Below are 72,089 nucleotides of genomic sequence, written 5' to 3'. Positions count from 1 at the left end.
GAAGATGATGATCATGAGCCACAAAACACAATTGAAGATGATGGTACAAATACATTGATCCATGACACATTTAGTACTGGCGCAACTAATCATGATGATGAAGATGACCTTGATGTTGTTCATGATGTCCCTCTACTTGAGAAGGCATCTGAGGCCCTTTACGAAGGCTCCCAGACAACTCTTCTCTTTGTTGTATTGTTGTTGGGGAACTTGAAGGTTATGAATGGTTTATCCAACATAACAATCTCATGTATGTTATGGTATGTCATATATGTCATTGTAGATAATAAATGGTGAATTATGTACCATTAATATTATTTATATTAACAAATTATATATTTTTGTTGTAGATTGATAGGTGAGTTTTTGTCACCACCATCAAATATTCTACCTCACTCATACCAAGAATTATCTGCCAATATGAAAGATATTGGAATGGAGTATCAAGCCATAGATGCTTGTCCCAATGATCATATTATATATCACAAACAACATTAATTTCAAATTGAATGGCCTGAATGTCATATCAATACATATCGAACAGATCAAATAACAAAAAGGGTGCCTTGCAAGGTTCTTCATTATATTCCCATTATTCCATGTATGCAACGATTAATCAAGTGCACTAGCTTGGCATAATTTATGGATTACCATGCATGCAATAGAAGTTGAGATGACATTATTTGAATATCTACGGATAGTTCAACATTTATGGACATATAGGAAAAGTGGCCACACTTTAAAAAAGAACCTCGTAATCTCAAGCTTTCATTGGCAGCAGACGGTGCCAATCCATTTGGAGAGCTGAGATCTGTTTACTTAGTGTGGCCTATTTTTGCTATCAATAATAATATTCCTCCATGGATGTCAATAAAGAGAGAGCACATATTGTTGGCAATGATTGTTCTAGGTATTTTATCATCTAATAGTCATCTACATTTAATTATAAATATTGCAATAAAATGGTCATAATAATTATGTAATATTTTTGTTCATTCGATTAGGTAAGTACCAAGTTAAAGATATGAATGTATATATTGAGCCTCTTATCGATGAGTTGTTGGAGTTATGGAATGGTGTCACTATGTATGACATCTCTAGACCAATAGGACAAAGACAATTTCAATTCTATACGATGTTTGTATGGACAATACATGATGCCCCAAGGCTAACACATTTTTGTGGTATTATAATTAAAAAATTTAACATATTTAATCCAATTATACATTATCTTGTAGGTCTTCAAACAAAGGGAAAATTTGCATGTCCAGTTTGTGGTCCAAAGATGAAATATCATCATTCAAAAAGTTTAGGAAAGCAGGTGTTTGATGAGTATGGGCACTTTCTCCACAAAAATCAAAAGTATTGAAATATTGAAAAACATCTTTTCAATGGGAAAGAAGAGAATACATCAAAGTTGTTGGTATTTTGGTACGGTTTTGTCATTGATGTCAAGACCAACTATCACCTATCAACTCTGGCACTTTGAAGAATTGGCAATGTTCACCGGCAAGCAAGTGACTTATGCACAGTCACTGGTATCTAGTACACCGGCATGATATAATGTTCATCGGCACTGGGAATGGCATGGAAAACACCTGGTTATGTCGAAGACATCATTTGGACACTTTGTCTTGGAGATTTGTTCATTGGCATATTCGTATTTCATATTTGTTGTTATCGGCAAATAGGTCCAAATCATTCATCGACAGGCTTATCTATTCCAGATCAGCATGACACACTATGGAGATGTTTTATTAATGTTGTAATTGCATTGAGCTGACATGTTGAATCGGTTATTGCGTCGGACATTGTTTTATTTGTAAAATGATTTTATTGTAATATCCTTTAGAGTCGACCTACTAAAATTGGTCTTAGGTTATGATATAAATGTAAGATCTTATTTGTAAGATCTAATGCGAAATGCAAAAGGGAATTGTGTGAAGGTATATGCAAGAATAAGTAGAGCTATACATGCAGATATCATTTGAAGGTTGAAGGAGGGTTTTTCTTAAGACAATCAGAACTACACTGGTACTGAATCCAGCATAGTAAGATGCTATTTTAAGCAGTACATCCTTATTGGATTTAACCATCCAATTGTAGTCAGTGTGACTCCCATTTGTGATTGAGCAGTGAGCTCTAGGTGCTTGGCCTTTCTGCATGTGCATACCCCATTTGTATACACATACTATCTACAGTAGTATCATTTGATTGTGGGTAAGGTTTCCCACCATGGTTTTTCCCCTTATAGGGTTTCCATGTACAAATATTGGTGTTATGTGTTGTGGATGTTATTGTGTTTCTATTTCATGCATTAATCTTTACTGGTATTATAATTAATTGATAAAATTGTCTACCAGCATAAGAGTTTGGTTTACTGGTATTAAGCATTTAAGCTGGTTAAGTTGTTTTGGTTTGAATTTATTTGACAACTGATTCCCCCCCCCCCCCCCTCAGTTGTCCCCAAGACCTAACAATTGGTATCAGAGCCTAGTCCTCTTTTTGTAGAAGTTTAGCAACTTGATGAGATCCAATATCTACTAACTATTTCAGGAAGGACAGTCCTAAGCTTGATGGAACCAACTATGGAATATGGAAGATCGGAATGGAGACACATCTAAATTGTATTGGAAAGGAAATGTGGGATTTTACAAAGAATGGCTATACAACTCCTACAACCAGTCAGCCTAATCCACCAAACTTGGCTAAAGATGAGGAAAATGATTGCAAAGCAAGAGAAGCACTTTTGAGCGCATTAACAAATCAGCAAATCATGGGATTATCAAATAGGTCTACTGCTAAAGCTATTTGGGATCATCTAGAAACATTTAATGAAGGAGATTCCACATTCAAAATTGCAAAACTTGAAAGCTTCCGTGTGAGGTATGAAAATCTAAAAATGGAAGAAGATGAAAGGATTTCTGCTTTTATGGAAAGAGTAAATGAAATTGTTTTGGGTATTAAATGTTGTGGAGGAACCTTAAGTGAAGATGAAATTGTTTCAAAAGTTTTAAGAGGATTGTCACCAGCATATAAAATGAAGGTTACTGCTATAAATGAGTTAAGAACAATGCCTAATACATCAGTAACTAGGGATACATTGATTGGAAAACTTTCATCTTTTGAAATTGAGGAATTTGGTCATGTTGCTACTATAAAGATAGATTTAGCTTTTAAGGCATCAACATCATCTACACCATCATTTGAAAAGTCTAATTGGAAAGCCTTTTATGCAAGAGAACTTGAGGAAAGCAGGAGGGAAAATGAAGAACTTGAAGCACTATTTGCAAGGAAAATGCCTAAACGTCTAGTCGGAAGTATGTATGAAGGTAAAGTACCCTTTAAATGCTTTAACTGTAATAAGATTGGTCATATGGCTTCTAGATGCCCTGATAGACATGCTAGACTAAGAGAAGAAGCTAAAAGAACATACAAGCCTAACCCTGAATATCAAAGATACAGATTTAAGAAGAATAAAGATAAATCTTGTTATGTTGTTGATGAAGGAGTCACTGATGATTCTGATGAAGATCTGGAAGACAATGAGTGGGTTTTTGTTTCTATAACAGAAGATCAACCGACACCTACTATTCAACTGGTAGAGCAGGCCTTGGTAGCTAAAGTTGAAGTTAACGATGAATGGATCATTGATTCAGGATGTTCACATCACATGATTGGTGATAAAGGTAAATTCTTGAACTTTCAGGAATATAATGGAGGTCTAGTAATATTTGGAGATGATAAAGCTTGCTTGATCAAAGGTAAAGGTACAGTATCTCTTGATGGTAAGCATAATACAAACAATGTTTACTATGTGGAAGGTTTAAAGCATAATCTTTTGAGTATTGGTCAATTAGTTGAGAAAGGATTTCAGTTACAATTCAAGAATGGAAAATGCAAAATTATGAACAGAACTAGTTTGGAAATTGCAACCGGTAATCAAACTAAAGGTAACATCTTTCATTTGAATAACAGTGAAAAGACATGCTTGATTGCACATATTGATGAAAGTTGGCTATGGCATAAGAGACTCTATCATATAAATTTTGATTGCATGGTAAAAATTAGTACTACTAAGGCAGTTAGAGATTTACCTAAGATTGTCAAACCTCACAATCCAATATGTAAGGAATGTCAATTTGGAAAACAAGTTAGAGCAACTTTTAAAAGTATTCTAGAAAAATCCAATAATTCTCTTGACCTAATTCATGCTGATTTATGTGGTCCAACTAGAACTAAAAGTTTACAAGGTGATGAATATTTCATGCTAATCATTGATGACTATTCTAGAATGTGTTGGGTTACTTTTCTCAGAGAAAAATCAAAAGCACTTGGGAAGTTCAAACTATTCAAAGCAATGGTAGAGAATGAAACCGGTAAGAAAATCAAATGTCTAAGATCATATCAAGGAGGAGAATTTACATCTAAGGAATTTAATGCATTCTGTGAAGTGAATGGAATCAGAAGACAGTTATCAGCACCCTGAACACCATAGCAGAATGGAGTTGTTGAAAGGAAAAAAAGAACTATCTTAGATGCAGCTAGAAGTATGTTATCTGAAGTAAATCTACCACATGTATATTGGAGAGAGGCAATAAGCACAGTGGTCTACACATTCAACAAATTTCACATCAAATGAGAAACCGGTAAGACCCCTCATGAACTATGGTTTGGTATTACTCCTACTCTTAAATATTTCAGAATATTTGGAAGTAAATGCTATATTAGAAGAGATGAGTATATTGGAAAATTTGATCCTAGAAGTGATGAAGGAATATTTCTTGGTTATTCATCTAAGAGCAAGGCATATAGATGTTTTAACAAAAGATTACAGAAAATTGTTGAGAGTACAAATGTGAACATTGATGAACAATTCAAAGGAACTTCAAGGTATATAGACTTTGAACCGGCAACAGAGATTCTAACAAATGAACCTACATTGAACCCACCGGTATAGAATGAAGATCCAGTTACACCGATATCATCTAAAAATTCCATAGTAACTGAGGAACAGTAGCAAATGAAGACACCCCGGTATGTAAGACTGAATCACTCTGAAGATCAGATAATTGGGAACAAGTATAAAGGAGTTATGACAAGAGGAAGACTAGAAAATGAAGAGGTATGTCTTATTTCTCAAATTGAACCATCATCAATTAATGAGGCATGTGAAGATAAACACTGGATTAAAGCTATGGAAGAGGAACTAGAACAAATTGAGAAAAATAACACATGGACATTAGTTCCCCGGCCTAAAAACAAAAATGTGATTGGAACAAAATGGATATTCAGAAACAAACTTGATGAAGATGGTAAGGTAATTAGGAATAAAGCAAGACTAGTGTGTAAGGGATATTCTCAAAAATAAGGAATTGATTATAATGAAACCTTTGCACCAGTAGCTAGAATTGAGGAGATTTATTTTAATAACTCTGGAACCTTTCCAGTCAGATTATTCTTGGCTTTTGTAGCACACAAGAACTACAAAGTATATCAAATGGATATTAAATGTGCATTTCTGAATGGAGATCTTGAAGAAGAAGTTTAAATTGAACAACTTGATGGATTTTCTTTGACAGATAACAAAGATGTGGTTTGTAGGTTAAGGAAAGCTTTGTATGGGTTGAAACAAGCTTCAAGAGCTTGGTATGCAAGATTGGATAAATAGCTTTTGAAGATTGGTTTTTCTAAATGTAATGCTGACAGCAACTTATACTACAAAGTGACTAATGATGACATCTTGGTTATAGAAGTTTTTGTTGATGATATAATCTTTGGAGGAGAAGATGGATTATGTAAAGACTTTTCTATTGAAATGCAGCAAGAATTTGAAATGTCTATGATTGGAGAGATAAAAATCTTTTTAGGATTGCAAATTTCACAGAGTGATAAAGGTATATTCTTGAGTCAATCCAAGTATTTGAAGGAGTTACTAAAGAAATTTGGGATGGAGAACTCTAAACCGGTAAGCACACCTATGACTACAAATGACAAATTATCACTAAGGAATGAATCTACACCTGTTAATCTGACTAGGTACAAATCTATGATAGGAGGCCTACAATATTTAACACAAACAAGACCTGATATTATGAATGCAGTATGTATTGTTTCAATATTTCAGAGTAATCCTAGAAAAATCATGAATCAGCAGTAAAAAGGATTTTTCGGTACTTACAAGGCACTACAAATCTTGGATTATGGTATCCTAGAGATGAAAACTTTGAATTATGTGCATACACAGATGCAAATTGGGCAGGAGATGTGGATGATAGAAAAAGCACCACCGGAGGAGCATTTTTTCTTGGTAGCATATTAATTTCTTGGTTGAGTAAGAAACAAAGTTGTACATCTTTATCAATAGCTGAATCAGAATATGTTGCAGCAACAACTAACTGTACACAAGTATTATGGATTAAGCAAATGTTGAAGGACATAAAGGTAAAATGCTAGGAACCCATAACTATCTATTGTGACAACACTGCAGCAATTGAAATATCTAAGAATCCAGTATTACATTCTAAAACTAAACATGTTTCTATCAAACAAAATTTTTTAAGAGAGAATGTTGAAGCAAAAGAAATAAAACTGGTTTATGTGAATACTAAAGAGTAGATTGCAGATATTTTCACTAAACCTCTACCTAAGGAGACCTTTGAATATCTCAGAGACCAGCTTGGGGTCATACCCCCACCGGTAGAGACTTAGACAGATGATGTTTGTCATCAACCGGTAGAATTAACAGAGAAATCTTTTATTCCAGCTTTGATGAGGAAGCTACTTCTCAGGGGGAGTAGTTGGTATACTGAATTGGTTGGTATTTTGTATTTACATCTAGTTTTGTATTGACTTTGGCATTTGATGTGAAAGGGGGAGAGATTGTTACTTTGGGGAGAGATTTTTTATATCTATATTTTGATTTTTGGTTATGATCTCTTTTTTTGGGAGATTGTTGGTTTTTGGTATTTGGCATTTCCGTTTTGGCACTTTGATGGTTTTTCCATCTTGTGTTGCCATCAATGCCAAAGGGGGAGATTTTTGGTATTTTGGTATGGTTTTGTCATTGATGTCAACACCAACTATCACCTATCAACTCTAGCACTTTGAAGAATTGGCAATGTTCACTGGCAAGCAAGTGACTTATGCACTGTCACCAGTATCTAGTACACCAGCAGGATATAATGTTCATCGGCACTTGGAATGGCATGGAAAACACCTGTTTATTTCGAAGACATCGTTTGGACACTTTGTCTTGGAGATTTGTTCATTGGCATATTAGTATTTGCATATTTGTTGTTATCGGCAAATAGGTCCAGATCATTCACCGGCAGACTTATCTATTCCAAATCAGCACGGCACATATGGAGATGTTTTATTAATGTTGTAATTGCATTGAGCCGACATGTTGAATTGGTTATTGCATCGGACATTGTTTTATTTGTAAAATGATTTTATTGTAATATCCTTTAGAGCCGACCTACTAAAATTGGTCGTAGGTTATGATATAAATGTAAGATCTTATTTGTAAGATCTAATGCAAAATGCAAAAAGGAATTGTGTGAAGGTATATGCAAGAATAAGAAGAGCTATACATGCAGATATCATTTGAAGGTTGAAGGAGGGTTTTTCTTAAGACAATCAAAACTACACCGGTACTGAATCTAGCATAGTAAGATGTTATTTTGAGCAATACATCCTTATTGGATTTAACCATCCAATTGTAGTCAATGTGACTCCCATTTGTGATTGAGCAGTGAGCTCTAGGCGCTTGGCCTTTCTACATGTGCAGACCCCATTTGTATACACATACTATCTGCAGTAGTATCATCTGATTGTGGGTAAGGTTTCCCACCATGGTTTTTCCCCTTACAAGGTTTCCACGTACAAATATTGGTGTTATGTGTTGTGGATGTTACTGTGTTTCTATTTCATGCATTAATCTTTACCGGTATTGTAATTAACTAATAAAACTGTCTACCGGCATAAGAGTTTGGTTTACCGGTATTAAGCATTTAAGTTGGTTAAGTTGTTTTGGTTTGAATTTATTTGACAACTGATTCCCCCCCCCCCCCCCTCTCAGTTGTCCCTGGGACCTAACAAAAGCCACGAAGAATGGTACCTCACCTATGGAAGTTGGAATATAATAGAATTAATTGTCAAGGTAATGACATTCCATCTAATGGTTTATGTCATAAGACATCTTTTCTATTGTTTTTTTTTAACCGATGATGTGATTGATAATTGTGAAGGTCATCAAGGCATTAATGACCACCTTCCTAAGGGACTAAAAAGTTATACCCAACAATTTAGTAGGTTGCCCTACTATGAGAAGTTACAAATTGTGCATTTGTTTGATACCATGCATATTGGAAAGAATATAACAGAGACATTATGGAAAATATTGGATGGAAGGTGTGACAAAGAAAAAAATGTCAAAATTTGTAGTGACATTCAGGAATCCAATCATGCAATGAAAAATGTCATTCAATCAAATAGCCATGGAGACCAGATTAATATAAGTGACCTTCCTTGGTTATTAACGGACCAGTAAAGCAATTCTATAAAAGAAGTCATACGAAAAATTCAATTTCCCACAGGATTTGCTGCGAACATAAACAATCTCATATCAAACAAAAGTGAATTTGGGCTAGGGATGAAAATGCATGATTGCCATACCTTCATTAAGATAATTCATGTTCTTGTGTTTTTACTATATATTTTGTATACTGCACATGTACTTTTCATTGTATTATGTTAGAAAAAAATGAAAAGATAATTTTATAATTGTTGCAATATGTTCTACCTCTATCTCTCCCAAACGACTTCAATAATAATGTCAAGCAAGTCATATATGATCTTGGAAAATACATGAGGTAAGTAGTGATATTTTTTTAGTTCGTTGTATTGATATTATATTTGCGATTTGTTTTACTTGTTATGTAATATATTTTTTTGCGTCTTGAATATCTTGTAGGTGGTTGTCATGTAACGAAATCCATAAAGAAGATATAAAATATTGGAAGAGAAAATTTCCTCATCTAATGTGTGAAATGAAAAAGTGTCTACCTTCAGCTTTTTTCAATGTACAAGAACACTACCTCATACACCAAGTTGAGGAGATTGAATTGTGTAGACTTGTACACACTAGGTCAATGTGGATGGTTGAGAGGCACTTGAAATTTTTCAAGGCTTTTGTTTGACAAAGAGCACATCCTAAGTCTTTTATGGTGGATGGATATACGGTATACTAGACTATGGTGTATATTTTTAAATATCTTCCTAAGTTTGCAACAAAGATCCACATGGATCGCATTTGGGATCCCGGCCCCATTAACAAATTTGAAGGGGAGTACTTGATGGGAAAGGGTAGATTGAGGAAAGTGAGAGGTAATTATAAGATGTTATTGTAGTTAATTAATTCTTAATCTTGAAAATAAATTGGTTGTAAGATGTCTATTTATTTTTTGTACAATTGGTCGAGAGTGGGATGCACTACATTTGTATATTGCAAACAATCTTGATTGGATGATGGTATGGATTGAACATTGTCAACATTCTGGTCACACATTAACATGGGAATGTGTGGATTCATTAGTTATAGAAGCTCATCGTAATGGAGATTCCAATGTTACGCAAAGGGAAATTGATTTAGCATATGGTTTAAGAGATAAATAGGTACATATAAATTTATTAATCACCCATATGTTTATCAACTCATGATGCAATAATTTTTACATGTTTGAGATATCGTAGGTCAAACACCACAACGTTATGTGCTACAATGGTCATAAATTTCGCATCAAAATGTTAGATGACACGAAGAAAACTTGTGATTCTGGGATAATTGTAGTCTTTGAGGTGACAAATATTTCATCAAGAAACAACATACATCCTCAAGAGTCTCAAAATCGATACTATAACATTTTGGATGATATACTTGAGTGTGACTTTAATTCCTTCAAATTAGTTTATGATGATACATGTGACATTTTTTGAACTTTGTGTTTATTTATAGAATGTGGATTGTTTATTAACTATGTGATGGATGGTGATTTATGATACATATGTGATGGATTACATGTTTATGATGACACATATGTGATGCTAGTTATGATGTTCAATTACATATATGATGATACATATGTGATGCTTATGATGCTTATGATACATATGTATTTATTGTTTATCAACTTACAAATGTAATGCTTATGACACTCAATTGATGGTGTTGATTTCATGTATATATTTTGTGTGATGTTGTCACCCTTGGTGGGAATAGGTCATTGACTATAGACATCGTCAACCCTTTAGTTGAGGATCCTGCATAGTCTACATAAAGTAAAGGTAAGGAATTAAAAAATTTACAATGATTATGATGACAACATCTTTTTTTTATTTAATACTCTTTTTGCCTACAAAGTTCATGTTGTTCATGTTGTGTACTATGTAATTTTTAGCTAACATGGGATAATTGAATTACATGTGCAGGGACCTGAACCCCTTTGATGAGGTTCTTGTACAGTCTCATGGACCGATAGGTATAAGTCAATACACCCTATAGAAATAGTTTATTTTTTTAAAATTACTTGGAAAACAAACTTCCTCAGTTTTTCAAACCTCGACATTAGCAGTAAATCTAATACAATTACCAACACTTGAGGCCCCAGTTGAACTTATTCAAATTTTAATCTCAACATCAACTTTAGGGCTAACTTCTTCATCAACATTACCCTCATTTGTAAAATATCTCTCTCATTACCAACTAACTCTCTCATTTGATGGAGTGCAGGTACCACCAAATAGGTATTTGTCAGATGTGTCTTACTCGAGTGAGGGAAATGCAAGAATAGAAAATGAAAGTGAGACATTTAGTAGATCTACAATAGGGAGATCAACTAGAGGTCAAAAGATTAGAAGAAAATTAAATAAACACATGAAATGTTTCCTTGCTCAAGGGGGGTCATGTTCTTATGATGATGAGACCAAAGGCAACATTGAGGTGCCCTTGAGGTACAAAATTCTACAGAAACAATGGGTACCCAAGGAACTTCCTCCAATAAACACCGATTTTTGTGTTAACGATAGGATATATCGCATAGCACCTTCATCGTTAAATGGTTTGGGCCTATTTTCCATGGACGACATAAAGGTCAGTTACAACAAAGTTGTTGAATTGATGGAGTTTGTCAGACCTTGTTACAATTACAATAATTGGATGTGGATTGTTTGATATAAAAATAATTATGTGTAGGTATGCACTGTTAGCAAATTATATACAATAGAAAGATAATGGTCAAAGTAAGTGAGTGGTTGTATAAATTGATGGAAGGCCAAAAGCAACAAGTAATATTGCAGGTTTTATAAATAGTACGTGACCTGGGTCAACTAATAAACAACCCAATTGCATATTTGAGGCGCACGAGGGAAATCATGTATTCGTATGTGCGATAAAATCAATAAGTGCAGGGGAAGAGCTGCTAATTGATTACAATTTGAATCATATTGATACAAACAAAGTTACTATCATGGGGGTGGTATGTACTATATACCATTTAAATTAACCAACCTCCAATTAATGACTCCAATATACCATTTTATGATGAAGTTTTTTTGCTAAGTCTATTGGTTTCATTTCGCTAACATTTTTATATTTTTTCTTTGTCACAGGGCGACATGGATCAATCACATAGCATAAACAGGGATGTAGGTCATGACACTTCTACCGAGAAAGTAAACCTCATTGTAATTGTACAAATTAGATAGAAGCAAATTGTTACATTATTATGTTCTTTTTTTAGTGTTTTAGAGTAATTTTGTAATTGTTAATGATATTCTTGTCACAAATGGATGTTCAGGGAAAGGGAAAGGGAGATAACATACGTGAGCACCTCTCTAGGGATGTGGACTCAATAGGATTAAGCGATGATGACCCTGTAAATTCCACAAACCCTGTGGAATTGATAAAAAATGACTATTAGAAAAATTAGTAGAGAGATTGTTGCTTTGGCATCTATGGAGCCTCAGAGTAATGAGATATGAGAGAGGGTCCAAAAATTGATTCGGACAACAGAAAACTTGCAAGTAAGTAGTAATGAAAGCTTTAATTATAACAAAAGTTCAATAATGGTTTATATTTTATACTCTTTTATGTCATTAACTAGAATATGTACATGTTGTTTTTACAGCAATTTATGCATCCTCATCAACTTAGTGGCCATGATCAGCATATTACAGGTACTTCAGGCGATGACAATTTTCTTGGATTATCACTTGTTTGGCTTATCACTTTGAGTACCCAAAATATATCATACTTGATATTGTCAATGTTCATAATAAAGGTTCATCCTTGTTTACAATTCTTGCACTTTTCATATATTTAATGTATTATTCTTCAAGTGTTGTCAATGTTCCTATGCAAATATCATCGGTGCCTCATCAGAGGTTAGCCCCACCTATATTGCTGACTGCAATGTCGGCAACACGCAGCATGCAAACATCCTCTACTACACGTCATATTGGCCCGTCCACTGTTGGTAGATCCCTCTTTTTCTCTATCTTTTGTTATGTGTTTATTTCCCTTAAAGCATTCTTTCTTGGGGGCATTTCATAGTGGATTCATTTTCTGCAGTAGGAGATGCATGTGAGGATGCACCAGAGGCAACTGCTTGTGATAACATACCATCATTTCCTAGTTCTTCTTGTATTGCTAGTACAAGAACATTGCAGGCCACATTGGTGGTGAGTGACGAAGAAATGAGTCCCTTAAAGATACAGAAGGTTCCAGGTACTTAAAAATTATTATTATATATAGTCTAATTATAATTTACTTTCTAATTGCTCATTTTGGACTAATAATCCCATGAATTTTTTGCAGGAAATGATATTTTTATAAAAATCTTAATGACATTGCATTGCAGATATTTGGGCCCACCATACATAAAAGGTGGAACATATGTAAACTAACCCTAATCCACTATTTTGATTTCATATCATTGCTAGAATAGTTTTCCTTTGATCCATTTCTTGAACTATAACAAATGTAGCTTCAGTTCATTTCTAAATCTAACAGGTTTTTTTTTGCTTTAAAAGGTGGAATGACCAAGAAAAAAGGTTAAAAGATGAATTGACAAACTGTATGGTTGAGTGATTTGGAAATGACACATTTGACAAAACCAAGCTCCTTGAAAAAGCTGGCACATATCTAAAGTATGTGAGGGACCAATACAAGACCCATTTAGAGAAGAATGTAAAGTATGAGCATCCCCCCATGATTCAAGAGAGGGAGTGGAAGGACCTGATTTTGGATGCCAAGGAGAGAATTGAAAGGAAAAAAGGAAATACACCGCCAGATGCCAAAAGAAGGTATGGGATACTATTAAGATTGTAATTATGTACTAATTAATTACTCTTTATATTTATATAATCTAACATATTTCAAACTTTTCATAGACTAAGTGACACGTCAAAGGCAACCAAGGCAAGACAAAAAAAGCACGGGCAACACAAAATCGGCTCTAGTGGTTATATGAAACTTGCCACACGAATTGTAAGTATCTGTAAATGAAATATCGCATCAAAATATTTATAAATTGGAAACGATTTTTTTTTATCAAACAATGCAAGCAAAATTCATGATACCAAGCAAAAATGGTGGTCTCTGAATTCAATAGAGCGCCCACAGAAGATGACAAGAGAATTGCCTACCAGCAAGGCTATACAACTGTGGTTGATCAGCTACAAGAATTGAGTGGGAAAACACAAGATTCTGGTGCATCCGTCACAGAGGTAAATAAGCTAAATGAAAATTGTTTCAAATTGAATACTTTACCTACAATAATCTAATTGATGTTGAGTTCCAACATAAAGTGACTATATTTGTTTTAAATAAGCAAGCAATGATAGCAATGTGCATGACATTGGAATGCAACTTGCTAATCGTGAAACACCATATGCACATGAAGGTCTAGATGTGCATCCCAATAGTGGAGGTATTCATTTGCTATTCAAATTTATTTATGTAATTATTAATACAATTAAACATCTTAATTTGTAATTAGACTAGTAATTAATATAACCTTTTTTGTTAATATTTTAGAGCATGTAGTCAGTGGTGACCAAGTGGAGAATGATTCGGTTACACAACATCAAGAACGTGATGTTCCCCAATCAGGTAAAGAGGACCAATGTTATTCCTTTAAACAAGTTTAATTGCAATTGGTGTTCAGCATTAATGTAAGCTTTAGTATTTCAACTCTAGAGGATCTAAAGGGTGTTCATCATGTTGAGGTTGAGGCTAGACAAAATGATGTGGCCCCATCAGGTAAAGAGCGCAACAATTATGTTCTCTAAATTAATGAAATACATGTAATGATAATAAAAATTATTTTTGAATTTAACTTATTTCTTTGTTATTGCAGAGGACCCCCCTTCACTTCAATGTCCTCGTCCTCGGTATAGGACTAGGCATACATCGAGATCATGAGCAGAGGGCAGAACAACTGAAGAGGGGGGAAATAATGAAGAAAATGATGTTCCACTTAGTCTTTTCATAGCTTCAAAGAAAAAAGAAAAAAAGAAATGATTGTAATCTACCTTATTTGATAATGACTGATTTTTATGTGTTAATGAATGTAATTATGTGCTAATGAATGGTTATGAATGATATGTGTTAATTAATATTGATGAATGTTGTGTGTTAATTAATGTTAATCAATGTTATGTGTTAATGAACGTTATGTGATATTAATGAAAGAATGTTATATTTTATTAATGGTAGAAAGAATGAATGAATGTTAGATGTTAACAGGGAATTTAGAGTGATGTTAAGGGGGGAGAGGGGCCAAATGAGCTTCCACCTTCACATGGTTGGCCCTGTTAAGTAGAGAATATTAAAATATTCTTGAAACCAAGCGAAGCTCAATAAGATATCACACTTTTCAATTTTTCATTATGTTGCACAGTTAATCTTATTGAATAATGTATATTTAATCTTAATTGCAGGGTCCAACAGAGCCAACACAAATAACAACACCACAAGTTGTTGGGTATAATGAACTCCCATATTGTCTTGTATGTACACTAACAGTATGAGTTGCTTCTAGTGTTGATATCCATGGTGGGACTGCAAAAGTGATGAATATGCCTCATCCTTGTAAGTTTTTTTATTACTTGACATATCCTTTAGCATTTTTAAATTTTCCTTATCATTTTAAATCTAACCACTTTTATATGGAATTTATTATTCTAGTTTTTATTACTTGACTCCATGGTTGCTCTGTGTGAGGATTATTATGACTATATGCTTCTATTACTTGGTGATTCATATGGACTATTATTTAAGCATTCTCCTTATCATTGTTGTATGATCTGCATGGTTGCTATCTTATATTTGTCAACCAATCTTAGATTTTCCCTTGATGATCATGTATTTTCTTTCTATTTGTATTCCCCATAATTTGAGTCTTTCTCATACTATTTTTTATACGATTTCTCGTCACCTAGACTAATGCATAAAGTTCTATCATAAGCTAGATAGTCCCTCATTGTTGAAAAGAAAACCTTTGAATAGTAGCATACTATTTTACCATCTTATAACAAGATGGCTCCCATGACATCCTCAGTAGCATTTGTGTAAGCTTCAATGAGCAACAAAGAATCAGGTAAGGTCAACATTGGAGCATTGTGATGTAGAGCATGAAAATTATATTGTCAAACATAATTGAAAATATGCAGAGCATGGTTCTGCTAGCCTGTCAGACGAACCTTCTTTAACAACTACTCAGTTAGAACTAATGATTCAGCCTTCTTCTTAAATAAATCAAAAATTGAATTCATCTGGCCAGCATTGCATTATTATGAGTATGCCTTTAACTGCTAAGTGTCTAATATGTTTTGAGCATGCCTACTCCATGGGTGTTACATATGTACACTTCCCTCATGTATACCTTGTGCTTGCACCATGTCTGTCATGTGTTTGGCATATGTGTTTTATATCGTATGTGTATTTGTGTTACTTCATGAATGAGATGTTTTCAGATGTCTATTCCATGAATACCTCTCTCTTGTATGCTTCATGATCAATGTGTCTTCAGCATGTCCACTCCATGAGAACCTTTCTCATATATGCTTGTACCTTATGTGTATTTATGTATTACTTAATGGTTTACATGTATGATTCATGCCTTTCATGTATTCATATGTATGGTTTGTGCTTTACATAGCTCCGTCAGGCCTTATGAGCATTACTTCATGTCTTGCATATATTCATGTATGTTGATTCTTTGCTTACATGTATCCATTATCTCATGCCTTATGTGTACACTTCACATCTTATGGTATTTATGTATACTTTATGCTACATGTATGCACATCTTATGGTATTTATGTATACTTTATGCTACGTGTATGTTGCATGCCTTAAGTGAATTGATGCGTACACTTCATGCTTTACATGTATTTGTGCCTTATGTGTACACTCTATGTTTTGCATGAATGATTCTTGCCCCAAGTATATTCATGTGTATGCTCTATATGTATTCTTTGTTTTATGTGCATACTTCATGCTTTAAGTGCATCCATGTGCCTCATGTATATTTCTCTTAAATGCATTTTTTATGTATATATACCTGATAAATTGTGGATATTAATGTGTATGTTGTGTCTTCAACATGATTTCCTCATTGTATGATTTATATGTGTACTTTTTCATATATTCATTGTACCTTAGGGGGTATTTGTGTGTACTACTTTATGTATTGAATGGATGCTTCATGCTCCTGCCTTGCGTGTAACAATATGTATGTTTCATGACAAGAGAATTCATGCTCTACATATATTCAAGTGTATGCTTTATGACTTTAGTGGATTCATTCAAATGCCTCATGCTTTATGTATACTTCCTGCTTTATGCGTTAAGTATATTCATGAGTATGCTTAATGATTTAAGTATTCATTGTATGCTTGATAATTCAAGTGTATTCATGTGTATGCTTCATGCTTTAAGTGCTCATTGTATGCTTCATGCTTCAAGGTATTCATTTAATGTATGCCTTATGACTCATGTGTATCCATTTGCATTCCTCATGTTTCGAGTGTATTCTTCATGCTCCATGCACAACATGTGTGCTTAAGTGAATTCATGGATACTCTACGTGTTATAATGAACATCCCATGTTTTATAAGATACATATATTCACATGTATAATCCTTATTCAAATCATGCCTTAAATATATTTATATATTTATATGTGCTTCTTTATTGGTATGATCCAAGATTTACATTTGATCGATATCTTATGTGTATTCATGTGTCTTGTGCACTATATGTGTCAAAGGTATATTTCATACTTGATGTAAATAATTCATCATTTACGGGGTTGAATCATGTTGTTGTGCTTTCAGAATGATTACTTCATGGATGTATGGTCCTCCCTAATGCATACTCATGTTGTTGTGCAATTATTTGAGTTTGCATGGGTATGCTAGGTATTATGTCACCTTGATTTTTTCAAGATCAACTTGAATGGGAGAGTGGTTGATAATGTAACTAAATGGTGCCAAAATTTCATTTGTTGAGGTTAGTTTGTAACTTGTGTTGGCATAGCTCCCCAACTCACTTAAAATATTGAATCCTTTAATTGGACAGCAACATGTATAGTTGACTATCTGCACTTTTGGAAGCTGGAGGGTCTTATTTAATTTTGTAATGCAATAAATTCTAATATTGGAGCTTGTGTAAAGTAATGTCGTATTCAACTAGAAGGTCTCATTCAATTCTATAATCCAATCAACTCTGATGTTCAACTTTTAGAGTAACATCCCATATAGCTGCAACACTTCACCATTAGATGAGTTGTCAATTACAATACTACTGGCTAGAGTACTGGAATGGCTTGCAATGAAATTATATTTTCTGAGTTTGTTTTTCATTGTATTTCATTCTTAATTGGTTTAATTACTTGTTATATGTCTGCAAAATGTTGTGCTAACAAATTTGATTGATAACGAGGGAGAAGTCAACCCAGTGGAAAGTCAAAGAAATGAGTCTAAATTGCTGGACTTGAGCAGCTCTTGAAAAATAAAACACTCTCGAGGTGGGCAATTATTTTTAATACAATGTTTATTATTTTAAGTTTGTTTTATTCCAGTAGATCTTCATATGGTTCATTCTTTTCTATCTTCCATTATCATGCTTATTTGTCATATTGTTTCTTTTCACTCATTGTTTTTTCTTCTTACAACTTTTATCAATGTAGTTATAATGGAAAGGAGGCGAATCACTTTAATACAATCTCAGTGTCAATTGTATGTCTAAATAAGTTTAAATCTAAAATGCAAAATAAACATTATATCTATGATACACTTCTCTTATCTATGTTAACTTCATAGTGATTCACAGTGTTGCATTTCCATGGAAAGTAACATTACACTGTAGGATGGATTTTTGGATCCAACTACATAATAACTTTTTCCCAAAGTTTTGAGCTTCACTAATACACTCATCATTAGGTAAGAACTAAGAAGATAATTATTGTCATTCATGTTACATGGGATTAGTTCTAAATTTATAATCATTCTGCAAATGTTGTATTTTTTGCAAGTCTTAAGAATGGTGTCTGAATGACTGGATATCAACCTTTTTGTTTTCTACTAATATCTTTACGATTCTTATGTGAGACTAAAATTGATTAAAATTTGGATGAAACCAACTTAGTATCTTCAACATCCACCTTCACCTTCTTCCAACCTTTAATTGAACCTTCTTTCATGGCACTGGTAATGGTTTGGGAGTCACTTTCTCAAGCAATTTTTTTCCAATCCTCAATCACAATTTGGAGAACTTTGATCAAAACCAGCCGTCAATTAGATTATTGGTTAAGTTTCTAGGTCTGCGAAGATTTAAGATTGTTTGCCCATTTGTGTCCTCAAACTCCTCTCCTCTTCCAGCAAGCCAAGGATTAGTCTTAGCTAATTTATCAACAAAAAAAAAATTAATGCCTTAGGAGGGAGGTTGTTGAACTACTTTAGCCTTATCAAGCGTAATAAATGTTGTCTCGTCATTAGAGGAGGCATGCTGCATATATTAACAACTAGGCTTTTAGTTATGTTCCATGGATGTTTTTGAAACTGTTATTGACAAGGACTTGATTTTGTAATACTCAGGGAGAAGTTCAATCACTTGATAGGTTTATTACAGTCATGATTTGTAGATAATTCTCCCAGCATGGAAAACTATGATGTAAAAATTGATAGAAGACCTTAATGGTAGAAATGAACCAAATAGAGTGCAAGTTGCAGAGACTCAGAGATGGCAAGATGAGAGGAAGAAGGAAAGGGAAGAGAAAGATAACCTTTCTTGTGGCAATGGCTTGTTTTCTGATGCATTGTCTCCCTCTCTTACCAAAAATGTAAGTCGACACATTTTTCTTGTATTATCTATTGTATAGTTTAATGTGTATTTCATTTTCTTCCAACCCCCATTCAAGAATGATAAATCATCCTATTCACAGTACTTGTTTATTCATTTTTTGGTATATTGGATATAATGACACATGTTGCGGGTTTGTGATGATGCTCGTTCGACTCTAGCAGATATAGCAAAAGCTTTTATGGGTATGCGGTCTCATAGGGCACCAACATCCACTTCACATTTGTAGCATAGACCTTTTGGAGATGAGAGTACACCATGTCGATTATTTAGAGATGCATACACGCCAGATAGACCCAATGCTTATCAACTTGTACCAAGAATAATAGAAGGTGAGTTGTTTGGGAATGGGTAGGTTGAAGACCCCATCCAATAGGCTTAATAGCCTCTAATACCCGAGGTCTCAAAATGGAGGTCAAGGTCTTAATCATACCCCAAATGCTAAAAGGGAACCAACAAGCACCATTGTAATTAGCATACATATTCTTTTTTTTTTTTTTAATAAATCACCATCGGAATTCCGACATCAACCCAACTTTGCACCGACGGCCAAACCATCCAACCAACAGCATCCTTGTCAATGCATAGGTTCTGGCAGGCATTGGAATTTTGATGCTAATTGAAGAAACATCTGACAAGGATGTTGTATGTTCAATGACACTTTCCTATCGGACACTCGTCGTAGTCGTCGTCGATGCAAATTCCTGGTAAGCGTTTGAATTCCAATGACATTATTTGGTTGGATGAGCGATCATGGCCATCATTGGAAGAGTTCAAGATGTCATCAGAATTCTGAAGTTAGATGGCACCATCAGAATGCCCGAAGATGAGTTTTTCATGGCTTCATTTGTCAGCAGTCCAATGAAAAGTAGTCAAAATTCCGACGATAGGCCATCGAAATCAGCCCAAAATGTACTAGTGTAAGTATCTGCTCTAAATTTCACAGCTCAGGTTAGCCCCCCAAGTGAGATTCAACAACTATTGTCTCATCCAGCCCTAGGATTTGTGCTTGCGTGATCAAAACAATCAAACACTTTCAAACAAACAAACATTGTGTCTACTTTGTTTTTAGGTGTATACAAAAATATTTCACATTATACTTGAGTCCCCTTAAAAACTATATTATGTGTTACTAGGACCTATTATATGCGATAATACATATCTTAAATATGACATAATAGAACCTATTATGACATAATAGGTCTTATTATGACTTAATACATGACCACATATTCAAAAACATTTCACATTATATACTTGAGTCTAGGCCTTAAGACCTATATTATGAGATATTAGGGCCTATTATGTATGTGATATTAATGACCTATTATCACATAATTTAGGTCCTAATATCACATACACAATAGGTCTTAAGGTGAGGCAAGTATAATGTGAAATGTTTTTGCATACGTGGTCATATTAAGTCATAATTAATAAGATATATTATGTCATAATAGGTTCTAACTTATGTCATATTTAAGACCTATTTAATCGCATGATAGGTCCTAATATCACATAATCTACATGACTTAAGGGGAGCCCAGTATAATGTGAAATATTTTTGCATGTGTGGTCATATTAAGTAATAATAAGACCTATTATGTGATATTAGGACTTATTATGTGATTATAGGTCTTAAATATGACATAATTTTAGAACCTATTATGTCATAATAGGTTCTATTTATATGACTTAATATGACCACGTATGCAAAAACATTTCACATTATGCTCAAGAGTCCCCTTAAGACCTATATTATGCAAATATTAGGACCTATTACATTTGATATTAGAACCTATTATGCAATAATAGGTCTTAAATATCACATAATAGTCCACCTATTATGACATAATATTTAGGTCTTATTATGACTTAAAATTTTGGTTTCAAATTATACTTAGAATTTCATTGCATTAAAAACATTCTTTGTCATCTTTAATCATGTGCAGAATGGGCTCGAGAAGAAGGGATTTCTCAAGTGGGAGTTGAGGGAAATGAACCTGTTGAAGAACACAATATAGTTGACAAACATAAGGAGGAGCTTTCCCAAGTTGAACTAATGGAGGTCAAAGGAGAGGGGTCAGGCTCCTTACCTCCTACCACTGGTATGGATGAGCATATTGTGGATCTAGCTAAACAGGTGAAGAGAAATATTTCTTATAAAAATTTAGATCATTTACTTGAAATGGATGCGAATGAGTTGAAATGTCTCAGTGAAGAACCTAGAGATACTAAAAGGAAGTCGATGGATAAAATTGCAAAATAAATAATGTCTCATTTCAATAATCTTGATACTACACTAGAGAAAGCTCAATTGTTATCAATTGTACTTACTCGTAAAGACTTGATAAATCTACTGAAATTGTTGGGTATACATACAACAAGTCAAAAGAGGAAAAATTTCTCAGCTACAAAAATCTATTGTTGATAATGTTAAGAAAGTTTTGGTGAACATTGGTAAAAAATATCGAACAGTAGATAAGATCATTTCAAGAAGAGTGATGTTGACATCTTTAGTAAATAAAATATTGCCTCAAAAAAGACATATCTCTTCACTGTCATCTAAGTTTGGTTTTAGTAAAAGGACAATATCAAAATGTGTGAAAAGGAGAAAGAGTTTGGATGATACTACCTCGGAAGGGAATTGGGCAATTATGTGTAGAGATCCTCATTCTGATAGAATCTAAGAAGTTGTTAGGAACTAGGTGACAAGTTTTTTGGAATATTAATACTCATCCTTCATCAAACAATAGAGATGTTATCAAGCAAAGGATTGACCATGATCATTATGATATCCATGTAAAACATTGGTTAGACACAACAAAACATGAATTGTATGTGTTGTTTACTAAAACAAACCCTCATATAAAGATTGGAGAAACCATGTTTGAATGGTTAAGGCCCTATTATGTGAAGGTAAATAAAGTCTTCAAAACTTCTTGTTGTCATTAATCACATCGAATTTGATCTGTACTATCAGGTGTTTCAAAAGATTAGAGAAGATAGTGATGGTTATGAAAAATCTCCTTCCAACCAAACAAGTCAATTCATAGCATCCATCTTATGTGATAAATCAAATGATAATGCAACTGGTCAAATAAATTGCATAAAAGGAATTTGTGGAACATGTGGGGAGTTGGCTAAATTTCCTTTGAGAGATGAAGATACTAACATGATGAAGATGGTAAATTGCAAGAGTTACAAGTACAAAAAATTTCAAACAAAATTTGGAAAGGAATCTACAAGATTAGAATATGTAGAAGAGGAGATACCTATTGGAACATTTATGGAAAAATTTTGTAAGTTGATAAAACCATACATATGCCATGGTTTTTTTTCCAAGTGGAAATCACAATGATTTCAAACATTAAGAGACACTTTCCCACTTGGAACTATTTTATCCGTAGTGGACTTCGTATAAAATTACTCTTTTGCATATCAAAAAGAGATTCAATCAGAGTATTACTTTTCAAAGCAAATCACTATTATGGTGTATGTGTGATATCGACATGCACAAATAGATTTGGATGGTGTTGATAGTGTATTTAAAAATTGTGTCACTAAGAAAGAGTACCACTTCTATATCAGTGATGATAAGGAGCATGACACACTTTTTGTACAACATTACTTTAAGAAGTTTTTTGAATATTTGAAAGAGAGGCATAACAATAGTTAAACATTTTTGTTTGGTCTGATGGATGTGCGGCACAACTCATATCTTCAAAGGGCATTTTATGCACTATATAGATATCATCAAAATGACAAAATACCACATGTTTGGAGTTTTTTTTAGAGTGGTCATGAGGGTGAAAATTTAATATAACCTATGATATGTCAAACATGCTCTAAGAAAGCATCAAATAAATTATACAGGAGATCATATAGATGATGCACATGTTGTTGTTGAATGGTGTAAGAAACACTTTGTGCAACCTAATTATCCTAGTGAATCATAATTGATAACATACAGGCCCATTCCATATAAAGTGTTTTGAGAGATAACCGGCACGTGTTCTCTTTTAGTGTTTTAAAATGTTTTTTTTAATTTCTCAAAATGTTCCTATTTCAAAAGTTTTAAAACAACTTGATATGTATGTTCGTGTACACATGTACATTTTGTAGATGTGGATAGAAGATCAATGCATGGATGTAAGAGTGTGGAGAGGAAAAGATCTTTGCATTGTGTCATGAATACAGATAATCACCCATGGACATTGTACACTAGGGATTATTCATGTTGTTGTTCTGATCGCATTTTGGAAAACTATGTTCATTGTAAGAACCAAGAGTTTGGATAGGTCAGTGAATAGAAATTGGTGCCACTAGATGTTTCTGACACATACGAGGAAAATGAGGATGAAATCTTTGAAGAAATACCTTTGATTTTTGTTGATTATGACCATATTTCAGGATTGATTAAAAAAGGTATATGTATAATATTTAAATTATATATATATATATATATATATATATCCTTTAACAAATTTTGTGCATGTAAATAAATTATTTAAGAACTTTTAATCGAGTAAATATATTTATAATTTATTTCAAATTGTAGGAGATATTTTTGCAGTCATAGCAGAAGATGGAATTATAGAAGGTGTTAGTTATTATTTATTGTGTTGCACAAAAGAGAGAAAGAAGTTAATAAAATCTAAAATAAGTGATGGAATGTCCTTTCATAGAGGTTTGAACTGATTTGAACATTTAAATTTATTTATAAATTTATTTTAAACATGCACATGTGCACATGTTTTAATTTTTTATATGTACATAGAGCTTACACAAATTTTTAATTTCTTGTTTCTTATATACATGTACATGCAGGATCAGTTGTAGTGCAAGGGACATATTTCAAACAAGTTAAAATTGTTCAACATGGGATTCATTTGAAGGAATCCCAAATTGACAACAAGGTATATCAATATATCCACTTGGTCATTGTTGTTGACCTAATTCTCCATACAGGTCCACGTCGTGGGCAATCTTTGATGAATCAATGATGAACAGTTAGTACCAAACTGGTACTAAGAGGGGGGGTGAATCAATACTAATAAAAACACTTTTCCTTGAACCGGTTTGACTGAGAACAATGCACTTGATTGGCAAGCAATATCACTGGTCTAAACCAAATTACTACCGGTTAAACACAGTGAAAGACATAAACCGGTAACTTAGCTTTCCACACAATCCAACATCTTATTTCCACTTCACCCATATGCATACACTAGTAATACTTCATCAAAAATGTAAAGACTTACTAGTTCAACATGCTTTACCGCTTAACAGAGAATAACAAAGCATCACATGAAAAGCGTCTCAAATAACACACATATTTTCACATGGAAACCCAACTGGGAAAAACCACGGTGGGGATGAATACCCACAAGTTGTTCTTTGAACCCTTTTGAAGTCTGCTCTGTTAGGAGCCTAGTCTGGTTAAAGACTTTATAGTAGGCCCTGTTAGGAACTGATCCTACTAGGGATCATTCGGTTAAGGGATGGCTAAAATACCCAGTTCAGGGTTAAACCCTATTAAAGGTTACCTTGTTAAAGGATTTTTAGAACTCAATGATTTTGAGGCACCCTGTTAAAGGATTTACAGTAAGTCAGTTAAAGCTACCCTATTAAGGGATTTTCCAACTGTTGAAGTGGTTAGAGGTCAATTGGTATTACAATGATTTGGTAACAGCACTTCAATGCCAATGCAGATCCACTTTAGTTCCTTCCCTCTACAATCACACTATGCAGGTATCTATTCTCTTATATGGTCTAGCACGAATCATGTATCTCTGCACTTAGATACACACACAACATTTTCCAACAACCTCAACATTAAAAACAACATCAACCTTATAGGAAATAGATAGGTCGGTAGCATAAACCCTAAACCCTACACATTTAGGTTAAGCAATTCAATTGGTTCAATCCTAACCATTTAATATATTGCATTGATTACAACAGTCTTGAACAGATCTCAAGATGTTCTCCATCATTCATTCTTCACTACTTCTTGGAGGTTGATAACCCATCACGCATTCTCCACCATTTACAGAGACTTCGCACGTTCCTGAGGTAGATAGGACCAATTTCCTTCATGTAAGATCCTTCACATGCACAAGGCTAATGTGGCAACATAATTTGTTCTTCATTACAATGCTAACTCGTCACACAATGTCATTGGTTGAATCACATAGGCATAGAACACTTCAACCGGAAACCCTAAAGCTAAGACTACCAACCAGTAGTCATACCATATGAAGCCTTGATACAAAACATTCCATATACCGGTTCACATTCCAACATATCAGTTTACTTGGAAAAACATATCGCTTCACTTTTTCACATATACTGGTTCACAACATCATACTGGTTCTCTTGCATCACATATACCGGTTCTCTTGCAAGTTTCTTACTTCAATATACCGGTTCACTCTTCAACATATTGACATCAATGACAACATACAATATCATCATGTCATCATACTATGCACATATGCCAACAATCTCCCCCTTGTCATTGATGGCAATATACAAAGATATCTTTGAGCTTCACATCTTCTCCCCCAATACTGCAAATATCTTCTCCGCTTAGCATCTTTTCCCCCTTTGACAACAATGCCAAAGTGAAGGCATAAACATCTATGTTCTACTATGTTGCTCCCCCTAAGGAGTAGCATCCTTCAACACACCAATCCTGAGAAAAATATATCAATGTAAGTCCTGACTGATGTGGAGCACACACCTTTAGTTCACCTCTTAAAGGGGTAGCACCCCTAATTCACCTCTCAAATAGGTCAAGGTAGCCTTTGGTAGAGGCTTGGTGAATATGTCTGCTAACTACTCCTTAGTGGAAACATGTTCCAATACAATTTCTTTGTTCTAAACCTTTTCCCTTAAGAAATGATACTTAAGCTCAAAGCGCTTGGTTCTAGAATGTAAAACTGGATTCTTGGAGATGTTAATCACACTTGTGTTGTCACAAAATATACTTACCGGTTTAGATATAGGAACTTTGAAGCCATTTAATACATGCTTCATCCAAATTGTCTGGGTGCAATTCATAAATGTTGCAACATACTCCACTTTTGCTGTAGACTGAGAGATACATCTTTGTTTCTTACTCATCCATGAGACTAGTCTTCCACCAAGAAAGAATGCACCACCGGTTGTGCTCTTCGGTCGTCCACATTACCAGCCCAGTCAGCATCTGTAAACACTTTCAGGTTGAAATCATTACTATATGGATACCATAATCCATAGTCAATAGCTCCCTTCAGATATATCAAAATCCACTTGACTACTACCAAGTGGGATTCTCTTGGGCTTTCCTAGAACCGTGCAGCAATGCGCACTGCATGTGCAATGTCTGGTCTTCTATGTACTACATAGTGCAATTTACCAATCATTGATCAGTATTCTTTCTCATTTACCAACCCTGAGTCATCCTCTTTAGATAATTTATAGTCGGTCACCATCAGTGTACCAACTGGTTTGTTGTCTTCCATGCCAAAGGTCTTCAACACCTCTTTGACATATTTGGACTAAGTGATAAAGATTCCATCTTTCATTTGTTGAATCTGTAGTCTAATAAAGAACTTAATCTCCCCTATAAGTGACATCTCAAACTCCTTTTTCATCTCATCTGCAAAATCATGACTCATCTTGTCATCTCCTCCAAAGATTATGTCATCAACAAATACCTCACAGATCAGAATCTGATCTCCTTTTGACTTCAGGTAGATATTACTATCCTCACTTGTTCTCTCAAATCTAATCTTCACAAGATGGGAGTGCAAGCATTCATACCATGCTCTAGGTGCATGCTTTAGTCCATACAAGGCCTTATGTAGCCTACACACCATGTCACTATCTTCTGATAGGGCAAACCCATCTAGTTACTCTATATACACCTCCTCTTCTAGTATTCCATTCAGGAATGCAGACTTTACATCCATTTGATATACTTTGAAACCCTTGAATGTTGCATATGCAAGAAGCATACGAACTCCTTCCAATCTGGCTACTGGACCAAAGTTTTCTCCATAGTCTTCTTCTTCTTCTTGGGCATAAGAAGTATACGAACTCCTTCCAATCTGGCTTTGTTTCTAACCACTGAGCCATCTTCATTCAGCTTATTTCTAAAAACCCATTTGGTGCCAATGACATTTTTATGCTCCGATTTGGGTACCAAAGACCATGTACCATTCTTTTCTATCTGGTCAAGTTCCTCTTCCATTGCCTTGATCTAGTCTTCATCTTTATGTGACTCTCTGAATGTTTTAAGCTCAAATTCAGAGATCATGCAAGAGTTTTCTCTGATCTTTCTTCTTGTAAGAATTCATGCATCCTTGTCTCCTATGATCTGCTTTGGATCATGATTCAGCTTTACATACCTAGGAATGATCTTAGTTGTTTCCTCTTTCTTTTCTTCTTCATCCTCATCTTCGTCAGCATCAACATCTACCAGTGTAGGAGCACTATTATTGGTGCTTGGTTGTTTTGCAACCGGCTCCCAGAAGGTTACTACCAGTTCATCTCCTACTTGCTCACTATCGGTTTCCTCAGATTTCTCAGAGGTTTCATCAACTCTAACATTGATGCTTTCAAAAATTCTCTGAGTTCTATTGTTGAAACATTTGAGAGCTTTGCTCTTTGTGGAATACCCTAGGAATATTCCCTCATCACATTTAGCATCAAACTTGCTCTGATGTTCACTCCTCTTGATATAAAATTTACTACCAAACACTCTGAAGTAGCTAACCACTAGTGTCTTACCGGTCCAATACTCATAAGGTGTTTTATCCATACCCTTTTTGATGAGTACCCGGTTCATTGTGTAGACTGCAGTGCTCACCGCTTCTCTCCAAATGGTGTGAGCAAGTTGCTTCAACCATAGTCTAATTGTTTCTCTCTACTAGGCCATTCAGCTATGGAGTCCTGGGGGCAAATAGTTGCCTCTTGATGCTATTCTCTTCATAGTATTTGTTGAATTCACCGGAAGTGAATTCTCCTCCTTAATCAGTTCTTAAGCACTTAATCCTCTTACCGCTTTCTTTTTCAACTAGTACTCTGAAGGCTAATTCAGTCTTCTGAATACTGCCAACATAATTATTTAGCTCATAAGGTGTTAACTTTGCAATGATGGATTCTATGGATATCTTTGTCTTGTCTACAGACCTCAACTCCTGAATAGCAGCAACCCTTATTGCATAGATCGGTAATAAGGATCTCAAAAATTTGCTAACAATAGTGGAATCTTCCATTTTACCACCTGCACTCTTGATATCTCCAACAATAGTTTTGATTCTTATTCCATATTGTTGAATGGTCTCTCCTTCAACCATCCACATGTCTTCAAACTTTTCCCTAAGGCTTTCTTCCTTAGCTTGTTTCACGTGCTCATCACTGCCATAGATATTCTCAAGGGAATCCCATACTTCTTTGGGATTCTCTTTGTCCTGAACATCAATAAACTCAATGTCAGATAAACTGCTAATTAGGGCTTCCATGACTTTCCCATTCTCCTTAATCTCTCTCTTTTGATCATCGGTGAGAGTACCAATAGGGATAACATAAGCATTCTCAACATAGCTCCAGTGTTGAGCACCCATGCTTCTAATGTATATCTTCATTCTATCCTTCCATATTTTAAAGTTGTCTCTATTGAACTTTGGACCTTCCCTCTTCATCATTAGAGTAGGATCTTTACCTCAAGCGGTTAAGCTTACAACACAGAGGACCTGGAGGATGCTATGATACCAATTGATGAATCAATGATGAACAGTTAGTACCAAAATACTAAGAGGGGGGGATGAATCAGTACTGAGAAAAACACTTTTCCTTGAACTGGTTTGGCTGAGAACACTGCACTTGACTGGTAAGCAATATCACCGATCTAAACCAGATTACTACCAGTTAAACACACTGAAAGACATAAACCTGTAACTCAGCTTTCCACACAATCTAACATCTTATTTCCACTTCACCCATATGCATACACTAGTAATACTTCATCAAAAATGTAAAGGCTTACTAGTTCAACATGCTTTACCACTTAACAGAGAATAACAAAGCATCACAAATAACACACATATTTTTACGTGGAAACCCAACTGGGAAAAACCACAGTGGGGATGAATACCCACAAGCTGTTCTTTGAACCCTTTTGAAGTCTGCTCTGTTAGGAGCCTAGTCCGATTAAAGACTTTCCAATAGGTTCTATTAGGAACCGATCCTACTAGGGATCACCCGGTTAAGGGTTAAACCCTATTAAAGGTTACCTTGTTAGAGGATTTTTAGAACTCAATAATTTTGAGTCACCCTGTTAAAGGATTTATAGTAAGTCAGTTAAAGCTACCATGTTAAGGGATTTTCCAACTATTGAAGTGGTTGGAGGTCAACAGGTATTACAATGATCTGGTAACAACACTTCAATGCCAATGCAGATCCGCTTTAGTTCCTTCCCTCTACAATCACACTCTGCGGGTATCTATTCTCTTATCTGGTCTGGCAAGAATCACGTATCTTTACACTTAGATACACACACAACATTTTCCAACAACCTCAACATGAAAAATGACATCGACCTTATAGGAAATAGATAGGTCGGTAGCATAAACCCTAAACCCTAAACATTTAGGTTAAGCAATTCAATCGGATCAATCCTAACCATTGAACATATTGCATTGATTACAACGGTCTTGAATAGATCTCAAGACGTTCTCCATCATTCATTCTTCACCGCTTCTTGGAGACTGATAACCCATCATGCATTCTCCACCATTTATAGAGACTTCACACATTCCTGAAGAAGATAGGATCAATTTCCTTCATGCAAGATCCTTCACGCGCACAAGGCTGATGTGGCAACACAATCTGTTTTTCATTATAATGCTAACTCATCACAAAATGTCATCGATTGAATTACACAGGCATAGAACACTTCAACCAGAAACCCTAAAGCTAAGACTGCCAACTGGTAGTCATACTATATGAAGCCTTGATACAAAACATTCCATATATCAGTTCACTTGGACAAACATACCGCTTCACTTTTTCACATATACCAGTTCACAACATCATACCGGTTCTCTTGCATCACATATACCGGTTCTCTTGCAAGTTACTTACTTCAATACTGGTTCACTCTTTAGCATATTGACATCAATGACAACATACAATATCATCATACTCTACACATATGCCAACAATCTCAAAAGTGGAGACTAGATAGTGAAGATCATGAGAAAATATTAAGTGTTATTGAAGAGCAGTCTAAACCACTTGATATGGTGTGAACTATTTAGTACACCTAAGTACATGTGTTTGAACCTATGAATTTTTAATTTAATACTTTAGAATGTTCACTTCTACTTAGCTTGTTCTAGATGAAACTTCTAGAATTTAAATTAAATTGAATATGTACATTAAGTTGAGTTGGTTCATTTGATATATGAACAAGTGTGATTTTTATATTGTTCATGGCTTGTGTGGAATGGATATATTAAATTATGATGTGTTTTTTATATGCCTTGTGATGTTAAATAATAATACGTGTGTACATGTACAAAGTAATTGTGATGTGGATTCAAGTTGAAAAATGTCTTAAAGGGGATGTATGTTGCAATTAGGATGTATGAAATTACCTGACGTGTGTGTTTAACATAAATTCATAAATAATAATTAAAAATGCAAAATTTTATTTAAATTTGATTTAAATTAGGACATGTGTGTGTTTAAATTACCTGATACATGTGTGTGTGTAAATTTACAAAGTTATGAAATTTAATATATATTAAATTTATGTACGAACAAGATGTATATAGTACATGTACATATATAAATTCAAAAATTCATTTAAATTCAATGCATATCTACATACAAATTACATGTGCTAGGATTCCCACAGATACTGAGAGGGGGGGGTGAATTAGTATCTATCTGATGTACAGAATTTCTTATCTTAAAACATGCAGAATATATTATAACAATGTACTGGTATGCAAGAAATAATGCAATAAACAGAATTAAAAACATCCACATGAAAATCACACCATGACACAAGGATTTAACGAGGAAAAAACCTCGATGGGATTTGTGACCCACAATATCCACTTACTGGCCAATAAGAGAATATTACTTACAATAGGGGCCTGCACATGCAGGAAGGCCAACTGCCTAGAGCTCACTGCTCAAATGGGAAGTCTCACTGACTTACAATGTGGATTATACAAATCCAGTATCTTGTACTGCTTTACAATAGCATCTATAATGTCTGATTCAGTACCAATTGCTACTCTGCTTCTTACATAAACCCTTTACCCTATATTTCGCATAATAGGTCTGCCTTAATATTTTGCATATATTACTTACATAACCTTATTCATTCCTTCATTACAAAATGTCTACAATGATCTCTTTTATATATAAGAGTCATTTTACAACATGCCAAGTTGGCTTACAAATTTTTTACAATAATAAACAAAATATAATATAACAAAATCCCATCGGCCTCTATGCCGATATACTTCCTTTCTCTGTGTCGGTGTTGGTGTCCTGAGTGCCGGTGTAGATTCTGATCATTGATACCGATGTAATGCCTTGCCGATGCCATAGGATTGTAAGGTTGCAATCAATGACAAAACCTTCAATCATATACAATGTCTCATTGGAGTGTGCATATGCCAACAATCTCCCCCTTTGGCATTGATGGCAACACTCATGAGAAATTTCAAAAGTGTTATCCAAAAATGTGAAGTCCAAAAATGTTACCAGAAATGTGTGTGCTCCCCCTGAGCATATGATTCCTGTGATGTTGAATTTTCTCATCCCACTACTCCCCCATTGGCATCAATGACAAAGGTTGTCAAGATGTCAGTAGAGTTTGTAGTTTCAACCTTGTAACTCGATAGTTACAATTTGAAATACATCCACCAAAATCAAGTTTATACTCTCCATAAAATTTTTACTATCTCTTATTGTTGTCTCTGTTCTTTTAACTATACCGATGAGATGTTGCAAATGCTCTGTCAGTGTTTTATGTCCCTATATTAGTGCCTCAGATACTTCCTTCCGCAATGATGCTAGATAGTCCAATCTTGGACTCAGTTTTAATCTTAGATGCTTTTCCTTATTCACTATTCTCTCCTTTTCTCTTTCAAATTTAAGTAATTCTTCCTCAAAAAATTTTATCTTCTGTTCAAAAATTGATAATGTATCAGGTGAGTTAACAAAATTATCTGCAAGTTTGTTGATTTCATCTTGTACCTTGCTCATCTTCTTATCAATATCTACAGTCAAAAAGTTTATCTTATAGGTGTCTTTGTACATATTTTTGTACTCTTTTAATAAATTACACAGTTCGAGTAGAAGTGTGTCAAAATCTCTAGTACACTTCTTTATCTGCTCATCAAAGAATCTTTGTTTTTCAATTTCTACTTTGTCCTTCAATGTTTCTTCCTTTATTTTCTCAATGTTTTCTGTGATATATTTACACAAGGTATCAAGTTGTCCTAAAGAATCTTTATTGTCTATATTATAGTTAGGAGCAATTACCTTCAAAGTTGGTATTGTGTCATTTATTGCCTTATAAGCTTGTGAGCTACAGTCTGTTATCTTTTTAATTGAATCCAATAGTACCTCAGTCACATTAGTTGATTTGTAGCCTGATGATGAACCTACATTTTGAGTACCGCCAGTGGAAGTAACCAAGCTTGTATTGACCTCTGGTAGGTCTGTTTGTGTTTGCATTTCCTTGAGCAATGGTTTTTCTACTTCTCCAGTTGTCGGTGGCACTGTTTCCTTATGAACCTGTTCCTGTTCTTGTTGTTGTTCCTGTTCAGGAGCCTTTTGCTCTATTTGTTTCTCTATTTGTTGCATTGTCTCAATTTGATTCTGAGTCTCTACCTTTTTCTCTTTGTCATCTATCAATTTCTCCTGTGTGTTATTAGTTTGCTCAGCTACCGGAGGCTCACTAGCCATTTCAGTCTTATCAGTTGTATCTTTGTCTACCACAATGTTGATCTTTTGAGTATCAATATCCATAGTATATAAGACTTTAGGATTAGGATTAACATCCTCTACATCCATACTTTCAATTGCCAGTTGATCTTTTGTAGTTGTTGTTTTTACCGGTGGAGTAATCAAAGGAGGTGGGGGTAAGTTGTCTTTAACCTTGATACTGGGTGGTCCACCAACTTTACCTTTACCCTTGTCTCTTTCTTTCTGATATACCTTTATAGGTTTGTGGCTCATGTATTCTTCTTGTTTTTCTTTTTCCACTAAGAAAATGTCCCATGCATTTTCTGTCTCCTCGGTCACCTCATTAACTCTTCCAACCATCAAAGAAATGTGTCGGTGTGCAGTAGAAAATACTGACTGGTTGGCTTGAGAAATTAAGTCATCAATTTCTTTGGGTGAATTCACCGGATATACAACAAGTAGCTTTTCTATCTTTATTTTCTTGTCAAGTTCTATTACTTCTTGTCTTCTTGCTTCCAGTTTCTTAAATAGTTCATCTGGAACTTCATTTACTACTTCCATCAAAAATTTCTTATACATATCTATATGCAATATAACACTATTTTCTACTTGTTCTTTTTCATCAGCTGTCAGAGTGTCATATATTTTCTCTATATTCTTCAATTTTCCTTCCTTTGTAGTTTCATTTAACAGTATATCAAGAGGGGCCAAGTCCTTGTTTGTCCTCTTCTTCTTCTTGGGTGTCAGTTTCTTCTTCTTTGGTGTAGCCTTTCTTACCGGAGATCTCACTGCTTGTTGTTTTGGTCTTGTCCTCCTAGGTGAGGGTGTGGTTGCCGATGAGGGATCTCTTTTCCTTACAACTCTCTTGAAAGTTGTAGGCATGTCACTCTCTGAAGAAGTGCCTATCAGTGATAGATGAGTCTCAGGTTGTGGAGCTGCTAACTCATCCTCTGTTATACCGATTTTCTTTAACACATCTTCTTTAATAGCCTTTGCCTGTCTGGAACCTCTTCTCACAACTGCCTCAACCTTTTTCACTCTTTTCTTAGATTGTATTTGGCTTTCAATAGTTTCTACACTACCAAATACTTCTTCATTAGGTTCTTTAGGGGCTTCCAGAAGTGCTTTAGCATATGTTTCAATTATATGATCATCTGTTTCATAGCCCATCTCTATTACCCAAACTGTCCTAGGGATGACTGCTTCCATCCAAATCTCATCCTTCTTGATTACAAAGCATATTTCATTCTTATATTTGTCAACAATATTTTGTGATAATCTGATTCTTTTCTTCATTTTGACCTTTAGTGCTTGAAAGAAATCATGGATATTGTTTTCTTTATCTTCTCCCATATTATTGAATACTTATGTTAGTCATTTACCTACCGGTATATCATATCCAAGTTCTTTGTAGCCTATACTGGGAACCTGTTTGGTTAAATGTAGCATCAGACATACTAACAGATTTCCAAATTTAAAAGTTCCTTTCTTGTCCTTCTTAATCTTGCCTAAGTTGTCAATTAATTCGTCCTTCAACCACTCACATACATCAATCTTTGCATTATTCGTGACCATATCATAAGCACTCTTAATGCATAAACTTGAACCTGAATTAAGTCTATTTGCATGAGTATCTTTATATCCTAATATCATGCTGATAAATCTCACATTAATATCTATTACATCATTTACTCTTAAGGACCTTCTGTCGGATGTGGCACCAATTAACTGAGTAACTAGGTCATTGGAAACCTTCTTATTTTTGTCTGGCCTTTTACCAGTGGTTGGTAACCCTGTGAAAGCTTTCACAGCTTCCTTAGTGATTTTGTGAATTGCATCTAACTAGAAAAATTCACCATGTACCCTGCTTAAGACTATCCTAATCACATCTTTGGGAAATTCAAGAATACTAAGGATCTCTGTAAATCCTAGGGTTTCAATGATATTGTGTTCATCTTTTACATTGTTGGATTCATCACATATGACAGTTTTAAACATGGTTTTAATCTCTTCATCTCCTAGTTCCTCAATGTTACAATGAATGTAAATTCTGGGGTCTTCAACATAAACAACTCCCTTAGGAATTTGAGAAAAAGCACCTAAGGTATCATCTTTCTTTGCTACCTCAGGAACTAATTGAAATACGGGCCTAGGTCTTTTTATAATTTCGGCAATAGTAGGGTTTTCTATATATTCAATTGTAGAGGTGGATGCCATGATAAAATACCTTTTACTACCTTTAGGATGGATGATTGCTTGAAGTGTTCTTTCCTCTTGCTTGAGATGCCAGCTCGGAATATTTTACTAATCATCTAAATGTGAAGCCACCCTATGACTAGAAGATGCATGATCTGTCGATTATCTAGAACATGGTCATCTCATCATATATATGCCTAGCTTGTCAAATGATATGGTGGTTGCTACTGATGAAATCTCTCCAATCCTATCAATTGCTTCTCTCTGAGAAGCAATCACAACGTAATTTGTTATGGGGGCGAGGGTTGGGACTATTGCCAAAAACCTCTCGCCAACAAGGTTCCTATGTCTAGGCGGAGCTTTATCACACCTACGATATGCATCTGTGTTAGCAATCCTACCCCTCCCCTATCCATAATATGTTGGAATATCAAGGTAGTTGGGTTTCAACTGACAATGAACCTCAACATATACCTACTGTGCAAAGTATAATGGAATCTTTTCATTATTAGGATAATGACCATGGGCAGCTAAGAAGCATGGGTAAATCAATGATGCAACCTATGGATCAATACATCTCATAGCTTGATATCCTCTCACCTTACTCTTCTCCTAATACTGTAGAAAACATCTCTCCTTGATGGTCTCCTTTGAGAGCACCCTCAGCACATCAACAAAAGAATGATGACCCCTCACCTCACTCCTCAACTGTCTATAGATATCGGTTATAACCTCTAGTGAAAATGAGATGTGACTAACTAGACAGTCCCTCAATGTCCACAAACTATGAAAAATGGATTGGTATGTACTCTTGTACACACCATCTATCTATGGGTCATCTAATATAACTCTCAATCTTTGTAACTCACGGTCACTATACTGAAAGATGGTGGCAATATCAGGAAATAGAGGATCTTGTTGTGGAGGATCTACATGATGTGGCTCCTGATCAGAAGTCTATGGAGGTGGATCATAATTAGGTACATCATGGCTCGGATCCTGGGATGCCATATGATAGTTACAATAAATATAAAAGCACACACACATGAAGTGCATTAAATTTAAAACATTAAATTAAATTCTAGAGAGAGAGAGAGATAGTTAATCTTAAGCTCATGCTAAAAATCAGAATGTTCACATGTGAAGTTCTCACATAATTCATAGATATATACATTCAAAGTTCTCACATAATTCAAATTTAAATACATAATTTTATAGAGAGCGGGAGGGAGATTGAATTAAAAATATATATATCTATCTATATATCACATACATACATTTTAAATTATTAAAACATTAATGAGAGAGAGAGGGAGATCATTTCATTACATAGAGAGTGATATCATTAATTTCAGAGAGAGAGATAGATCATTAAAGATATATACATTTACTAAATTAAAACATAATTTTTAAAAATTAAAACACATGCTGAGTAAATTAAGGGAAGAGAGCTCAAAAGACTAAATCATGTACATGTATATACTAATTCAATTACATGCTGAGAAAATTAAGGGACTTGAGAGAAAAAGACTAAATCACAATTTGATAAGTATGTGATCAAATTAGGTCCTAACCAGGTACATTATAAACATTTTGGGATGTTATAAGGGGTCATAAGTGGTCGTAAAGGGTCATGCATGTGTTAGAACACATGCGCGACCCCTTAGGACACTATATGATGAACTATAGGGTATGTCATACACACTAGGATTTTATAAGGGGTCATGCACATGTGTTAGAACACATGCATGACCCCTTAGGACCACATATGACCCCTTACCTGACACTATGTGATCCTAAGGGGTATGTCATACACACTAGGATGTTATAAGGGTTCATGTGTGGTCCTAAGGGATCACACATGTGTTAAAAAATGTGTGACCCCTTATGATCACATATGACCCCTTAGGATCACATAGTGTCCTAAGGGGTAAATGTTACATATACACTATGATGTTATAAGGGGTCATATGTGGTCCTAAGGGGTCACACATGTGTCATAACACATGCATGAGGTTCTTATGACCACATATGACCCCTTAGGACACTGTGATGGACTAAGGGGTACATCATACACACTAAGATTTTATAAAGGGTCATATGTGATCCTAAGGGATCATGCATGTGTTAGAACACGTGTGACCTGTTATGACCATATATGACCCCTTACGACACTATGTGATCCTAAGGGGTACATTTTGTACTCACTAGATTGTTAAAAGGTATCATATGTGGTCCTAAGGGGTCACACATGTGTTAGCATATGTGTGACCCCTTAGGACCACATATGACACCTTAGAACACTATGTGATCTTAAGGGGTATGTCGTACAGACTAGGATGTTATAAGAGGTCATATGTGGTCCTAATGGGTCACGCATGTGTTAGAACACATGTGTGACCCCTTATGTGTGACCCCTTATGACCACATATGACCCCTTAGGACACTATGTGATCCTAAGGGTATGTTGTACACACTAGGATGTTATAAGCGGTCATTTCTGGTTGTAATAGGTCATTCATATGTTAGAACACATGTGTGACCCCTTAGGACCACATATGACCCCTTAGGACACTATGTGATCCTAAGGGGTATGTTGTATACTCTAGGATGTTATAAGGGGTCATATGTGGTCCTAAGGGGTCACGCATGTCATTTTCGGGTTCTATAGAGATTTTTTTTAAATAATTTTAAAATGACAGTTGTATATTCCAAACTTGAAAATGACAGTTTAATTGTCATTTTTGGGATTTATAGATTTTTTTTTAAAATAATTATTTAATGGGTTCGATCGAACCCCAAAATCCATGTGGGGTTTGATCAAATCTAGATCTGATGGTGGGTTTGATCAAACCCTCGGGGGTGGTTCACTCGAACACCCCTAGTTCGTTCGAACCCCACCAAAAAAATTTCGCCGCCTCTGCCAATTTTTTTTGTTGGCAAAAGTGGGAACCATTATTGTGAGTTCACCCACAAGTGAGCACAAAAAGAGCTTCATGATTTGAGTAAAAGGTGGAGACAAATTAGTGAAGAAATAGTGGGATAAGTGGAGATTTGATCTACACCGATGCCGGGACAGAAGCTACTGAAGCTGCTACTCGTCCTGGATCCCCTGTGTGAATTTGGGGTGCATAGAAGAGGCCATATATCATATTATGGGATTGCTTATAGATGGAGCAGGAGTTAAGGCTGAGAGGTTATCTCAAGATAAGGGGACAGGAGGGCTTAGAGATTGAGTTATCGATTGGTAGTAGAGTTATTGATACATGGAAGAAGCATCATGGAGTTAGAGTGACATGTATGGGATGTAATAGAGTACCACTGACTAGGAGATTGATTGCAATAGTAGTTACATTACTATTAGTGACTCATCATAGAGCATATAGTACCTATAGAGATGATTATGAATATTCACCAAAATTAGGATAGAGTGAGGTTCACATATAGGGAGCTATTATTAGCTACTTTCTCTAATTCTCTCAACTCAGTTGTATAAGGTAGAGGATCATCCTTAGGCCTTCAATTTGCTAATAGGTATAGTTGTGATTAGCATATCAAATCTTGGAGGTGATATCATATAAGGGCACCTTAGTTAAGGTAGCCTAAGATCACTATGTATGCAAGATAGCAACCACCCACTATGTGGTCAAGGATTAGTAAGAGGAAATTAGATGAAGAAGAATTAGTGGTGAAGAAAACTTTCTTTCACAAATGCACAAAAAGTAGGTGAAAACCTTTATTTAATATGGCAAAATGGATGCAGCGCACCATGGCAATGAAGACCAGGGTGAAAATACAATCCCTTTGCATAAAACAAACAAATCACAAACAAGGAATGAGTTCAAACATCCTCAGACATTATGTGTGTCAAGGGTCAAGATATGTGTGATAGCCATGATGTGGACGTACCAACATAGACACCCAAGACATACTTGCCCCAGAATGCTACGAAACACTCTGCAAACAAAAAACAAAAAACAAAAAGAACCATGAGCCATCCCGGTCACTCTAAATCACTCAGTGACATCATCGAGCAACATAGGAACATGGTCAAAGCAAAATCAATGAAAGATAAGACTCACCAATTCAAACAAGTCAAACAAGCATCCTAATCTACATTGCCAAAGTGATAGTGTTGTGTTGATAGGACAATCATGTTGTCTGGTTTTAGGGAATGCAGTACCCCGTCTAAGATAGGACACAATCTGGTTTCGAGTATACCACACCCTATATTAGACCCATGATAATATTGACAAAGGGATCGATAATATTGATGTTGTTTGATTGATAAGATAAGTTTCATCAATTTGAATACTTGGTTGATTGAACAATTCATCTATTAATGCGTGATTTTGTTTAAGCATAATGTTTAATGTGTTTCTATTTGACGTTTTCTCAAATTTCTACCTATTTACAAAAGGGATAGTTTATTAGCAAGATGAAAGGAAAAGATTGTTTTTGAATTTTTTATGTTTTCCAATTTTTCAGGTTTTGGAATTTTTAAATTTTTGTGCTTTTTTTTTAAGGATTTTATGGTTTTTTTTGGATTATTTCAAGACATTTTCCAACTTTTTTTTATTTTTTCAGGACTTCATTTGATTTTTTATGAACTATTGTAAGACATTTTTCAATTTTTTTTAATTATTTCAAGACAATTTAACAATTTTTTGGATTTGTTTTCAAGACTTTTTTTTATGCTTTTGGATTATTTCAGGACATTTTACAAAAAAAAAAATATGATTTTGCCCCTAGTGTCTAGCAAGGAAAGGAATACAACAAATGGATAAATAATCTTGCTAAAATGTTGGTGGATAGAGGGGAGATATAGGCCATTTATGAAGGAGATAGGACATATTCAATTGCCAAGGGCTATCGCGCGATGGGATAAGGGACTGGATATGACAATGTAAAGTGATGGTAAGGCATGAGAGACATGTCAAGATGTTTTTGAAACCATGTATTTCATTATACATCCTTATGTTGGATCAAGATCAAGGGACAAGAAAGAGTGTATGGACAACAATAGGAATATGGGCAGGATAAGCAAGACCAAAAATGGATAAGGGATATGGAATGAAGGTTGTGATAGGCTAAGGGATTGTGACAAAAGGTTGCAATAAGCCAAAGAATGTGGGTGAAATGTTGTAATAAGCCAATGGATAAAGACCAAAAGTTATGATAGACTAAAATTTGTGAATAGGATATATGACATTCATGAAGATCCTCAGCCTTGTCAAGATCAAAGGTGCAAAAGGAATATGGACATGAGGGGCAATAGGATAATGGAGGCTATGACAAGGGTACGATAAGATATGACAAGATAATGGAGGATGATAAGATAGTGAAGGGTGAAATCTGCCCCCAAGTATGGTATGCAAGATGTTCATTGATTATGCATGACACCTTTTTGCCAGGTTTTCATTATGGTTCTTGCCCAAGGTGCCTTTTTACCATGTTTTCACCAAAGGACGAATTATTTTTCTTTACTCTTATTTTCCTTTGTTTTTGCTTTTTTGACTTTTTGACTTTTTTAGAAGAAAATGGACACATGATAGAGGATGGAAAAAGGACTCAAGCATCTTGTTATCTGGATAGTAGCTTTGAACAAAATGAACCATGACCATTAAAATTAATCTCAAAGACATTGGTAGGATAATGACATGGAACTGAGATGGGACTATGGCCAGGATTTATGCAAAAGATGGGATCAAAGGGACGGAAGGAAGGAAAATATGGATTGGATAATGGATATGATATTGGAAGAATTAGAATTGAGTAGATGGAAATGTTGGCAAGATCTAAAATAGACAAAGATTTGATGATTGATTGAGACCAATGACAAATCAATCAAAGATTGATAAAAGGTCGACAACAAGGACAGAAAACCAATGGTTAGAATAGACTGAAAATTGGACATTGGATGCACAAGATACAAGCATCACAAGGCAAAAAAGACTGTGACCAATACAACATGAGAAAGGTGCACGTCCATCTAGACACTTGGAAAATCTATAAAAGGTGGGGGGGAGGTGAAAATGACTCATTTGCATATGCTAGCTTGGAAGATTTTGTGCTTGGGACAAAGGACCTTGTAGAGAGATGGAGAACATTCTAGTGGTGGACCACCTTGGGGAAGATGTACATAGCTTTAGACGAACGAACGATGAATGAGGACATGTAAGTGGCTAGAAAACCCATATTTTGTTTTTGGTCAATTGCACGCAGATTTAGGACATTGCAGGGGCATTTTAGGGACCAGGCAGCAAAACTATGCCTATGTGGGTGGGTTTTGCACCTGTGAGAGGAATTTATATGCTTGTGTGACCTGCACAAGCATCGTTCTAGCTGCACAAGCACAGGTCTAGCCTGCACAAGTGCAGGAGTGCCTTGGAAAGAATTTTGAGTGCATTGCGCAAGAAAAAAACACATCGACAAAGCCAAAAAGGGTCCCAAGGCAAAAGGGACCTAAAGAGGATAAAATAGGACATGAATGCACCCAATTTGCATGAAAAATGAGGAAATGCAAACCTTAGGATGAAACCCTAAAAACTAACAAAGTGATTCTCCATGATTGAAACAGGTGTGCCTACCACCAATGATTACTAGGGAGAACAAACCAGATTGCTTCAATTTGCAACATAGATTAAGGAATAGATATCATGACGTGTTGATGGCCATAGGATTATGGTAAATTACTTATATGCCTGAGATTAAGGCAAATGCGGGACTTTTGATCGCCTTAGCAAAGCGATGGCATTTAGAGACATCATCCTTTCATCTCCTAACGGGTGAGGCAATTGTCACATTAGAGGATGTATGGCATATCATATGCATTCTGATTCAAAGGGAGAGAGTGATTTATGACCCATCAATAGGGATGGATGCACTATGAAGATTGTTTGAGTGTGATCTAAATGACATAGATGTGTCAGAGCAAGAGATTAGTTGGGAGGTGATGGTGGGGGAGTTTGACAGATGATATATCGTCATTAGAGTGGTTATAGCATGTATTTTGGCTCTAGACAAATGAGGCCATGGATTCCCTGTAGGATGGGATAGAGTGCTCGAGTGAATGTGCACAGAGAGCATCACATATGCATGCGAACTGTGCATGCTTACCATGTTGTATATCCAGCTACATCATATTGCTTATTAGGGTGTACAAACACTGAGTTGTGGGGTGACATTATTGTAGGTATGGGCATTTGAGCACATAGAAATGTTCAAACCGATTGCAAAGAGACAGGTGATGGCACACAAGCCATATGTATACTGCTATAGAGGCATGTAACTAGGGACCTTTTAGGTACACATTATATTGCAGGCATGAGTTGGACAAACTAAGATAGTTCACATGGAGACCATACAGAGATTACCCTGGATGGCCAGAGGATGAATGAGAATCTACCTTATTGCCGATAGGAGAGTAACTGATAGGGTTGTGAGTGAAGCCAGAGAGTTATAGAGATGCATCTTCAAGAGAGGGTCAGATGACAGTTTGGTGAGTAGTAGGATGTGCTGATAGGGGATGCATACTTTTCCCGATCCTTGAGAGAGACCAATGAGTGGGGCAGGATGATACAGCCACACATTGCTTATAGTGATTTTGCATAGTTATAGCCCGGACAGTGGGATTGGGGGTTAGATGTGGGTGACACAGGGACTACAGAGAGTTATGACAGATGGTTTGCACAACACCACCTGATACCACTGACATAACCTGATATTCTGGTTCCAAGGAGACAAGAGGACTTCCCAGGGGATGAGGAGGATGAGGATGATGAGGATTATGAGAGAGAGGAGGACGATGAGGAGGGAGATGAAGAGTAGGATGATGAAGAGGATGAGGATGATAGAGAGGAGGAGGATGAGGAGGGAGACAAAGAGGAGGAGGGGATCCCTATACAGGTGGAATAGATAGAGGATGAATCATTACAGGATATACCCATTGAGGATGATAGAGCCCAAGTGAAGGGGCTATAGACACAAAGAGTGATTGTAAGCAGTCGGCGGGATTATATTGTACAGCTAGAGAGGTAGATTGATGAGCTTCGGCTAGAGAGGGATTGGTTAGAAGCCGAGAGGAGATAGTGGGTTGTTGACAGAGAGAAGTGGATAGCTAAGAGGGGTAGGTATACAATAGAGATAGCTATTCTGATAGCTACTCAAGACACTGGTATCCCAGTCTCAAAGATCAAAGGAGGCCATGCAGAGATACATTAGTTTGATCAGAGACACTAGCGTACAAGAGATGGCACAGATTCTAGTGGATTCAGGAGATGAGATACGATACTGGAGAGTTCTCTGTAAGAGCATCATACCACTAGAGTAGAGAGCACCATCATATCAAGGATGATCATGGTCTAGGATAGAGATCATATCCTGCTCTTGAAGGACACAAAGCAACATGGGAGTGATTGGGCCAAGGAGGCCTCTACAGCCACGACCAGGGATAGCAGGAGGTTCATCCTCAAGATAGGCTAGAGACAAGGACCAAGGAAGCACACAGTGACATGGGAACACTTTCTCATTATGCTTTAGACATCTTTTGCTCTTGTGTAGTTATCTTGCAGGACATACTTGGGACAAACAGTCTAATTTTCTACTCTAACACTTTTGACACTTCATATATATATGATATTATATTATATGATATGCAGTTATGTTATGATATGCATTGTGTTGTCTATATGATGCCATGTATGGATGCTTTATGCACATTTAATGTGATGCCATGAATGAAATCTAAATTTGTTTTTGTATTTGTGCTCTTATATGATATGCAATGAATGATAACATTATGTAAAACGCTCTAATTTTTCTTTTGTGTGATACAAAATGATAGTGATGTGCAAATGCACTGTTTTTTATTGTCTAATGCAATAAATGATTATGATATGCAAATGCGCTAAGATGAAAAAAAAAATATGTATCAGAGCACTAGACAAAATTGACTACAAGGACTGATGAAAGAAATATTGGTAAGAGGAAATTAGATGAAGAAGATTTAGTGAAGAAGAAAAGATTGCTTTCACAAATGCACAAATGGTAGGTGAAAACCTTTATTTTGATATTGCAAAATGGATGTGGTGCACCATGGTAATGAAGGTCGGGGCAATAATGAAATTCCTTTGCGTAAAACGAACACATAGCAGACAAGGAATGAGTCAAGACATTATAAGACATTAAGTGTGTCAAAAGTCAAGGTATGTGTGGCATTCACAAAGAGAACGTACTTATCACATACACCCAAAACATACTTGCCCTAGAATGCCATGAAACAATCCGCAAACAAAAGATAAAAACAAAAAAAGACCATGAGCCATCGCGGCCACCCTAATTCACTCAGTGACATCATTGAGAAAAATAGGAACATGGTCAAAGATAAATCAATGAAAGACTCACAAATTCAAACAAGTCAAACAAACATCCTGATCTCCATTGCCAAAGTGATAGTGTTATGTTGATAGGATAATCATGTTGTCTGGTTTTAGGGAATGCAGTACCCTGTCTAAGACAAGAAACAGTCTAGTTTCGAGTATACCACACCCTGTATAAGACCCATGATAATGGTTGACAAAGGACCAATAATATTGATGTTCTTGATTGATAGGACAACTTTGATCAGTTTCAAAGCTTGGTTTGTTGAACAATTCATCTGTTAATGTGTGATTTCATTAAATCGTAGTGTTTAACTATGTTTTTGTTGGATGTTTGCTAAAATGTATGTCTATTTACAAAACGGATAGTTTATTGATGGAATGAAACAAAAACGATTGTTTTTGGATTTTTATGTTTTCCAATTTTTAGGGTTTTTGTGATTTTTTTATTTTTTTGGTACTTTTTTCAAGACATTTTATGATGTTTTTGGATTATTTCAAGACATTTTTCAATTTTTAAAGATTTTTTCAGAACTTTATTTGACTTTTTTTGTTTAATTTTTTCAGGATATTATTTGATTTTTTTTTTCAATTTTTTTAGGACATAATTTGATATTTTTGAATTTTTGAAGGACATTATTTGAATTTTTTTAGGACATTATTTGATTTTTTTTGTATTTTTTCAGGATATTTTTCGATTTTTTTGAATTTTTTCGGGACATTTTTTATTTTTATGGATTATTGATGATTTTTTCCCCAATGTCAAGAAAGGAAAGGAATATGATCAATGGATAAACAAGCCTGCTGAAATGTTGGTGGATAGAAGGAAGACAAAGGCCATTTATGATGGAGATAAAATAGATTCAATTCTCAAGGGCTATCGTGTGATGGGATAAGAGATGGGATTTGACAATGTAAAGCAATGGCATGGCATGAGGGACATGTCAAGAGCTTTTGAAACCATGTTTTTCTTTATTTTACGTCCCTGTGTCAAATCAAGATCAAGGGACAAAAGAGAGTGTATGGACTAGGATAGGATATAGATAGGACAAGCAAGATCAAATGAAAAATGGATATGAATAGGATAAGGATGTGATAGGCTAAGGGATAATGAAAAAAGGTTGCAATCAGACAAGGAATATGGATGAAAGGTTGTAATGAGCCAATGGAATATGGATGAAAAGTTGTAATAAGCCAATGGATATAGGACCAAAAGTTGTGATAGACTGAAAGCTGCAAACATGATACATGATGTTCATGAAAATCCTCAACCTTGTCAAGATCAAAGGTGGAAAAGGAAGTATGGACATGAGGGACAATAGGATAATGGAAGAGTATGACAGGGTATGATAGGATAATGAAGGGTGAAAGGATAATGAAGGTCAATAGGATATGAAGGGTGAAAGGATAATGAAAGGTGAAAGGATAATGAAGGGTGAATAGGATATGATAGGATAGTATAAATTAAACATGCCCCCAAGTATGGCATGCAAGAAGTTCATGGATTACACATGATGAATTTTTTCCAAGTTTTCATCATCTTACTTTCCCAAGGCACCTGTTTGCTAGGTTTTCACCAAAGGACAAATGATTTTTCTTTATTTTTTTTTGTCAATTTTCTTTTTTTTCTTTTTTTTCAATCTTTTTCTTTTTTTTCTTTTTTCTTTTTGACTTTTCAATTTTTTTGTATTTTTTAGACTTCTTTGACTTTTTGGAAGAAAATGGACACATGATAGAATATGGAAGGACTCAAGCATCTCATTGTTTGTATGGTAGCCTTGAAAAATGGACCATCACTATTAAAAGTTGTTAGGATAACTGGTAAATAACTGAGAGGGGGGGTGAATCAGTTGTTAACAAATTTTAACTTTTAATCCACAATACAACCTTAAACTAATTAAGTATCGGTAAAGCACAAACAGATGGCGGTAGAAACAGATACCGGTAAACAATGCAACTTAACAATTAACCAGATAATCAATACAAAGCAACCATACCACATAATACCATGATTTGTACCTGGAAAACCCGAAAAGGGAAAAACCATGGTGGGAAGCCTACCCATAGTCATATGATACTTCTACAGAAAGTATGTGCTACAATGAGGGGCCTGCACTTGTAGGAAGGCACACTGCATAGAGCATACTGCTCATTACAAAAGAAGTCTCATTGACTACAGAGATGCTACAACCTTCTCAAGATAAATGGATAACAATACAATAGAGTGAACTGTTGGAAATAGCATCTACTATGCTTGACTACAGTCTCAGTTAAGCTCAATGTCGGAGGACTAAATCCTCTTCTGAATCCAATCCGATCATCAATGATCGATCAACTCCTTTGCCTGAATGATATTACAATATTCACACGTTACATTCCTTGACCATGACCTTTCCAATAACCATGATACTTTACAAAGAGTTTTTACCTCTTATTTATACAAACCCTAAGGCCTAAACCAATTAGGTCGGCCACCTAAAGATATTACAATTATATAATTCATTTTTACATTGATATGCCATGTCGGCTTAAGATCAAAACAATAATAAAAAATCCATAAAACATCTTGAATAATCCAGGTAACATGTAGAGTACACACTAGTATGATACTGGTCCATAACCTAGATAGGTACTGGACCTATTCTGGGTCCACCACGCCAAAGCAATGTCTTCAATAAATTAAATCATGATCAACAAACATCTTCAGTATCCTGAAATCCTTGAAGAAGTTGCACCAACACCAATTTTGCATCCTGACATGATTCCTCAATGAAAGCTCTACTGGTAAAGCCATAAACTAGTGCTGGTAAGGGTTTACCAGAGTGTATGATAACATGCAATTATCAAGCGAATACCAACTGACCAAAATATGCTCATGGAGCATATAACTCATGAAATCCAATATACTTTACTGATTCAAATATGTCGAAAGTGTCCAATAGATAATCTCTTCTGCCGGTAACACTATATCTTATACTGGTAACTTGTCTGCCGGTAACAGAGAGTGTTGACATCAATGATAAAACATCAATGCCAAACATAATCAATTCATCCATAATGCCAACAATCTCCCCATTTGGCATTGATGGAAACACTAGATGTGAAAAACATCTAAGTACCAAGAAATGCCAAACAAGTCTCCCCCTGTGGAAGACAACCAACAATCAATAGCTCTCCCCCAATGAATGATATCTTTGTAAGGCTCTGAACAAATCTCTCTCCTCAATGTATACAACTTTTATTTTATTTTTACATAAATATCTCTCCCCCTTTGACATCAATGCTAGAAACCTGACAAAAATATCAAAGAAATGATACAAACCTCTTAATCTTAGAGCCGACTACTCCCCCTGAGTAGTAGCACCACTCATTAGTGTCAGAATGAATAATGTTCCTAATAATGCATACCTGACTGATGACAAACTTCATCAATCAAGTCTCTGCCAGAGGGGGAAAAACATCTAACCTATCTCTCAAGTATTCAAATGATTCCTTAGACAACAATTTAGTGAATATGTCTGCAATCTATTCTTTAGTGTTCACATAAACCAGTTTGACTTCCTTTTCTTCTACATTGTCCTTCAAAAAGTTATACTTTATTGAAATATGCTTAGTCTTAGAGTGAAATATCGGATTCTTGGACATGTCAATAGCTGCTGAGTTATCACAGTAGATAACTACTAGTTTACTACAATTTACCCCGATATCCTTCAACATTTGCTTCATCCACAAGAGTTGAGTACAATTAGTTGATGTTGCAACATATTCAGCTTCTGCGGCAGATAAAGAAATGCATGACTATTTTTTTCTTATCCATGAAACCAGTTTCTTTCCAAGAAAGAAAGCTCCACCAAAAGTGTTTTTCCTATCATCAGTATCACCTGCCCAATATGAGTCAGTATATGCACAAAAAGTGAAATCAGCATTTCTAGAATACCATAAACCATATTTTATTGTTCCTTGCAAATAATGGAATATCCTCTTTACTACACATTCATGATTTTCTTTAGGATTACTTTGATATCTTGAAATAATACTTACTACATTCATAATATCAGGTCTAGTCTGAGTTAGATATAATAGACCACCAATCATAGATTTATACCTTGTCAGATTTATTGGTGAAGAAGTATCCTTGATAGATAATTTCTCACTTGTAGCCATAGGAGTACTTACCGGTTTGGAATTCTCCATACCAATTTTTTTTAACAATTCCCTCAGATACTTAATTTGACAGATAAAAATGCCTTTGTTAGTTTGAGTAATCTGCAAACCTAAGAAAAATTTCATCTCACCAATCATGGACATTTCAAATTCATTTTTCATGTTGTTAGCAAATTCCATGCACAATTTATCTTCTCCTCCAAAAATGATATCATCAACAAAGACTTCAATAATCAAAATATCATTATTAGTGATCTTATAATATAGATTACTATTAGCACTACCTTTAGTAAAACCAAGCTTCAAAAGATATTTATCCAATCTTGCATACCAAGCTCTAGGAGCATGTTTCAAACCATGTAAAGCTTTCTTCAATTTGCAAACCATGTCTTTGTCATCTATCAGTGTAAATCCATCAAGTTGCTCAATTTAAACTTCTTCCTCAATCTCACCATTCAAAAATGAACATTTTACATCCATTTGATAGACCTTATAGTTTTTATAAGCTGCATAGGCAAGAAATAGTCTAACAGCTTCAATTCTAGCTACAGGTGCAAATGTCTCACCATAATCAATTCCTTCCATTTGAGAATATCCTTTACAAACCAATCTAGCCTTGTTCCTTATAACTTGACCATCCTCATTCAGTTTATTTCTAAAAACCCATTTAGTTCCAATAACATTGTTATTTTCAGGCCAAGAAACTAAAGACCGAGTTTGATTCTTCTCTATTTGATCTAATTCATCTTCCATAGCCTTTAACCAATGTTTATCCTTACAAGCTTCAATAACAATTGTCAGTTCAACTTGAGAAATGAGACATACCTCTTCATTTGCCAATTTTCTTCTTGTCATTACTCCCTTGTTCCTATCTCCAATAATTTGATCTTCAGAATGATTTAATCTTACATACCTTGGAGTCTTTTGAACTTCAAGTTCACCACTCTGATCATCAGTCATAGTTGAATGTTTAGACTGTGCCGGTGTAACTATTTTAGCTTCCTATACTGGTTGAGGCATTCTTGGTTTGGTTATGATCATTTCTACTGTCAGTTCCTTGTCATATGATATAGAATGATTTTTGTACTGCTCATCCACTTTCACATTAGTACTTTCCACAATTTTTTGCAATCTTTTGTTATAACATTTATATGCTTTGCTTTGAATTGAATAACCAAGAAATATCCTTTCATCACATCTAGGATCAAACTTTCCAATTGAATCATCTCTTTTGATATAGCATTTACTTCCAAAAAATTTGAAATACTTAACAGTAGGTTTATTTCCAAACCATAGTTCATAAGGGGTCTTACCAGTTTCACCTTTAATGTGAACTTTGTTTAGTGTGTAGACTGATGTAATCACTACTTCTCTCCAGTAGATATGAGGAAATTTGGCTTCCATCATCATAGATCTAGTTGCATCCAAAATGGTTTTGTTCTTTCTTTCAACTACTTCATTTTGCTAAGGAGTCTTAGGTGCAAATAGTTGTCTCCTGATTCCATTTGTCTCACAATAATTGTTAAATTCATGAGAAGTGTACTCACCACCATGATCTGATCTTAGACATTTGATTTTCAATCCAGTTTTTGTTTCAACCTTTTCTTTAAAGATCTTGAATTTCTCAAAAGCTTCAGACTTTTCCCTTAGAAAAGTCACCCACGTCATTCTATAATAGTCACCAATAATCAACATGAAATACCTATCACCTTGAAAGCTTTTAGTCCTTGTTGTAACACATAATTTAGTGTGAATCAAATCAAGTACATCATTAGATTTATCATGTATGCTTTTAAAAGAACTTCTAACTTGCTTACCCAATTGACATTCCTTACATACCGGATTATGAGGCTTCATAATCTTGGGTCTATCTCTAACTGCCTTAGTTGAACTGATCTTAACAATACAATCAAAATTATCATGACACAACCTCTTATTCCATATCCAACTCTCATCAATATGAGAAATCAAACATGTCTTATTACCAGTGTGCAAGTGAAAGATGTTACTTCCTGTCTAAATACAGGTTGCAATCTCCAAACTAGTTTTGTTAATGATTTTACATTTTCTATCCTTAAACTAAAGTTGAAAACCCTTATCAACTAATTGACCAACACTCAAAATATTATGCCTTAAACCTTCTTCATAATAGACAATGGGAACAATGGGATCATGAAGCGGATCAGACTGGGCCAAAGTAGAGGAACCAATTATGTATGTAGGGGGTCCTTTAACATCTTGTGCAAATATGTTAGAATCTTGAGGGGGATCACGATCACGAGGGGGGTTAGGATCAATGATAGACTCTTCGTGAGATGGAATGAGAGGAATAATGGGATAATCAAAATAAATCAAATCATGAAGTGTATATGGAATATCAGTACATGAAGATGGAGGAATAAGGGGATCTTGCGAAGGATCTAAAGGGATCATAGGATCTTGTGGTGGACATGAAGATGAAAGGATACTTTGATCTTGACAAGGAGGAAGATCGTGGGACTCCTCTTGTAAGGTATTTTTCTCTTGGATTTCAATGGGATCATCAAAAAGGATGGAAGTGATATCTTGATCTTGCGTAGGAAGTGGAATATCAAAGGGACTTTAAAAGGTATCATGTTCTTGGATAGTTGAATCATCCTCTTGACATGGGGTATGATTTTGAATATTCGTGGGGTATTTTGATAAGTAATAAATATTTTGACATAAGGGATATGGACTTTGTATGGGAATCTCTAAAAGAAAAGCATCTAGTGGCATGGAATCTTGCATTTCCAAATAGTACAAGGGATTTGTATAAAGACATAAATTAGCATGTATTTTTGTTGTAGACAACCCTTGGGAGGATGCATTATTTGATATATCATTTGGAGGCGATGGTGGAAATTACTTTTGTGAAACTTTATGATATGATATGGGAGGTTCTTGCAAAGCTTCAAAAGGTGTAGGAATATATACCACTAGAGAGACAATTTGTTTATGCAAGAGTGATCCATTGCTAGAAATAGGTGCATTATTTTGATCTTTCTCAGAAAAGTCACTTAGGACTCTCTTTAAGAGTTGTCTAGTAAATCCACCTTTCATTGGAGATGCATTTAAATTATAGTGAGGTTTTGACATGGTTGGGTTTTGATTTTGGGCTTGATTTGTTTGAACTTGTTGTGGGACACAACTTGCTTGCTCAGAACTTGAGGCTAGGTCTCTTATAATGCATGGCAAGTATTTTTTAGAATTGCTTAAGATTACATGGTCCAAAATTTCTACAAACTCGGGATTGTTCATTGCCTCAATAACTTCAGAATATGTTTATGATTCATCATCTGAATCTACCTCTTCTTGGAAGTTTGGTAATGATTTAACTTGAATATAACCATAATCTGGATGAAAGAAATGTTCACCATCTATCAATGGTCTTTGTAGGTAGGTGTTAGGCCCAGTATGGAAAGCTAATGTACTGAAAGGGGAGGGGTGAATCAGTACTTCAAATCTTTTCTTCAATAATAACTTTACTGTTAAGAATAAACTGAATATTGTTGAAACATAATATAATGCTAAAACAAATAAATAACAATCATTCATGATTCACTCCATAACACATATATTTTGGTTACGCAGAAACTCCTTATTAGAGAGAAAAACTGCAGTGGGTATGGCACCCACAACTTCACTACTACAATAATAAAGGTTGCTCGATTAGAGCTACATGTTTAGCTATTTCTGATAGCTTACCCTGTTAGGAGTATCAAGATCTTTAGATCTACCTTGCTAAAGGATTTTACAAAACTTATTCTAAATATTGCACCTAGTTAAAGGCTTTACAATTTATAGACTTTGTTAGAGTCTTTTACCCTGTTAAAGGTTTCTCTTACAACTCAAAATATTACAATCAAAATCTTACAAAATATCTGCAACTTCACATCTGAAATGTTATAGCAGATTCTATGTGCTCAAAATGAGATTACCTTGCTTATAGCATGCCTCGGTAAATCATAAATTTACTCGGTAAACCTTTCTGTTTACTTTGTTCCTTGACTGTTCTCTAAAATCCTTCTCGGTGACCTCTATGTATCTCTGTCAATCGTAATAGTCATAACACTTAGTGCTTTCCCATGATTTTTCTTTTTCACCTATGTCTTGCTTCACACACATATTTGATCCTCAATTCATGTTGTATAAATAGATCTCTTGTAATAGTGATCTTGTTCATGCTTCAATCTTACAAACATGATTCATTAAATGAATAACCATACAAAATTATTATATTGGATAGATGTTCTCAAAATCATACAAAATCTTAAGTGCAATTTCCAATGTGTTAACAATTCCTTGTTCCTCGACATTGTAACACATTTCCACATATGTGTCTAGGTTCAATGAATCTGGTAACATGTTTTACTCGGTGTGTATTAACTCGGTATACCATCTTTGCTGCTTGGTAGTCATAGAACGTTACTCGGTAGATAGCTCAGTGTATACTAAACTCTGTGACTTCTTTCTTCTATAACCAATTGCTCTATGCTTACCGACTTAATATTTCGGTAGTAATAACTGACTAGAGTATATAGAATGACTTTGGACGTAAAACTAATGACAACTTAGTAAATGGTAACAATCTCCCCTTTTGACATTAGTTTTGAAATGTTTGACAAAACTTCTTTCAAAGTCATAACTCAAAAAAAAATCTATATACTTACAAAATTTGACTATACTGACAATATATACAATTGTCAATAAAATAGTATACTCAGATATACTCCCCTTATCAATATATTGTACATAACTCTAATTATGCATGCGTTGTGATCAATATTTTGTATTTACTCCTCAGTTCACTACTCAATTCACTGCTGAGTGATCAATGCTCCCCCTGTCAAAATTATATGTATACTTGAATATGTTGATGTGCTCGGTATACTCCTCTTGTATACACTATACTCCCCCTTTTTGACAAACATCAAAACTAGTTACCATTCGGTGGAGGCAACTAGTCAAAAATGGATTTATACTTTGTTCTTGCATCGGTGAGAGCGGCAAAGAGTGCATCCTTGACACTATCCATGAGTGAATTCTAAGTTGTAATATCAGCTAATAGTGAAATTAGACCATCTAAAGTGTTTCCCTCTGGCTGAGTGGATAAGGAGGTAGCCTTGTTGATCTATTCTTGGATGGAGGACAAGTGTGGAATGAATAAGGATTGAAGAGTCATAATGTCCATCCTTATTTTGTGCTCTTCATTCCTAAGTTCCAATTGTTGAGCCGTGAGCATTTGTAACTTGGTATAGAAATGTTGAATAGAATTTGGCTCAGTGGTCAATTTATTGGAGAGATCAGTGATCTCTTTCTCAATCACTTCTATTTTATTCTTGATATCTTTAATGAATAAAGAGAATGTACAGAGTTTCTAAAATAAATAAAGAATGTACTTGAGTTGAGGGGACAACTCAGCAATAAATTTGACAAGTTTTACTTTACCGATAGCAATGGCTTTCTGTACCTCTTCAATCATTTTTGCAATGAGCTCTTTGTCCTTCAATTTTCTCAGGTATTCAGATGCATCTACTCCAGATGTCTCGATCTGATTGAGGAGTTCATCTAGTTGAATATGGATGGCTGCATCTTTTGTCATTGTAGCTTCAGGTATCATTTCTGTCAAGAGTACTTTGACCTTCTGAAGTACTCTATTTTTCTTTTGTATAGCCATTTGTTTCTCTTGTTCTGCTTTGGATTTGCATAGTTCACCAAATTCAATAAGTTCTTGCCATTTTAATTTGGATATGTCTACATTCGGCAACACAATTGGTTTTGACAAATCTAACTTGAAACTATGCTTTTTTTATTTTCTTATCTTTAGAGGAGGAGGCTTTCATCGGTTGAAATAATACAATGGCTTGGGAGGCTTGTTCACCCTTGGTAGGTTGCTCGGTAGAGGCAACACTTTTGTAAATTTCTTTAGCCTTAGATGTAGCCTTTGGTGAATCCTTTCTTGGGGTCTCAGTTGTAACATTGTCAATACTTGAAGGGGCTTGAGAAGTCTATTCCCCGGTGGCCTGAGAAGTAGATTCTCCTTTTGTAGACTGGTGACCCTCTTTTCCTTGATCAGTATCCTAAGGTGTCTCAGTTGAAACATATTGACTACCGGAGGATAGGACTTGACTTGTTCCAAAACTGACTCACTTGATACCAGTTTGGCATAAGCATTCCCTTCTATCATTTCATGTTCATGTTCCTCAGTATCCATGACATCCTCATCAGGTTGTATAGTTTTAGTGGGATCTTGCTCGGTGATATCTACTATTTCAACTTCACCTTGCTCATCAGCACTCTTGATTCAAAAAATTTCTTGCCATTTTTCTTTTGTCTCTTTCTCTGCTTCAAGATAAAGGCCATTCATCAGTTTCAAGGCTCTTTGCTTGACCAAGAAGTTTGTGTGGTAGTTTTTCAAATGTTCACTTATCTCATCTACCGAAATGTCTGGAAAGAGATGTACCAGACTTCTTTCTCTCATCTTCTTTTCCAAGTCCATAGCATATTTCCACCTGTTATTAATGTGTAAGTACAGTGATTTTGGAAGAGAATTAGTTACTTCCAATGGGACCAATTAGAATTTAAGAAGTGTACATACAATTAACTCTTCTATTTGCCTCTTTTCTTCTTCTATTTGAGAGTCATATTTGACATACCTAAATGCTCCAAATCCACCATATTGTTTAAAATTGGCACAAAAATTATCAACACTATGTACATCTTCCTTTTTGCTTTTGACAATCTAAAATTTGTTTTTGTCTTCAGATTCGGTGTCACTTGACTCTTTATTTAAAATGAGTCTCTAAGTAGACTTCTTATAAGTTTTTGTTACCTTTGGAACTGCAACATTTTTCTGTTTCTTGCTCGGTGACACTGCAGATGATCTAGTATTTGGGCGTTTCACTGGAGGAGTCGGTGATACCTGTGATGTATCATGTTTCTTCCTTTTCAAAATTTTCCCTTTTGGGAACTCGATGCTCAAAGTAATAGCTGCTTCTTGGGCTTCAGATTCCTCCTCGGTGATGACTTGAATGCTCTTGATAGAAATGGAGGAAGAACCTTCTCCAAATTTCTCTGTTAATGCTTTAATCATTTTTGTTGCTTTCCTTGTAGCCTTTGGTACTACAATGCTCATTTTGACTTTTTCTTTAACTTCTTCATATGTACCATATCTAATCTCGGTAGCATGCCTTGGTAGTGCAAGAAAAGCATCTATCTGTTGTTGTGTAATGTCAAAATCAATCTCATAACCCATAGGTGGCAAATATTGAGTTCTCGGTTCTACCGCATTGACATAGCAGTAGTCGGTGTCCACTTCAAAACATATACTATCCTTGTATTTCTCCACTAACTAGGGTGGTATCCTGTACCTATTATGCATCTTTTCCTGAAACTTGCTAAAATAATCATCCATAATCTCATTGAAGTTATCACCTAGTTGTTTGATGAAGTCATTGATTTGATAGGTGATTGGTCGGTGTAGCTCCCAAACTACATTACCGACTGATGGAAAGAATTTCTCAAAATAGAAAAACATGCATACCAAAAGTTATCCAAACTTCAGTGTGTTTGCCGAGTTGTTCTTCTTCGAATTCCTTATGGTGTTGAGATTTTCAAACAGATTTTTCAACAACACTTCGCATAGATCAATCTTCATACCTTTCTTCACAATTTTATAGGCTAAGTCAACAGCAACATAGGGTACACTATTTTCCCTTGCCGATTGAAAGAAACAATAACCTATGACTCTAATTGCAAAATTCAACTCTGCATCTGTGATATTGTTCAATTTTAGACCTCTGCAATTAGATTCAACTCTGGTTAAAGTGATCAATTCCTTCTGTGAAATCATTTTCTGAGCTTGAGCATGGTCAAAATTAGGGTAACCGATGATCAAGTGGATGATTTCCTTGGTGATCTTGAATGGTTTCTCTTCTAACCACATAAAGTCATCATGAACTCTGCTCAAAAAAAATTTAACCCATTGGGGTTTGAAGACTCGCGGGTAGGTTAGGGCTTCGGTCAATCCCTTGATTTTAATATGTTCAAACTTAATATCCATTTTTCCATCGATACACAATTCATCATATGTGTCCTTGGTCTCTGTGTGACCTAGTTCCTCAACACGACACTTAGTGAAGAATCTGACATCCTCAACTAATAAAACCCTATCTAGAATGAGTGAAAATGCAGTTTTATCATCCGGTTCAGATGCTACTTTGGGAGGTAGTGAGTATTTTAGTGAGGGCTTCCCAATGTTCTCAACAACAATGGTTTTTTGAATCTTAGGTGCCATTTCAAACTTTGGATAATCACTAACGAAAGAGCCTTAGGGTTTGAAAACTTTTAACCAGCAGACGCTTTCTACTTAGTAAATATAAAACAGATACTCACAACTGATATGATCGGTTAACTTGCTTGACAATGCGTTGTGATTGATATAAATACCTCAAATTTTTCTTCGGAAGAGATTTGATCGCCTTTGAATCACTTCGCTCTTCTTTCTAAAAACTTGGTAAGTGTAAAATGACCGCGCAAAAACTTTAAGTACACATTTTACCTTATCGGGCTCCATGTAGTTAGGTCAAAAAACATTAAATGCACTTGGTTCTACTAAACCAATTTACCTTCCTTTTTGTGCTTTTATTGAGTAGCCAGACTTCCTACCAACTTGACAGGCTTCCTGCATTTACTTATTTGACAAGCTTCCTACATTTACCGACTTGACTAGTGCTCCAAAAGACTTGATAAAATTTCAAACTTGCTAATGCATCTTAGCTATGCAGATTTTGAATTAAGTACATGATAAAATAGGAACTGTTAAGATTTAACCTTGAGAGAATGTAGTCCCTTCATACCTTTACCAATTAATTTGGAATAGATGCACCTAACTTGGTAGGTAAGGTGCTTTCTTCATTTGACACAATTTCCTTATTTTTCTAAATCATCTAGAATTTGCTTTTTATTTCTTCAATATCTCCTCTAGGTTGATCTCTGCAATCTCTAGCCAAGTGTCCAGCTTTGTGACAATGAAAACATGCCATACCAGGATTTCTCCATGATCTTTGGTTGTTCATTCCAAACCTTATAAAGCAGTTGGCACTTATATGTCCATATCTTCCACAGCATTCACACCATATCCTTGTATTATAATCTCATGGTACTATAGTATACTGTCAGTTAGGATCTGTGTAAGTTTGGTAGCCTCTAGTATTTGCTCGGTGTGTAGACCACATATAGTTCTTCTGCTTAAACCAACACTTCTCGGTACTATGTCCATATCTATTGCAGTTTTTACAAAACCCTTTGAATTTTGCCTTCTGATAATTGTTAACTAACTTAGTCCTACATTGATTAGATGTATGACCATACTTATTGCAATTGTTACAATAACCATTAGACCTAGTGACATTCGGTTGCTTACCTTTTCTGATTTGGCACAAGTTGGCAGTATGTCCTTATTTTCCATAGTAGTTGCAAATAGGCTTCTTTCCTTTGATGTTTTTCTTGTTTCCATCTTGCTTTGATGATTCTCCTCTCTCGGTAGTGTGGATTCCCTTCTCGGTAGAGTCTTTTCCTTTGTAACCGAGTCCTACATCTTTGTTGGGTCTTCTTGTAGTTAGTTGCTCATCCAACATCCTTGATGCTTCATAACTCTTCTTTAGTGTTTCTTTGGATTTCTTCTATATTTCAAGTTCATCGGTCAACCTTGATACTTCAAGTTTCAATGCTTGATTCTCATCATCTTTCAAATTTGCTTCATGATGTGCATAACCCAATTGATCTGACAGATTACTTTGAATTCCAATCATCCTTGTGATTCATCATTCTTTTCAGACACCAATGCTTCTAGTTGTTGTTTTTCCCTTTCCATATCTCTTAATTTATCCTCGGCTATCCTCAATGCATCAAGATTTTCAGTCATCTGTGTGCTGAAATGTTCATGTTCTCTTTTCATTGCTTTTAGCTAATTAGTTAGTGCTTTGTTCTTTTCTTTCAATGCTCCAATCATTTCTTCAATCTCTTCAGATATACTATTCTCAAATGATGTCTCAATTTGTTCCACCAGCTCTTGAGAGTCCTGCAAATCATCAGACAATCTTCTTCTAACTTTCAGTGATCTTTGCATTTGTTTCTGCATGTCAGCAATCACTTGATTAGCATGATCCAATTCATTTTGAAGATTCACAATTCTCCGAGATTGTTTGTAGCCTTCCATTGATAAGATATTTCTCTTTAGACAATTAAACCCTTTTCCAAGATTAAGGCTCTGATACCAATTGTTAGGCCTAGTATGGAAAGCTAATGTACTGAGAGGGGAGGGGTGAATCAATACTCCAAATCTTTTCTTCAATAATAACTTTATTGTTAACCATAAACTAAATATTGTTGAAACATAATATAATGCTAAAACAAATAAATAACAATCATACATGATTCACTCCATAACACGTATATTTTGGTTACGCAGAAACTCCTTGTTAAAGAGAAAAATTGCGGTGGAGATGGCACCCACAACTTCACTACTGCAATAATAAAGGTTGCTCAGTTAGAGCTACATGTTTAGCTATTTTTGATAGCTTACCGTGTTAGGAGTATCAAGATCTTTAGATCTACCTTGCTAAAGGATTTTACAACACTTATTCTAAATGTTGCACCTGGTTAAAGGTGTAATTCCCTGCCAGGAAACCCTGAAGGGATAAAGCTAAAACACACAAATGGAGTGCAATAAAAAAAATTTAAAATAAGAAAAAACATAAAGATACAATAAGATATCAAAGTATAGATTACACAACAGAAGACATCAACTAACACCTAAAGAGTTTCCCAACATCATTACTTAATTATAGAATTAACTTAACACACGCTAACTAATCCAATAAGACGATTGTCTTCATAACGAGATAATTCTTAAACAAGGATAATTTCTTTTAGTAAGACAAAATATAAATCACAAGATAAAGTTCATCCATTAAAATTTATTCACACCTTACATTCATACTTTTCATTAAAAAATTTAGTCATGCATCCAATTTAATAACACACTTGAATTTCATCATAAACTAACGAGATCTTTCCATGCATACTTAATTTCCTTAACAATTACTAAATACATTCCAAATTCATTAAAACCCCTTTGACAGAATTTACATAGAAATAAAATTCCCAACTCAATAAAATTCATTCACAGAATTTTATTCCAATTACTTTTTCTTTAAACTAGATAAACCAATAAATTTAATTCATAATTAAATTTATTTCTAAAGAATTCAACTAATTTCACAGAGATTTTTTTAAAGGACTATCAGAACAAATCAACAAGAGAATAATTTTTTTCATAATAATTTCCCTAATTTTCTCAAAATTAAATTACTCCTATTAACTAGAAAATTAACATCAGGCAAGAATTTTAAATCAAAACCTAAATTAACTAGAAGAGGGTTTTGGATCTGACAAATAATTTACACAGACACCATTCAGAGAAAAATAGAATTATTTTCTTTAAAACCAACAAATCAAAGAAGCCACCCAACCTGGTATAGCTTTCCTGGAAGAAATCTGTAGAAGAGCCCTAATCTTTTCAATAAGCTTCCAATAAATTTCTTCACCTAAATTCCTGACCTATTTCCTGTGTATCTAAAATAAAGACCTATTCCTTATTTAAACTAAAATTCTAGGTTCAATAGATTTTGCTCAAAAACCTAAATTTAGAATAAAAGTAATTTTATTTTATTTTCTAATTTTATAACAAAAGATAAGCTAACATGCAATAATTAAAAATCATTATTCTTTCTTTTCTTTTCTCATGCAAATTAATTAATTTTCTAAATAAAGAATTAAAACAATACTTTAATTCCAATTAATTCTTTTATTCATTTTTTTTTAATTTATTCTTTTATTTATTTATTTAAAATTCTAGGAACAATAAATATAATTAATCTAATTTATTTTTTCACTAAAATTTAAATAAAAATATATTTCTAATATCATGCAGCTTGCAACTTAATTTAATTAATTAATTAATTAAGTTTATGGAATTATCTCATAGTTGAATTGTTTATGCATTGAGATTATAAATTTAGTTAATTAAAAGAAATGATTTTCTCCCTCATTTAATTTTTAATTAACAAAGCTAATAGTTGCATTTCACAATATTAATGAGGGTAAAATATTTTTAATTAAATTAAATTCTCAAAATCAATCTTACACACTATATAAAATAAATATGAATAAAACTCACTTTTCTAATCAAAATTGATTTTCTTAAATAATTAAAATTAATCTTTCTATTCCAAAAAGCAAAAGAGATTAAATTATTTCTATTTCGAATAAATTTAAATCTTTCCTTTTTAAAATGCATAAACTGAATAAATTCATTATTTAAAATTAACCATTAAATTAAACTCACTACAAACATAAATAGGATGATCTTTTTAATTAATGATTAATCACATAAAAGAAACCTATTTATTTTAATTCCTCAATTACTAATGCGTAAATGAACACATTAAATCAAAATAAATACTTAGGGTTAAACACTCTATTTACCACATGCCAAGCATGCAAACCAAGTAAGCCAACCAATTACCCAACCCGTAAACCCAAATGAAAAGAAAACTGACGGAACACAAGCAACGCTCATTTGAGTATGACTAGGGTAAACTGAAGGTTTTATGACCACCTAACCCAAATTCTAAGGATGAAAGAGGTATACTCAACCCTACGAATCCAAGTGAAGATGAACCTTACACCTAGGTGGTACTGTACCTGCAATCTCCTGCAACCAAGAGTCAGACAAGGATATATATATATATATATATATATACATATACATATACATATACATATACATATAATGAAAATGTTATCTCGAGATTAATAACAAGAATCGGGAGGATAGTTTAAACTTACATAAGAATCAATGCGAAAGCACATTAACAAATACACACAATAATCATAATATCTGACTAAACATTACCTCATGGTAATTCAACCATTCAAGATTGCCACATAAAAAGTCAACCAAGGTCAAACCAGTTTTACAAAGATAACTAGGGTAGGGGTACTACATCCTCCCCCCTAGGCTCTGACTTACTCCCGGAAGTTGTAAGGCTAAACAGAAATCATGCAACACGTATTAGCCCTGAAACTCATTTAACAATTATTAATTTGCACATATAAATATTTTCTCAACAATTGAAACATTATTGCTAAATCCTCTATGAATGTCATTATCCATTTGCAAGATACATCTAAAACCATACGCTTCTTAAAATATTCTAGGAATTATCCACAATCATAGCAAAGAAACAAGAATTTTCTTCCTTTCATTACACCAAATTAAAGCATTAAAAGAGGTAAGCAACAATTACTATACTCATCTATCAAACATGACAAGAAAAACATGCCGAGAAAACATGTCATCATGATCAATTTCTTTTACCAATACATCTTTTTCATAAAACTTTATCGCATAGAACTAGCTTCAAATATCAAATTCTACAACCAAGTTAACTTTCATGAAATAAGAGAAACATAAATAACTCAATTGTTTACACTTACCAGGCATATAAAAACCTTTCCAAAGACTATGTCCCATAACATAGTGACAAGTTAACACAATTTACTCCATGATTACATATAATAATCATCCACATAACTAGAATGCACAACACAAAAGGCCACATGTGAGCATGTCTAATGCTCGGTCAAAGATAACATGCATGATCAACATCTCTATGCCTGATCTCAGAATAATAATATGATCATAAATATCCAACATCTCACTCAAAGGCTTGATGGTGCTAGGGCACACCATAGTGGTGCTACCTTCCATACAAGACCTTCATGAACATCCCTTGTTGAGTAAGGTGGTTAGCCTCCAAGAGATAGTCACCACTCATAGGTAGGTAGTGGATGATAGCTCTTTCATAGCCTCACATACCCCCATCCTCAAGGTTCCTTACGTCTACTTCCTCGTACACACTAAACCAAGACCGTCTCATACGTCCTTGGAGAGGAATTTCACATTTAAATACAAGACCAGCATACAAAAACAATAAGGATAAATCATTTTAGCCACCAAAGTACAGAAGAATAAAGATAATAAATCACCAATTCCAATAGTAAGGCAATAAAATAATCCAAAATTTGCAACACCAAATCAAGTATGTAAAAGATCACCAGATTGTGGCTTAACCTTCAAAGTCAAAATAAAATAAATTGCTGGACCAAAATAAAATTAAAAGAAAAATATCACAATTGCACATAACATCACTATGTGACTAGAATCTAGCCACCAACAAGGAAGGAAGGAACAATCGTCTAGCTAGCACAGTAGCTCATCATGTGGTGCAACATAGTCACACTACCCACATAGCATGACGGTGTGCACCTTGACATCACCCCGCATCACGTCGTCACGTGGCATGGTTCTACCCTAAAAACTGTCGATAGGCCGCATGGAAATGTCTACTATATCTTGCATCGTGTCTCAGCATGGCATAGCAATACTCCAAGCTACAAGGACACACAATGGACATATCCCGCATGGCAATGTACCTCATGAAAAATGGCACGCGCAGGTCACACCCCGCATCGTGTCTCAACACGGCATAGCAATACTCCAAGCGGCAAGGACACACAATGGACATATCCTGCATGGCAATGTACCCACGGAAAAGGGCATGCGCAGGTCACACCTTGCATCATGTCTCAACACGGCATGGCAATACTCCAAGCAGCAAGGACACGCAATGGATGTATCCCGCATGGAAATGTACCTCGCAGAAAAGGACATGCACAGGTCACACCCCGCATAGCAACGTACCTCTCAGGATACTCATCATAAGCCAGAGGTATACATGGCTAAGGTCCACCCACATGTCTACCAATGCTAGACAATTAGCAGCTCATGTGAAAAATAACATACCTTTCATGGAGACAAGGCAAAATAACATACCTTTCATGAAGACAAGGCAAAATAACATACCTTTCATGATGACAAGGCAAAATAACATACCTTTCATGGAGACAAGGCAAAATAACATACCTTTCATGAAGACAAGGCAAAATATCCTCCAATAAAACCATCATTCTACTCAAGAACTGACACCAATATGCTCAAATATAAGGATAGGAATAGGCTGGCACACATGAACCTTATAAATCGGTTCATCGCAAGGGGAAGTATGAGTACACCTATAATACAGGTTCATTACAAAACTATATTTTTCCTCGTAATAGAGAAGCTAAAGTCACTTCGCATCGATATTACTCGTATGTCGTTCCATACTATTCAAGGAATGGTGACTTCTAATACTACCCCTTCACATACTAACTTATCTACAATCCCGTGGGTTGGCTGTCAGTAAGGAAACAAACAAACATCACATAAACAGCATGGTTTCCCATACTCATAAGTAAACATATCCTCCATGGTTGATTACTTCACCATCCCATGGGCACACATAGCAAGCACGGGTTTCTTACAATACACAAGGAAAGCACTATTACTGGTTTAGTCACATTTATAGGGAGTACTTTTCGATACGCTATCATACTCAAGAAATATTTTACCTATGCTTTCCACATGAATCACTGAATAAAGTTTACTCTAGATACCAGTACTGAAATTTTTAACAATTCACCATTACATAAGGAAATAACATCATTCTAATATATTTTATAAATCCATTAAGCATTCACAACCACATTACTAACTACGAAAATTTCATTATGAAGCTCAAGACTTTCATCTTTCCATAAAAAGACAAAAATGCAAAAAGTACAATTTCACATGTTTTATAAACACTCTATTTAACTCAATACACTCTTTAGTAGCATTACTAAAATCTAAAATCTAGGGAAAGAGGAGGAAAAAGAGAGTTTGATAACCAATCTATTTCCCACAAAGACACAAGATCAACAAGACAAGCTAAAATTTCTCACTATAAGTCTATCATTTATTTGCATGATTTTCATTTCGCTATTGTTTTAGAAGGATGCCACATAGCCTAACAAGACATTTCCAATTATTATGGTTGCAACAGAATGTTCTATTTTTCCAAACAACAGAGATCAAAATAGGTAATCTTATCGATAATGCAAGCCCTCTTGAGGGCACTCACTACTTTAGTACGATACAACCGCGTATCATAATTTGCAACCTATCATTGAAAATTTAAGGTACAGTAAGAAGATAAGCGAGGAGATATCAACTAAATAATACACATTTATGCATACACATCAAACAAGCTTTTCATTCCCACTTTCTAAACATAATAAGGCAATTACCTATATCCAAAGGCAAGTTCAATGGAGCATTGCTAAAATAGATCTTCAATCAAATTTGTTTAAAGAAACACACAAAACAACCTTTCTCTTGCAATAAGAAAACGCACAAAAGAGATAAATACACATATAACAAAAACATTTAATTTCGAGAGAGAGAGAGAGAGAGACAAGGAAAGATGATAATCATTCATTTTTACTACAAAATAAGCATTCAATATTTACCATACAAGTCCTTCGAGTGGACAACACTAAGCTAGATCATACTCTTAAACATGCACATTTCGTACTTTTTGATTCAAGGCAACACTAACCAAACCAAATGGATTAGTCAAAAGAGTACAACAATAAATAAGGAAGGTACGTATGACTCTCCTTCAGAATAAGAGAAATCATAAACCAAGACCTCAATAAGAAGACAAAGCACATACAATCACTCCAAAACACCCACATCAACAAGGTGAAAACAAGGTGTGAACACACACGTTACACACAACTTAAGGTATGCTCAATCACACGCATACAAAAAGGAGGACAAGCAATATAAGGTCGATGCACCACACACCAACTAAGAGCACAAGCAAAACTAGAGATCCTAGTGTTAGCAACTTGGGCTGTGATACCAAATGTAATGCCCCGACAGGAAACCCCAAAGAGATAAAGCTAAAACACGCGAATGGAGTGCAATAATTTTTTTTAAAATTAAGACACAACATAAAGATACAATAAGATATCAAAGTATAGATTACACAATGGAAGACATCAATGAATACCTAAAGAGTTTCCCAATGTGATTGCTTAATTACACAATTAACTTAACACATGCTAACTAATTCAATAAGACGATTGTCTTAATAACGAGATAATTCTTAAACAAGGATAATTTCTTTCAATAAGACAAAATATAAATCACAAGATAAAGTTCATCCATTAAAATTTATTCATACCTTACATTCATACTTTTCATTAAAAAAATTAGTCATGCATCCAATTTAATAACACACTTGAATTTCATCATAAACCAACAAGATCTTTCCATGCATACTTAATTTCCTTAACAATTACTAAATACATTCCAAATTCATTAAAACCCCTTTGACAAAATTTACATAGAAATAAAATTCCCATCTCAATAAAATTCATTCACAGAATTTTATTCCAATTACTTTTTCTTTAAACTAGATAAACCAATAAATTTAATTCATAATTAAATTTATTTCTAAAGAATTCAACTAATTTCAAAAAGATTTATTTAAAGGACTATCAAAACAAATCAACAAGAGAGAATAATTTTTTTCATAATAATTTCCCTAATTTTCTCAAAATTAAATTACTCCTATTAACTAGAGAATTAACATCAGGCAAGAATTTTAAATCAAAACCTGAATTAACCAGAAGAGGGTTTTGGATCTGACAAATAATTTACACACACACCATTTAGAGAAAAATAGAATTGTTTTCTTAAAAACCAACAAATCAAAGAAGCCACCCAACCTGGTATAGCTTTCCTGGAAGAAATTTGTAGAAGAGCCCTAATCTTTTCAATAAGCTTCCAATAAATTTCTTCACCTAAATTCCTGACCTGTTTCCTGTGTATCTAAAATAAAGACCTATTCCCTATTTAAACTAAAATTCTAGGTTCAATAGTTTTTTCTCAAAAACCTAAATTTAGAATAAAAGTAATTTTATTTTATTTTCTAATTTTATAACAAAAGATAAGCTAACATGCAATAATTAAAAATCATTATTCTTTCTTTTTTTTTCTCATGCAAATTAACTAATTTTCTAAATAAAGAATTAAAACAATACTTTAATTCCAATTATTTCTTTTATTCATTTTTTTTTAATTTATTCTTTTATTTATTTATTTAAAATTCTAGGAACAATAAATATAAGTAATCTAATTTATTTTTCCACTAAAATTTAAATAAAAATATATTTCTAATATCATGCAGCTTGCAACTTAATTTAATTAATTAATTAATTAAGTTTATGGAATTATCTCATAGTTGAATTGTTTATGCATTGAGATTATAAATTTAGTTAATTAAAAGAAATGATTTTCTCCCTCATTTAATTTTTAATTAACAAAGCTAATAGTTGCATTTCACAGTATTAATGAGGGCAAAATATTTTTAATTAAATTAAATTCTCAAAATCAATCTTACACACTATATAAAATAAATATGAATAAAACCCACTTTTCTAATCAAAATTGATTTTCTTAAATAATTAAAATTAATCTTTCTATTCCAAAAAGCAAAAGAGATTAAATTATTTCTATTTCGAAGAAATTTAAATCTTTCCTTTTTAAAATGCATAAACTGAATAAATTCGTTATTTAAAATTAACCATTAAATTAAACTCACTACAAACATAAATAGGATGATCTTTTTAATTAATAATTAATCACATAAAAGAAACCTATTTATTTTAATTCCTCAAATACTAATGCATAAATGAACACATTAAATCAAAATAAATACTTAGGGTTAAATACTCTATTTACCACACGCCAAGCACGCAAACCAAGTAAGACAACCAATTACCCAATCCACAAACCCAAATGAAAAGAAAACTGACAGAACACAAGCAACACTCATTTGAGTATGACTAGGGTAAACTGAAGGTTTTACAACCACCTATGAGATTTTGCCAAGATCAAGAGCTCAATGAAATGTACAAAATAGAGACACAATATAGGACAAGAATAAACTGTATTCTCATCAATAGAAAATGATCAATATCAAAATTACATACAATGTAGATGAGCTTGCATATATAGGCAAAGTTAGGGATATGTGAGCACACAAACATGACATGTGGCTCAATAAGAAACAAGGGTAGGTAGGAAATAGGTGTGGGTAGGTAGGAGAAATAATACAATAGTCCACATGAGGTGGATCACCCACTGAATGTGGAGTGTAACAACAAGATCAACACCATAAAAGGTGGAATTTCTCCTACACACACTATCCCAATGTGGCACAAACACCCAAGTGTCTCATACCCAAACTACTATGAAATGCATTTCCTAAGTAAACTTAAGTAAGTGTAATAATATCCATGATGAATAATTATTTACACCAACACCCCCCCTTAAGTACAACTTAGGGGAATGCACTTAAGTCTACAATGCAACTAAGCAATGCAAGATGGGTCCCGGCTACAAGGCCATGTTAGGTACCCATGTACAAATGCAAATGCATGCAAACCAATGCAAGGAAAACTCTCACAAAGTGGGGAAAGAGAGAAAAACCCAATGGGAAAAAACCCTCCCCCAAAAGAGAGATGAAAAACATACAAGAGAACTCTCATAGAAGAATGTGAAGGACAAAACCCCATGTGAGGAAAAACTCCCCCCCATATGAGAGAAGAAGAGAAACTAGGAAGCCCCTCCTCAATGTGGAATCTGCACCAATGATAGAAGCTCGATGTATGAAGAAACTGCTCCACGAACGTCGAACAACATTCCTCCCCTTAGGAAGAAACAAAACCAAAGGTGTATCCATGAAGTCTCCCCAATCATGAAGGGAAGATGAATGAAGAAAACTCATGATGAAAGGAATCTCTGAAAACTGCTCAAGTGTCCCCATGTCAATGCTAAAAGATACCCCCTCCAAAGGTGGTAAACTGTGCCACACTACTAAAAAAGGCACTCCAAGATCTAGTGGAGATGGATGTAGAACATGTCCCAAAGACTCACATGTCTCCTCGAAAAATACAGAGACCTCCTCCAACTGCTATACATAAGTATCCACAATCATGTCAACCTCAAAAGAATGATCATGTAGAGAATGAACAAGAGGGTCAGAGTGTGCCCTCACAACAACTGAAGAAGGATCACCTTCATCAAAGAGAAGATGAATGTCATCAATGATGTCTCCCAAATCTGCATTGTAGGATTCCATAAATAAACCTGCAATATCTGTCAAGTAATCATCCCATGAATCTGAAGCTGGAAGACAATGAATATCCTGCTGCACTGAATCACATGAAGGCAAAACTGTCACACTATCTGCATCATCAGGTGCAATAGGTGATGTGATATCAATATGAGGAGATGAAGTACAAGGCTCAAGAATGGGGTCACATGTGAGAATCCCCATGTTCAAGTGCCCAAAGTTCTCCTCAAAATCTGAACCATCACAAGAAGTGTGATCATAATGTGTAGAATCATCAAATGTGAAATCATCATCATCAACAAAATTTGAAAAGGAGTATAACTGAGATGCATGATCAACCACCCCAGTCGCAATGATAGCTCTAGTCTCCAAGTCTCTAATGAAAACTGAGTCGGGTGTGAACTCCACAACTCTCTTAGTTGCGCCATGTGTGATTTGATAGATAGAAAGGAGATTGTTTGTCAAGTGGGGTACACACAACACATCATTGAAGGAGTTATCCCCAATGTCAATAGATCCTTTCCCAATCACATCCATGTATGTATGATTGCCCATCAAAATTTGTGGCATGGTGCAAGGCTCAAATGTAGAGAACATAGACTGTGAAGATGTCATATGATGAGAAGCCCCTGAATCTAGAAGCCATCTCTCTGAATCATGACTGATAGTAGCACATAGAGCTTTTCCTTTTCTTGTTCCAAAAGAGTGAGTCTTCCTACTTGTAGAAGTCATGAATGCTTGCCCTTTTCCTTTTGAATGTGAGGAAGTGGAAGTTGATGAATCATCCTTCTTGAAGACTTTAGGCAAATCAATGTTATGCTTTTTGATGATATGTGTGAGCTCATCAATCTTCTTAGAATGGCAACAATGCTCCTCATGACCAATCTTTTTACAATAAGCACAAGTAGGTCTTTCCCTCTTTGGTGAATTATCTTTCTTGGAAGAGGATGAATCTCCTTGTTGAGGAGAAGATGGTGCTTTTTCTTTAGGCTTTGATTTCCATTTCTTCTTGTTTGAGTTGCCCTTTCCTTGATTTCCTTTGTTCTCTTGATTTGCCACTAATGCTTGAGACTTAGAAGCCTTAAGAATGCCCATGCTTATCAACTTAGTTTGTTCCATCATCAAAATTTCATTGAAAGCATAAAATGTAGGCATTGTGTAGCTTGAACCCATTGTCATCCTATGGGTTTGGAAACTAGAAACAAATGTTGCATATTCTTGTGGAAGCTTGCCTATCAAGTTGAATATCAATTGAGTATCCTTCTTATCAATGCCACAATCTTTGAGTTGTGCCCTCAACTCATTTGCCTTAGTGACATAATCTTGTATAGTATCAAAGTTCTTGGGATCTAACATGGTGAGATCACTATCAATTTGATATCCCCTAATCTCATCAACTTGACCATACAAGTCTTGAAACTTTTACCAAGCATCCTTGATTAGAGTACATTTCTCAATATGAAAAATGAGATCCTTTGATACATACTTTCTTAAGGTACCAATTGCCATGATATTTTTAGTGAGCCAATCTAAGTGACCAGCTGGATCAACCTTAGGATCAGCGGGAGCAACAATAGTTCCATCAATGTAATGAGTGAGTCCTTTTTCCATAAGTTTACTCCATGCATCAATTTTCCAAGTAGCATAATTATGTGGAGTTAAGAGAGGAAACTTAGAAGAACCCATAGCAGCAAAAAGGAAGGAACACAAGAGCACAAAAGCACAAGAGACACCCCCCAAAATTCACTCAATCAAAGTACCCCCCCCAAAGTGATTATTTGGCACTTTATACTTAGTGCGATTACAATGAGCCACTTGCAAAACAAGGCAAAGTGGACTTATGATGCAAAGTTTACAACTTTTCAAATGAGATACAAGAGACTTCAATCAATAGTGCAATGAATCTAACTGAGATTCAAGCAAATATACAAGTACCAAGAGAGCCAAAATGGCCAAAATCTGAAAGTACAATTTCTACTTACAATGGCATCAATCTGATAGCATCATGTGAAAGTAGATGAAAAAATACACACTTTCAAAAAAATGGCACTTGAAAAGGAGGTCGTATGACCCCAAACGAAGCCTCTAAAGTTGCAAAAACTGGGATTACTCAGGTACAGTCACCAAAAACTGCATTTTTTAAAATCAAAAAATTTCTTCACCACTACGGAGAGCACAAAATTATAGCCCATTTCAAAAAAAATTGCACCCAAAAAGGAGCAAAAATGAGCAAGTTATGGCCATTTGAAGTTGAACTGCAAAATCAAAAATGCAAATGAGAGGGGCCTGCAAAATTTTTGAAAAATGCTGACGTGGTGCTGATGTCAGCAAGTCACTATGTTAAATTTGATGGCCGTATGAACATCGCAAAAACTTTGCCTCTCTGTTGACTGGGCGTCCGTACTGTATGGACTGCTGACTAGGTAGGGCAAGCCGTACCATACGGATTTGTTGACTGGGCAGCTCTACGTGGCAGATGACGTGGCAGACGTACGGATGTCTGCGTGGCGCAGGCGGTGATGTGTCACTGTGTACAGAGGTGACGTGTCACGGGTTGTACCCGCGAGCCAGTGGCCGCCTGCCACGTGGTGGGCGCGGGTCCTCCTGTCAGGTTTACCGCCAATGAAGGGAGCGGTCGGAGCCGAGAGGCCGGCGGTGGTGGCTGAGGGTGCCGGAGAGGAGGTAGCAGGCGCCGCTGAGCGGAGCTGCCACCGGGGA

Source organism: Cryptomeria japonica, chromosome 11, assembly GCF_030272615.1.
Source record: "Cryptomeria japonica chromosome 11, Sugi_1.0, whole genome shotgun sequence".
NCBI lineage: Eukaryota > Viridiplantae > Streptophyta > Pinopsida > Cupressales > Cupressaceae > Cryptomeria > Cryptomeria japonica.
The sequence above is the reverse complement of the archived record's forward strand: the minus strand, read 5'-3'. Positions refer to the sequence as shown.